The 60,948-nt window shown below is 41.1% G+C and overlaps 2 protein-coding genes and 1 pseudogene across 2 annotated transcripts; all 3 read left to right on the top strand.

The window, feature by feature from the left end:
• Positions 1-2,854: 2,854 nt before the first annotated feature.
• On the top strand, positions 2,855-10,168 carry IFIT2 (interferon induced protein with tetratricopeptide repeats 2). Its single transcript, XM_023546940.2, has 2 exons — positions 2,855-3,234; positions 8,179-10,168. Exons 1-2 carry the CDS (start codon positions 3,230-3,232, stop codon positions 9,578-9,580), a joined length of 1,407 nt encoding a protein of 468 aa, XP_023402708.2. The 5' UTR covers positions 2,855-3,229; the 3' UTR covers positions 9,581-10,168.
• Positions 10,169-21,009: 10,841 nt separating this feature from the next.
• IFIT3 (interferon induced protein with tetratricopeptide repeats 3) lies at positions 21,010-35,359 on the top strand. Its single transcript, XM_023546939.2, has 2 exons — positions 21,010-21,169; positions 30,196-35,359. Exons 1-2 carry the CDS (start codon positions 21,165-21,167, stop codon positions 31,673-31,675), a joined length of 1,485 nt encoding a protein of 494 aa, XP_023402707.2. The 5' UTR covers positions 21,010-21,164; the 3' UTR covers positions 31,676-35,359.
• Positions 35,360-37,135: 1,776 nt separating this feature from the next.
• On the top strand, positions 37,136-46,473 carry LOC111750364 (interferon-induced protein with tetratricopeptide repeats 1B-like; annotated as a pseudogene).
• Positions 46,474-60,948: the final 14,475 nt, after the last annotated feature.

Below are 60,948 nucleotides of genomic sequence, written 5' to 3'. Positions count from 1 at the left end.
GAATCCACCAGCTCCTCCTTGGAAACCCTAGGGGGCAGTTCTCTGTCCTATAGAGTCGCTATGAGTTGGAATCGACGCCACAGCAACGGCAACAGGCTTATATCCAAAATATATTGAGAAATATATAAAGAAAAATGCAGAATAGTGTGTATAGCATGCTAACATTGTTCAAAGGAATGGGGAGCTGTTTTATTAACTCCATCAAATTTGCAGGAGTTCTTTTAGGGGAATGACTTTAAACATATATCTCTGTGAATAAGTAAGTTAGAGAATATTACATTAGGTTGGAACACATTATTCTTAAATTGTAGTCCACTGTAGAGATCAAGAGAACCCATTGGGAAACCTGAGATTCCTCCAATAGGTGTGAACACTATTGAACTAGCAACTAACTCTCTAGGTGGGTAAACACTGAGTCAAGCATTCTCTAGATAGACACAAAACAAAAACGACATTCAAATGTTTTCTCAAGAAAAAAGTACAGAGTTTTATTTTGTGAAGCTAAAAGTATTTTCACTTACATTCAATATATGACATAGTTCTCAAACTTTAGCGTGCATCAGAATTATCCAGAAGACTTATTAACACACAGATTACTAGTTCCCACTCCTAGAGTTCTGACTCAATAGGTTTAGAATGGGGCCTGAGAATTTGCCCCCCATCAGAATTGACACTGATACTGCTGGTGGTGGAACACACTGTGATAACCATTGCATTATACCACCCTGTGGCTGATGTAATTAATCAAAGTATCAGCATTTTCTTGGTAACATCAAGCAAGGTCTTTTCCTTAGTCTAGGGTAAGACAGCAGCAGCCGTTGGCTTATATTCTAGGATACGCAGTATACCCATACCCAGTGCCGTCGAGTTGATTCTAGGATAAAAAGGATACGGGTGCGTAAATATTTGTGGCTAACCAGGGTAAGCAGAACTCTCACTGAATAAGTTTCATTGTCTTAAAATAGAAATATTTCCTATAGAGAATTGGTTTGCCTCTCTAGTTTCTGTTTGCAAACCACACCACATATTCTCACACTTACCCAGATGCCCAATCAGCTGATGTACATACCCCTTCCCCCCGCATGATAGCTTCATACACAGGTATTAGCCATGCAGATTTCTGGAGAGGAAATTAATGTCTCCAGACACTTCAAAACACAGTGACCATGGGTACAAGCTTTTTTCCTGCTTCTTCCCAGGCAGTACCTTTATTAATAATATTTAAATATTTCTACCTAACAGTTTTCTCGAATGCAAATTCTAAAACAAAACACAATGTTCTTTTCCTATTTCAGTGCTTCTTCTATTTCTAACATGCTTTTCTATAAATAAACAATAAACTTGATTTTTCTGGTCAGTTGTCTCATTTGGGGTTTGCCTAAGTCTTTTTTTTTTTTTTTTAAGTCTTAGAATTTGTAACTCTTTAAAAAAAAAACTCTTTAATTGAGAACTAAAAGTAGGGGTTCCCAACTAAAACATTCTTAGCTGGGTATCCTGATCAAAGCGGAGAGGATTTTCAAGGAGCACAAACTTTGCTTCCACCCTGCTCGAGCAAAAGCACCCAAGTTACTGTATTTTTTATGCAAATAACACACGCCTTCTATGTTTGTCAACCACTTCCTCCCCCCCCGCCCCGTCTTCTGCTAAGTACACTTTTTTTTTTTTTACAGCAACACGTAAAAAAGAGAAAAATTGGCATAGTAACTTCAGAAAATACCTCGAGGTAGTGGGGAAGTGGTTGGCAAACGTAAAACATGTGTGTTATTTGCATAAAAATATGATAAATAACACTTTCTCCAAGACTGAATAACCCACCTCAGCAACCTTGCTAGTTAACTGCTTTATGATGGAAAATATGTTATACCTGTGCTCTCCGTATTTCCCTTATTGCAAAGACATCAAGTGTTGTTGCCTTTTTTCCCTTGGAACTATGTATATTATAACTCCTTTGTGATAAAGAGGTATGAACAAGAGAAAAGCAAGGAATGTGTGTTTCCTCTATCATGAAAAATGGCTGGAAATCATGATGTGCAGTTGCTGAATACCAAGGTGACAGACAAGGATTTTATGTTTCAGTGCTTGGGAAACCCAAGAACTGTTAGAGATGTTAGGAATTGTTAGGCCTAGGTTAGCGATCGTGATGGACGGTGGAAGGTCAGAGGATCTAAAGCTCTGGAAATGGCAAACATCAAAGGCTTCCCTTCTGGTCTGTTTGGTTAATGATTTTAGTATTAATTATAATAAAAAAAACTAACATTTATGTGTTATGGGCCAGGCATTATTCTAAAACTCATTATGTCAAATTGATTCTGACCCATAGCAACCCTATAGGACAGAGCAGAACCGCCCCATAGGGTTTTCCAAGAAACAGCAGGATTCAAGAAACAGCAGGTGGATTAGAACTGCCAAACTTTTGGTTAGCAGCCAAGCTCTTAACCATTGTACCACTAGGGCTCTTTGCATTATTATAAGTAGATTTCATAGATGAACTCATTGAATCCTTATAACACTACTATAAGTTGGTAGTATTATTATCCCCATTTCACAAAGGAAGAAACTAAAGAACAGAGACATTCAATAATTTGCCCAGAGTCACACAGCATAAAAATGGTGCCATGGTTCTAAACACGTATTCATTCATTCCTTCAGCAACTAATTTTTGAATGTTTGTCACGTGCCAGGTATTGCAGGGACTGAAGATTGAGCGGTGAACAAAACGATCGAAGAGTCCCTGCCCTCATGGAGATTACACAACTACCCAGAATTGACTTGAAGGCAGTGGGTTTTTTTGTTTGTTTACAGTGACCTGCAGGTCATATTAGTGTTAAGGGGAAGCAGAGTGAGGATGGGTTAACGTTGTAATAATGAAGCAACGGTGCTCTGTAAATATATCCTTCTCGGAAGTGGGCTCCTTTCATGTCAGCTGACCGAGGCCAGCAATACAATTCACAAACTTTTTATGACTCACTGCACAGAGTGGGGGGCGCTGATGAGGATACTCAAGGCTCATTTTCCTTCTGGAAGAATCTGGGCAACTTCAAATCAGTTTTACTTTCCAGTTTCACTTTCGTTTTTGTAAAGCCAGTTGCAGGAAAACAAGACAAGGTAGCAGCTGATGCCTTCATATATAGGTCTCTTCAGAATTCTTCAACCAGAGGAGGAAGGCTTCTGAAGAGCACAGCAGCCTGAACCTCAGCCTCTGAGGACAACTGGAAAGCGCACAGCCATCATGAGGTAAAGATGCTCCCTTCTCCTCTGTGTTAAATGTTTAGCCAGACTTGTTGTCGAATGCAAATCCTAAGCAGCCATGGCCCATTGAAGGCAATTGCCTGAACCATTCTGTTTTAGTGTTTGTTTTATAGCCTTACCATGCATCTAAGTCATAAATCTGTGTTATCAATGCTGGCATTTTTATTCCTAAGTCATTTTCTGCTTCACACAGTCAAACTTCCTAAGGGAATTGGAATTGTTCACGGGGAGGAGCTGAGAGCTGATGTCAGAGAGAGGAGCTTGGCAAGCTAGAAGGGAGCAAAGAAAGAAGCATATTTAGATATAATCAGACAGGTGGCTCATTTAAAGGTGGGTCTGGGGGAACTGCTCTTATCGACTGTCCTTTATTTGTTTCTTATTTAAAAGCATTAAGTCACTAGATTCTAATAAAATTATTATTTAACAAAAGACGTTTTTGCAGCAGATGTTGTTAATGACATACTTAGCATAGCAACCCTAGTTTCTGCTGTGGTGAATTTTATTGTTAAAGTGCTCATTCATCTCAGATTGGCATGAGAGCTAGCAAACTAACAGACACGCTTTCACCTTAAAATTCTACTGATTGGCTAGAGTCCTCCTATCTGAAGCGTGAATTGGAGATGGAGTGCTTGGAGAAACTAGTCCCCATCTCTAGGGTCTGCAAGTTCCCCAGAAACATAAGATTGCCCTGAGGAGAAAGCATTAGCTCAGTGGGTAGGCAAGGAACTCTCTACTTTCTCCAGCTTGAGGGTTGGGGTGGCCAGACCTGGTTGCCTAAGCCTCCGTCTTGGGGGCTATGGAATCCAGGGATACTGGCCCCAGAGATCACTTCCTAGAGGCCACATTGTCCTCTTGAAATGATGTTTTTTCAGCTAGTCTGCATGTCTGCCTGATAGAAAAAAAGATCTGAGATATTTACATAAGTGCATCTACCAAAAAAACAACTAAACCCAGTGCCGTCAAGTCATTTCCGATTCATAGCGACCCTATAGGACAGAGTAGAACTGCCCCATAGAGTTCCCAAGGAGTGCCTGGTGGATTCGAACTGCCAGGCCTTTGGTTAGCAGCCATAGCAGTTAACCACTACACCACCAGGGTTTCTATAGTCACCCAGAATCTGTAGAGCCAGTCTACCTATTTCTTAGAATTTTAACATGGTCTTGCCTTAGAATCTTTCCCATAACATGACAGAGCCGCCATTTCCTCTTCTCACTCTCCTTGATTCTTTAGCTGTGGGGACTTTCATTGGCCATTGCACTTGTGCTCTAAGACAGTAGTTCTGAAACTTCAGTTGCATAAGAATCACCTCAAGAGTTTGTTAAAGACAGATTCCTGGGCTCAACCCCCAAGAGATTTCGATGTAGTGAGTGTGGGTTGGGTCCTGAGGATATACATTTTTAACAAGCTCTTGGGTGATGCTGATACTGCTGAGCCTAAAACCACACATGTAGTAGCACCACTCTTAAGACACAGTGATAGCAGCATTTGTCCCAGGCCTGGTGGACAGTGTCACTGTAGCTTTCATCCAGATAGGAAGCAGAAGAAGAAAGTGTGGTTGTTGTGTAAATGGCTGGAACGTCTAGAGGGACCCGGAGCATAAGACTCACAAGTCTAAGCCCAGGACAGCAAGTATCTGGGACCTACATCTCTGATTTACTAGGGAAAATAAAAACCCATGGTTGGGCGGTAAAATTGGATGGCTTTTTGAATGGCTTCTCCAAAGGAATTTTATATAAGTGTATATATTAATGGAGTCCCTGGGTGGCAGAAATGGCTAAGCGCTGGGCAGCTGACTGAGACTGGCAGCTTGAGTCCACCCAGAGGCACCTTGGAAGGAAGGCCTGGCAATCTACTTCTGAAAAGTCAGCCATTGGAAACGCTATGGAGCATGGTTCTACTCTGACACACATGGATGGGGTTGCCGTGAAATCAGAATAGACTTGAAAGCAACTGGTTTGGTTTTTGGTTTGGTATATATTAAATGTCCCTATCCTATCAAGTGCACAACTTACTGTATGTTTTATATGTCAGAGATAATCTCAACTCTATTCACTCTCTTTGTACCTCATAAAATGTGAAGGGAGCTAACGACCTCATGTGTAAAGAAACCTTTCCACAACCTCACTGAGGAAGAAGATAGCTCTTGATAGAACGTGAACTTTTCAAGGGGAAACTGCTGTCATTAAAATGCCAAGAGGCTCTAACAGCCTGGTTTGTCACTGAGACCTCCCTGGGGCTTTGGAAGGAATCCTTCCCACAGCAGGAAACTCCTACCCATTTCCCCTTTTACTGTTTGTTCGTTCTATTTGGGGTAGTTAAGTCTCTACTTGTTTTAATTAACAGAAAGGAACAGAAACTGGAGTGTTTCACAGGACCCAGGTTCAGGATTGCATGGACCTCAGGAGGACTAGAACAGGACACTAGGGAACTTGGGGGGCCCACTCCCTGTGTTTTCTCTATGTGCATCTGGGTGCTTTCTCTGCAGCATGTGTTACAGAATATGGTTAACCTTAAAGATGGCTACCAGCAGATCCCCATATTGCATAGCACCCTTCCTAGCACTTTAAGACTTGCTCTGGCTCCCCTGGAGCCCTGGTAGCAGTGATTAAGAGATCTGCTGCTAACCAAAAGGTTCAACAGTTCAAATCTACCAGCTGCTCCTTGGAAACCCTAGGGGGCAGTTCCACTCTGTCCTATGGGGTCACTATGAGTCAGAATTGATTCCTGTCTCAGTTTCATTTCCAGCTTCTACATGAGTTTAGGTGCCCACCCCTGGCCCAATAGAATGGGAAGGTGGGAGGGCAAGTCACTCTGCATAAAAAGTGAGGAAGAGGGGACAGTAAGAACATGGGGGGATATAATCTGTAATATAGACTAATATTTCAAAAGTTATCCTCACTACTTTGCATAGACTTCCAGATATATACTGGCTGTATATGTCAGAATCCATAATATCTAGAACATGCAGCTCTGGCTAAAAGGGCTGGTTAATATATACAGTGATTTTTTTCTTTTTTTTTTTAAGTGAGAAAAAGCAACACTTTAGGGCCTCTAATACATAGGCAATGTGGAGAAATATTTTGGGGCATGGAATGATTTTGACCCTAACCATCTCTGAAGTTAGAGTAGAGGTTTTTGTTTATTTGTCTCTTTGCTGTTTTTTGCTTCTTGCTCATTCAGTCATTCATTCATTTACTTTGAGGACCAACATTGAAGGGAATGGAAAATCTTCTTAGGAAAGTTACCAGGGCACCTAAAGGAAAAGAGCTCTTCCCATTAAAAAAGGAGCTTGTGAGCCTCCCATAGCTACACTTCTCACCTCCTACTATAAAAAGGCAAACCACAGGAGGAAAAAATAATTTCAAAAGAAAATTCCAACAACAAATGCAAAGTTATTAATAAACCAACTCAATGAAACGTGTTAAGAACAGAAACTGCCAGTTTAGAAGGAGGGGTAGGAAAGGGAAAAAAAAAAAAGAGAGAGAGAACAAAATGATTACATTTCATTCTAAAACAGAAGTTTAAGGCATGGCTGACATAAATAATAAAAAAACGGTTAAGGTCAACAGTTAAGAGTTAGAAGTGGGATTCGAACCCACACATCCATTCAGAGATCAGAAAGATAAAAGAGCAGGCAAAGTGAGTAAAAACTAAGGATTTTTCTATTTGGAGTAGTTAAGTCTCCATTTGTTTCAAGTAACAGAAAAGAACGGGAACTGGAATGTTTCACAGATTTAAATGGTTACAGTGGAAAAAATTCAACTGGAAAAAACAAGATAATGCAATGTCATGAAGAGGCAAAACCAATTTGATAAAAGCTCAAAAAGTATGTATAGGCTAAGGAGATCAATTAAGGATATATAAGACATGAAAAAATTAGACAGGAAATAGAAAGTGATAAAGATTTTAAAAGGCAAAATAAGAACTAAGGAATTAAAAATATAGAAGATAAACAGTTGAATTTCAGAGGGATAATCCGGTTTACAACAGGGTAACAAAATATTAAAAGAATAGAGAAGATTAAAGCTAAAAATTTCAATACGTAGAAGTACATGCTAGGCAACAATGAAAAACAGAAAATGCCATCAAACAGATTTGCTTCTTAAAAACTGCATAAATAAAATGAAACCTTTGCTGAAATCAGTTCCCACAGATTTGGCAACCTCTGCAGAGGCTTTCAAAAGCAGAAAGCTGAGGGCCAGAGCTGCAGACAAAAACTGCCTTATTCAAGGACTTGCAGCCTCAATCTCAGAGACTCCACCCACTGCCCTCCCTTATTCTTTTGCTCCTCACAGTCGTCAAATTTCTGCTTCACCATGCATTTGACACATAGGCAGAGTATCGGAGGAAAAAAAGGAAAGACTGTTCTTTTTGATTTGGGTTGCCATTCTTTAGGAGGAGGAGATCTGTATTTGCAATCCACATTTCTTACCAGAATAATCTGTGCTGTGTCTCAAGAGAGCTGGGGGGAGGAGAGGTGTGGGGGAAGAGAGCTGTGGGGGGAAGACAGCTGGGGAGGAAGAGAGCTGGGGGGGTGGGGTGGGAAGAAAGCTGGGGACTAAGAGAGCTAGGGGAAAGAGAGCTGTGGGGGAAGAGAGCTATAAGCAGAAGAGAGCTGAGGAGGAAGAGAGCTGGGGGGTGGGGGACGGGAAGAAAGCTGGTGACAAAGAGAGCGGGGGGGGGGGCGGGGAAGAGAGCTGGGGAGGAAGAGAGCTGCGGGGGTTGGGGAAGAGAGCCCTGGTGGGCAGTGGTTAAGTGTTCAGCTGCTAACCAAAAGATCTGTAGTTCAATTCCACCAGCCACTCCTTGGAAACTGTATGGGTCAATTCTACTCTGGCCTGTAGGGTTACGATGAGATGGAATCAACTCAGCAGCAATGGATAATGGGTATATGTCTCAAAGTGTTCATCTCTCTGTTTTTCCCTACAGTGAGATTACCAAGAATTCCTTGGAGAGCAGCCTGCGGCAACTAAAATGTCACTTCACCTGGAATTTGGTCGGGGGAGAAAATTCCTTGGATGATTTTGAAAACAGAGTGTGTAATCAGATTGAGCTTCAGAGCAGTGAATTCAAAGCCACAGAGTGCAACATACTGGCCTACATAAAACACCTCAGAGGCCAAAACAAGGCAGCCCTGGAATACTTACAGCAAGCAGAAGAGTTAATCCAGCGAGAGCACGCTGACCAAGCAGAAATCAGAAGTCTGGTCACCTGGGGAAACTATGCCTGGGTCTACTATCACATGGGCAGATTCTCTGAAGCTCAAATTTATGTAGACAAGGTGAAAGGAGTCTGCAAGAAGTTTTCCAGCCCCTACAGAGTTAATAATAGTCCTGAGATAGAGTGTGAGGAAGGGTGGACGCGGTTAAAGTGTGGAAGGAAGTTTTATGAAAGGGCTAAGGTGTGCTTTGAGAAGGCTCTGGAAGAAAAACCAAAGAACCCAGAATTCATCATTGGACTGGCAATTCTGAGCTACCGTCTGGATACCTGGCCAATTAATCAGAACCCTATTAACGCTCTGAGACAAGCCATCAGGCTGAATCCTGACAACCAATATGTTAAAGTCCTCCTGGCTCTGAAACTTCAAGAGCTGAATGAAGAAGGTGAAGGGGACAGTATAGTTGAAGAAGCCTTGGAGAAAGCCCCATGTGCAACAGATGTACTTCGCGGTGCTGCAAAATTTTATCGAAAGAAGGGTGCTGTAGACAAAGCTATAGAAATGCTTGGAAAGGCTTTAAAATCCATGCCAAACAATGCCTACCTGCATTACCACATTGGGTGCTGCTATAGGGCAAAAGTCCTCCAAATACAAAGTGAAAGGTATGAAGAAAGAGAGAAGTTACCAGAACTAATAGAACAAGGCCTGGATTATTTAAAGAAAGCAGATGAGCTCAATGGGAATCTCCCCAATGTCTGCTCCTATCTTGCCAGCCTCTATGCTCAAGTAAATCAGTATGAAGAAGCAAATTATTACTTCCAAAAAGAATTCAGCAAAGAGCTTGCTCCTGTAGCGAAACAGCTGCTCCATCTGCGATATGGCAGCTTCCAGCTGTATCAAATGAAGTGTGAAGAAAAGGCCATCCACCATTTTATAGAGGGTGTGAAAATAAAGCAGGAATCAAAGGAGAAAGAAAAAATGAAAACCAAACTGGAAAGAATTGCTAAAATGCGGCTTTCTCAAAATGAAGCTGATTCTGAGGCTTTGCATCTCTTGGAGGTCCTTGATGAGCTAACGGAGAAATGCAGCAAGCAGATGAAGACTCAGAGAGGTTTGGCCTCTGCCAGCCTCCTCTCTTCAGCATCTATAGCTGAGGCAGGGGATGAGGAATAAGGATATGGTGCTCATAGAGCTGCTGCTGGAAGGAGGCCAAAACCCCTCCAACCAGGGGGATATTCAAATGTTGAACATGGACTAAACGGAGCAGACAGTGGCCCCAGTACTGGATCAGGGTTATGGAGAACCCTGCTGTGCCAGGTATTAACTCTGGAATTGCTAGATCACGTGAAGGTCCAGGGGGTTATAAGGGAGGAACCAGATTGGGGGGTAGGTCTGGGGGCTTGGGAAAGGGGCTACTTCCCAACTGAACTCTTGGGCACAGTTTGTTCTATGACATTCCCTTAGTCACATACCCTTAGTGGTGTGATGCCTTAGGCTTCTTCATATGTTTATATAAGGCAGCCAGATCCCTCAAATCTGTAACTTTGTGGTCCATTTTTGCAACGGATACTGTGCAAGTAGGCTGGTTTTGCTGTAACAGAAGACTAGAGGACCAAAGCCTGGAGAGGGCTCAGTATCCACCTCCTTCCCCCTCCTCCCCAGCCAATCTTCAGTCTAAAGTGTCCTACACAACATGAGTGCAATTGTTCTAGCAACTGAGGTGGCAACATTAAAGAAAAAAAAAAAAAAAAACCAAACCCATTGCCGTCGAGTCAATTCCAACTCTTAATGACCCTATAGGACAGAGTACAACTGCCCCATAGAGTTTCCAAGGAGTGCCTGGTGGATTCGAACTGCTGACCTTTTGGTTACAACCGTAGCACTTACCACTATGCCACATAGTTAGAGAAAAACAGAGTAGAGAGCAAATCAAATCTAGAAGGGACATTTCTAGAAGTAATGGAGTCAAACAATCACAGTGTGAGTCTTTCAGGTGGTATATGCAGAGTTATCATCTCCACTCTGCCCTACCTGTAACTGTAATACAGCATGTAAAGAATTAAAGGGATTCTGTGGAATATTCTAGAAACCAAAATAATAAATTTCTTAAAAACTTACATGGAAAGAGTGTGCCACCAGGGCTTCTCGTGGGAACAATAGGAATAGGAAAAAAGAAAGCAAAAGACAGAGAGAGGGATGCTGTTGCGTCATTGTAGATCATAATCGTATGTAGAAATTTTTATTTTCTCAGCTATTATTAGGAAAATTTATTTGTAGGATGAGACTTGATTTGATGAGCCCAGGTTTGAGACGATAGGTGAAGTATCAGAACAGGGAATAACTTGGTACTTAAGGGACTAGTGAAAGGACTTGGGAAATGACGTTGATAATGGAGGGTTGTTCCCGTCCCCCATTAGAAATGTTGTATATTGGACGATATAGCTACTTCTTGTAACTCTGAAAATTTTCACAAAATTTATGTTTGGTGCAGTTGAGGTTTTCTAGGTAGGCACTGAATAGGCCTAGGCTTTCATCAGGGTTGCCCGGAACCAAAAGAGAGTCACTTGACCCAGCATGACACCATCAGCCACCCTCTCAGTTGCAAAATGTTTGCCTGTTGGAATTAGTTTAAATTTAAGAGTATATTAACAGCTTTTTTTTTTATTATTAAGCAATTAAAGGATTATATAAGATTCAAGATTTTTTATTAATAAAAATTCAGATGGCTATAACAATGGCTTTCATGATATCTCCTGTATTAAAAATATTGTAATATATACTTGAGATCATCAGTGTGCACAGTTTGGAATCCTGAACAAAATCATGGTTTTAATAAAATAAATGTGATGAAGCATAAACAGGTGTCCCGGCTTATCTGAAATTTTGTTGAACCATAAGTCTTTCAGACTCAGGATAAATGTGATGTTACACTGGGTATGAATTAGCTCTGAGTTGCCCAGACTGGTCAAACACCAAAACCACTGAACAGAACAAAAAAGTTATTTCCACAGTCATAAGCGTCCGGTGCTTCCATTGATACCCTGACACCCCCACCACTGTGCACACACATGCATACAAACCCACTGCCCCGACACTGACAGTCCTTTTCTCTGCTAAATCTTGTTAAAATCTTGTACTTTTCTCCACATTTTCTCTCTTCTGACCTCCACTATGAGAAATAAGGCAGTGTCCCTGATTTTATTTTATGCCACATCCCAAAGGCAATGCAAATGAATTTTAGAGAGCTTTTCCTATGAAGTAAAGAACAGAAAGCAACAAGGAGACTGGTGGAAAATACAATTCACACCACTACAATGCTAAATTTATTCTATCAGACTGAATTGGACAAGCATATGTTTCAGGAGAAGGTCCAGCTCACTTGGCCTGGGCAACTTATCATTGGATCTGGTGCCTGGGGAGGAAGCTCAGGAGTGTTCTGAGTAGAAAGTGAGATGGGCAGATACACTGACCTTCAGAGGGGGTTGCTGGCACCTGTAGTGTGCTAAAGAAAGTATGTCAAGTGTATATAATCTTGTCGTTGAGGGTCATGCCACCTAAACCCTAGCTAAAACAACCGTAAAAATGGGAAAAGGTAAAAAGGGTGAGGGAGAGATGTATAACATAAACCAAAAAAAAAAAAAATTGCCGTCGAGTCGATATCAACTCATAGTGACCCTATAGGACAGAGCAGAACTGCCCCACAGAGTTTCCAAGGAGCACCTGGTAGATTTGAACTGCCAACCTTTTGGTTAGCAGCTGTAGCACTTATTTGATACACCACCAGGGTTTCCTGTATAACATAGTACACTTAATATTTATTTGAAGACTTAAACCTAATAAATATGATTAGAAAACAATAAATAAAATTATGAATGTAGCTCATGTTTCCTGAAATCTCACCAACCTGGGAGAACAAATGGAGTCATCTTAACTGTAATGACTTGTAATTCCCTGACTCTTAAGTACATCTCCCAGTGCAGAGCATTTGATTCCCCTCATACACTCACCCAGGTAAACAACAAGCCCCCAGTAGGCATCTCATGGGTACTGATAACAAGTCTACCAGTTAGAAATATCTGGCTGTATCTGCTATTTGGGGTCCCTGGGCGGCGCAAATGGTTTATACTTGACTACTAAAAGAAAAGTTACCAGTTCAAACGTACCCAGTGGCACCACAAAAGAAAGACCTAGCAATCGGCTTCTGTAAACATTACAGTAAAAAAAAAAAAAAAATATCCTATGGAGCAGTGGTGGCATAGTAGTTAAGTGCTATGGCTGCTAACCATCCCATCCCAGTGCAGTCAGAGGTTGGCAATTCGAATCTGCCAGGCGCCCCTTGGAAACTCTATGGGGCAGTTCTACTCTGTCCTATAGGGTCGCTAATAGTCGGAATCAACTCGACGGCAGTGGGTTTGATTTTGGTTTTTTGGTATGGAGCAGTTACACTCTGTACGCACGGGATTGCCATGAGTTGGGACTGACTCAGTGGCAACAGGATTGATTTTGTGGTTTTTATCTGGGATTTGTGCTGCCCTAGCACCCACTCCCATCAATGTCCACTGCTCATAAAACTGCTTCAATATGTCTTGGCGTTCTCTGAGTTTGATTGTTACCTTGAGAGTGCTGGTACCCTGCCAAAGAGGTTCTCAAATGTGCTAAGACCAACGCAGGGGCGAGGTGAATTTCCCTCATCCCTACTTCACTTTGCTCTCTGGCTTCCAAGTTGTTGTTGTTAGGTGCTGTTGAGTTGGTTTTGACTCATAGCTACCCTATGTACAACAGAACTAAACATTGCCCAGTCCTATGCCATCCTCACAATCATTGCTATGTTTCAGCCCATTGTTGCAGCCACTGTGTCAAACTATCTCGTTGAGGGTCTTTCTCTTTTTCACTGACCCTCTACCTCACCAAGCACGATGTCCTTCTCCACGGATTAGTCCCTCCTGATAACATACTTTATGTGAAATGAAGTCTTGCCATCCTTGCTTCTAAGGAGAACTCTGGCCGTGCTTCCTCCAACACAGACTTGTTTGTTTTTCTGGTGATCCATGGTATATTCAATACTCTCTGCCAACACCATAATTCAAAGACATCACTTCTTCGTTGGTCTTCCTTTGTCATTGTCCAGTTTTTGTATGCATATGAGATTGACAATACCATGGCTTGGTTCAGGTGCACCTTAGTCGTCAAGGTGACATCTTTGCTTTTTAACACTTTAAAGAGATCTTTTGCAGCAGATTTCCCCAGTGCAGTACATCATCTGATTTCTTGACTGCTACTTCAATGGGCATTGATTGTGGATCCAAGTAAAATGAAATCCTTGACAACTTCAATCTTTTCTCCATTTATTGGTCCAGTTGTGTGAATTTTTGTTTTCTTTAAAAAAAAAAAAAAAAAAAAATTTTTTTTTTTTTTTTATGTTGAGGTATAATCCGTACTGAAGGCTGTGGTCTTTGATCTTCATCATTAAGTGCTTTCAAGTCTTCTTCTCTTTCAGCAAGCAGGGTTGAGTCATCTCCATATTGCAGGTTGCTAATGAGTCTTCCTCCAATCCTCGTGCCATGTTTTTCTTCATATAGTCCAGCTTCTCATATTATTTGCTCAGCATACAAATTGAAACTGACTAAAATTCTTAGGTGTAGGCTGAATGTGTGCAACTGTAACAGAAGTGTGCTCAGCTTGTCTTAGTTTCCTAGTGCTACTGTAACAGAAATACCACAAGTGAGTGGCTTTAAGGAACAGATATTTATTTTCCCACAGTTTAGGAAGCTAGAAGTCTGAATCCAGGGCACCAACTATAGAAAGCTCTGTTTCCACCCTGGAGGAAGACATTTGTTTCAGCTTCCAGAACCTCTGCATAGCATCTATCTTTCCCTCATTTGTGCTTGTTTCTCTCTGTGTCAGTTTACTCTTTCTATATCTTGAAAGTCAGATTTAAGACACATCCTCTAGTGATATGGCTTCATTAACATAACAAAACCCTATTCCTAAATGGGGTTACATCCACAGGTATCCTGTTGCCATCAAGTTGATTCCGACTCATAGCGACACTATAGGACAGAGTAGTACTGCCCCATAGAGTTTCCAAGGAACACCTGGTGGATCTGAACTGCAGAACTTTTGGTCAGCAGCCATAGCACTTAACCACTATACCACCAGGGTTTCCATCCACAGGTGTAGGGGTTAGGATTCCAACACATACTTTGTGGGGACACAATTCAGTCCATACCACAGCTCTACATCGGGCCTTACTTCAGCTAATTTAGGTACAAGATAGAAAACTGGTGAGGAGATCACAGACAAGATACATTGGAAGCTGACGGAACCCAGTCACAAATGATTCTGCTTTTTCTCTTTGGTCCCCTGTAGGCTAACGCTGCAAAAGAGGGTGCTGAATAGGCAAATAAGACAGATCAACCCCAGGACCTTTGTTCATGCCTCACCTACTTTAGAAACAATGGGATCCAGTTTGTGCCATTTCTGAATTGGGTATAATTTAAAAACAAAAAATGACTTTCACCTGAACCTGGAAATTCCTCAGGCCCTTCTAGAGTCCTGGAGATTCCCCAAAAACATTTATACAAATAATCTAATGAAAAGTATTCAGAGAGCCTTTCCGCTACTTTTTTGGCATCCCGGATATCACAGAGACATGAGCCAACCTATGTTCTGCTTTTGATACACAGATGTTAAAAAGCAGAGGCATTGTGATAAAAAAATATTGTACACACATTTTCTTCTTTCCTGTTTCTAAAGTAAATTTACTAATGTGTCATCAAATCTTACACTAAAAAACTCAAACTTACATGTACATTTTTGTGCTGAGTGAAACGTTACATGCTATTATATAAGTTGACCTTGAAAACACATTTTAAAACTACACAGAATATTTTCTCAGTGTTCATTTAGAAAACCTAAAATTTAATAGAATATTTAAAATATGGAAAGCATTTTAAAATAATGAGTAAAGTAAGGCTTTTAGGTAATAGAAAATAGAGTCGATTTGTCTATGTATTAAAGAGGAATTCACATTTCCACCAGCAATGTATGCACAATACTGTTTCCATCATCTTCACCAATACTGAATGCTATCAGTCTTTAATTTTTGCCAATCTGATTCCCAAAGGATACATTTGGCCATATGAATAACAGGTAAATAAAGTTTTTGTGGCGAAGTGGTTAAGTGCTACAGCTGCTAGCCAAAGGCTCGGCAGTTTGAATCCACCAGGCGCTCCTTGGAAACTCTACGGGGCCGTTCTTCTCTGTCCTATAGGGTCGCTATGAGTCGGAATCGACTCGACGGCACTGGGTTAAAGTTTATGTGAATAAATTTTGTAGTTTATGTAAATAAACTCATATGACTGAAGCCCTTTCCACACTTTGGACCTTAGATCTCTACCTACCCCTACTTCTCTCTTTTCTTTCTCCTCTTTCTCTCCCTCGCCTTCTCCGTTTCCCTCTTCCTTTCCTTTTCATCCTCCCTTTGTATCTCTCTGCCTCCTGAGTTTCTTTCTTCAAGTCTGTAAGGAGCTTCTCTTTCTAAAGTTTGTTTTGCATCTCTGTGAACACAATGAAACATAGCCCTCCCAGGATACCTTATCTCTTTTCTTAAGTCAATAATTCAAGACAAACTTTCTAGAATCACTTTCTTCTGATTAAAAACTCCAGAGAAAGAATCTGACTGGCCTATTTACAGTAAAATTTCCATCCCTGACAGAAATTCTTGGGGAAAAGTTACTCAAAACAAAATCTACTCCCATCCCAGAAAACCTTCCCACAACAATAGAAGAGAAAAAAAAGTTTTACTATTGAATAAGCATTAAACCAGAATATAATGCATCATGGGTAATCCACTCAAGAGATTGCAGAGACAGAAGGGAATCCTAACCATATAGTTAAGTGGATAATACAACCCATTAAATCCATGTTTTCAAGATAATATTAATTTTCTAGTATCTTTTTTATGGCTAGATACTTCACATTATGTTAATCTCCTTCCAGGAAACTGGGAGGTAGGGATGTGATCTTTCTTGATAATTACATTTCAAAAGAAAGGATTCCCAACTCCTTGAGGAAACAACTTTGGTTTACATACTTTTTAAAGAGACAAAGACCTTATAATTAACAAGTTATCTAAAGTGAATTCTGAAAGAACAGGGGAGGAGGAGAGCCTCTGATTTTCAACTGGGAGAATTAAAACCTCTTATTTTCAATTTTGGAAACCCTGGTGGAGTAGTGGTTAAGTGCTATGGCTGCTCAGCAAGAGGTCGGCAGTTCAAATCCGCCAGGTGCTCCTTGGAAACTCTATGGGGGCAGTTCTATTCTGTCCTATAGGGTCGCTATGAGTCGGAATCAACTTGACGGCAGTGGGGGTTGGGTTTATTTTCAATTGGTATTTGTCCTTACAGAATCCAGTGTGACCAAAAGAATGAGGTCACATGCCAGATCCAGCAAAGGCTGTGAGCACTGGCTCTCTGAGGAAGGATGTGGACAGGTTTTCTAAATGAGGACACAGGAAGAGAGAGGAAATGATTGGCAGAGAAAGTAGCTTACTAGAACAGCGCTTCTCAAACTTTAATGTTTACACAATCACCTGGATTCAGTAGGTCTGGGGTGGGGCCTGAGATTCTGTATTTCTCACAAGCTCTCAGGTCAAACCTATGCCACTAGCCCATAAACTTGAATTGTTTAAGTGTATAGATCGACCTGCATCCAAGTCGGCCTGGTTCCATTTTTCAGCATATTTTTTGGTCAAGCATGACGATCATACCAGCACTTTATCTTTCCTACAGCCTTCTGCCTTGAGACAATTCATGTCCTAAGAGTCCAGGTCAAAAAACCTGTTATTACCTCAGGAATAAGCATTCTTAATGTGAAATGGTATAGCCACTTCAGAAAAAAGTTTGGCAGTTCCCCAAACAGTTAAACACAGAGTTACCATAGGATCCAGCAATTCCACTACTAAGTATATACCAAAGAGTAATGAAAACTTACATCGACAAAAAAACTCATATACGAATGTTTACAGCAGCATTCTTCATAATGCCCAAAAGGTAGATCCATCAACTGATGAATGGATAAATAAAATGTGGTACACCCATATAATGGAATATTGTTTGGCAATAAAAAGAAATGAAGTGTTCATACATGCTACAACATAGACGAACCTCGAAAACATTATGCTTGGCAAAAGAAACTAGACACAAAGGATCACACGTTGTGTAAGTCCACTTCTATGAAATGACCATAATAGGCAAATCTATAGATACAGAATGACTCTGTGTATTCCTTCCAACTTCTTTTGATGCTTCCTGCATCATTTAATATTTTCCCCATGGAATCCTTCACTGTTGCAACTTGAATACACGGAGTCATTATACCAAAAAGAATTAGTCAATGTTCAACCATTTCAAGAGGTGGCGTATGATCAGGAACCAATGGTACTGAAGGAAGAAGTCCAAGCTGCTCTGAAGGCATTGGCAAAAAACAAGGGTCCAGGAATTAATGGAATATCAAATGAGATGTTTCAACAAACAGATGAAGCGCTGGAGGTGCTCACTCGTCTATGTCAAGAAATACAGAAGACAGCTTCCTGGCCAAGTGACTGGAAGAGATCCATATTTGTGCCTATTCCCAAGAAAGGTGATCCAACCGAATGTGGAAATTATAGAAAAATATCATTAATATCACACGCAAGCAAAATTTCACTGAAGATCATTCAAAAACAGCTGCAGCAGTATATTGACAGAGAACTGCCAAAAATTCAGGCTGGTTTCAGAAGAGGACATGGAACCAGGGATATCATTGCTGATGTCAGATGGATCCTGACTGAAAGCAGAGAATACCAGAAGGATGTTTACCTGTGTTTTATTGACTATACAAAGGCATTCAACTGTGTGGATCCTAACAAATTATGGATAACGTTGTGAAGAATGGGAATTCCAGAGGACTTAGTTGTGCTTATGAGGAACCTTTACATTGATCAAGAGGCAGTTGTTCGGACAGAACAAGGGGATACTGATTGGTTTAAAGTCAGGAAAGGTGTGTGTCAGGGTTGTATTCTTTCACCATACCTATTCAATCTGTATGCTGAGCAAATAATCCAAGAAGCTGGACTATATGAAGAAGAACGGGGCATCAGGATTTGAGGAAGATTCATTAACAACCTGCATTATGCAGATGACACAACCTTGCTTGCTGAAAGTGAAGAGGACTTGAAGCACTTACTAATGAAGATCAAAGACCACAGCCTTCAGTAGGGATTGCACCTCAACATAAAGAAAACAAAAATCCTCACAACTGGACCAATGAGAAACATCATGATAAAAGGAGAAAAGATTGAAGTTGTCAAGGATTTCATTTGACTTGGATCCACAATCAACACCCATGGAAGCAGCAGTCAAGAAATCAAAAGATGCATTGCACTGGGTAAATCTGCTGCAAAGGACCTCTTCAAAGTGTTGAAGAGCAAAGACGTCACCTTGAAGACTAAGGTGCACCTGACCCAAGCCAAGGTATTTTCAATCGCATCATATGCATGTGAAAGCTGGACAATGAATAAGGAAGACCGAAGAAGAATTGACGGCTTTGAATTGTGGTGGTGGCAAAGAATATTGAATATACCATGGACTGCCATAAGAATGAACAAATCTGTCTTGAAAGAAGTACAGCCAGAATGCTCCTTAGAGGCAAGGATGGTGAGACTGCAGTTTACATACTTTGGACATGTTGTCAGGAGGATCAGTCCCTGGAGAAGGACATCATGCTTGGCAGAGTACAGGGTCAGCGGAAAAGAGGAGGACCCTAAACGAGATGGATCAACACAGTGGCTGCAACAATGAGCTCAAGCATAACAACAATTGTAAGGATGACTCAGGACCAGGCAGTGTTTCGTTGTGTTGTGCCTAGGGTTGCTATGAGTCGGAACCGACTCAACGGCACCTATCAACAACAACATAGATACAGAAACTAGATTCATACTTGTCTAGGGCTGGGGGGATGGGAAGAACTGGGAAGTGCTGGCTAATGGATGTGGGTTTGTTTCTGGGATAATGAGAATATTCTACAACCTGTGGTGATGGTTGCTCTACGCTGAATATATTGAAAGCCATTAAATTGTACACTTTAACTGGGTGAATTGTATGGTATATGAATTATGTCTCAATAAAGCAGTTTAAAAACGGAATAACTGGTCTTGTTCCAAATGTACACATATACAAGGAAGTTTTTCTTCCATCGCCTTCTATTTTTTACCTCTATGTTTGTTTTCATCATGTTGTGTCCCTTCCTATTACTGGCATTTTCAATATTGTCATTGCTTTTGCACTTAACAGATGTGCTGAAAATATTCTGTATTCTATTTTCTGAGTAGGGTTATGGATATGAAAATATCATGCCATCTGATTTTATATTTAAATATTTTTTTTTTATACCCAGTAACCAGGAGTCCCTGGGTGGCTCAATGGTTAAGTGTTTGGCTGCTAACCGAAAGGTCAGCAGTTTGAACTCACCTGGAGGTGCCTGAAAAGTAAGGCCTGGTGAAGAGCTTCCAAAAGGTGACAGCCTTGAAAAGCCTAGAATGCAGTTCTACTCTGCACACATGGGGTCACCTTGAATCAGAAATGACTTGAGGGCAACTAACAACAACTCAGTAACCATTCACTGGCTGGCAAGTTGCCACAAAATAAGATTCGGAATGCAGAAGAAAATTTGACTAAATCTATGTCTGTACATACGTCCAAGTTTGAAAGTATAAATTTCTTAGTAATGCACAATATTATTCAGACACCATTCACAACTGTTGCAAATACTGTGTTTTTTTTCTTGAGTTTCTCTAGAGTCAGGAATAAGAAGAAAACAAGAAAAGGGACAGTTGGTTCTACCGGAAAACCATTCTTTATTACGCAAGAATCTATTGCATTCAGACTGACTGAGAGGAAGAACGTGACCAGTTAGTTAACTGGCCCTTTTCTCTGACCTAAACACTTCTGGATGTTTTGGGTTTCAAATTCCACTGTGCCAGGATTAAGCCCCCTAAACATCTAACTCAGGGAAAACATCCCTCTATCTCACGCCTTCTTCCCTTAAAATGAAAGACTATTGAATCATGAACATTTGTGGGTTGTGAGGTTGTTAATTCTAGAGACAGGCACTACTTTGGCATGCAGGGAAGATCTGAGCAACGTAAGTTCTCAAAAGACAGAATTAAATGCAGAACTCCGGATGCAAACTATCTTTCACAAATAAATATACTGGACAAAGTTACTCTTTACAAAATATTTCTGCAAGTCTTTCACATCATGTGGTCCCAGAAACTCGTCCTGTACATGAGACTCTCCCAGAGACTTTATTAAAAATACAGCTTCCTAGCCCCTTCCTAGATTTACAGATTCCTAGGAGTTTTTTTTTTTTTTTTTTTTAGGAGTACTTTACCATTCTCTCAAACTGTGGTTTCAGAGTTATGTTTTTGAAGAAAGTGCTGTGGCTGAGTCATCACAGGTCTGAACCTTAAGCTTTCTTTTCTCCCTCAGCAAGAATCCTAGTAATTTTAAATCGGTTTCACTTTCCATTCCCATTTCTTTTTCACAAAGGCAATCACACAGAAACAGAGAGTAAGCACTAGCTGATGCATTCCCGCCCCTTCTGCCCTTTATATAGATCACTTCAGCATTTACTTAAGGCAGACCAGGAAGATTTCTGAAGAACAAATCCTCCCGTACCCCAGCTCTTCAGAACAGCGAAGAAGCAGATTGCCATCATGAGGTAAGTGAGATAAGAATGAATAGCCACTCTTGTTCTTGAATGCAAATAGTAAGCTGAGCTTCTTCCTGAGCAGGCAAGTCACTCAGTCATCCTCTGGCTTAAGAGATAAAACCCACTGCCATCTAGTCGATTCCGACTCATAGCGACCCTATAGGACAGAGAAGAACTGCCCCATAGAGTTTCCAAGGAGTGCCTGGTGGATTTGAACTGCCGACCTCTTGGTTAGCAGCCGTAGCACTTACCCACTATGCCACCAGGCTTATGGGATAATCACGCATTTATAAGTTTGGGCATTTTTTATTTCTGTGGCTTTTTCTGGTGTCTAGATTCAGGCTCCCTAAACTTCTAGAACTGTCCAGTGGGTGCAGCTGAGAGCTGGGATGCCCGGTGTGTTTAGAGCCACATTGGCCCAAATATGCTTCTTCAAAGCTGAACCTAAGGGAATTACTCTTTATGGGCTTTTGTTGTTGGTCTTGTTATTTATTTGAAGGGACTAAGTCAGAGGCTTTTTCCTTGTAATTTGAAAAGGAAGGATTTCTTTTCAGCAGATATTGTAGTGAAGACAGAATCAGTACTGCAAACCTAGCTCATGTTGAGGGAAATTCTGCTCTGAACCAGATCACTTCAAGGTGGGAAGCGGAAAAAAAGATTCTTATGGATGGGCATTTTCTATTTCTTATATGAAAGCAAAGCCAAAGCTCAAAGTTTATTGTGATTGCTATGGTGAAAGCTGTTAAGGAGCAGAAAATAATTTCTCCTCAAAAACATACCAACAGCTCTCATCTCTAGTGATGGAAAACCTGATTGAGGATTGCCCGGGGTCAGTAGCGGGTTGGGGCTTGACAAGGAAAGCATACAAGGGACTATTTTGGGGTCATGGAAACTGTCTATAGGGAGATAGTAGTAGTGGTTACATGGGTATTTACATGTGTAAAAGCTGTACACTTAAATTGAGTACATTTTATTGTATGTAAAGTATAACCTCAATAGACTTGATTTTTTAAAAATGCATATTGACCTGCTAGAGTTCTACCATTGGAGAGAGCGTCAGGAGAGGGAGAGCTGATAGAAAAAGATGCCCTTCCCATCAAATACTTATGGGGAGGGATTGAAGCATTGGATGCCTGAGGACCAAAAAACCAAACCAAACCAAACCAGTTGCCGTTGAGTCAGTTCTGACTAATGGCGGCACACTGCACACTGTTGGGTTTTCAAGGATGTAAACTTCTGGAAGCAGGTCACCAGCGCATTCTTCTGAGGTGCCTTGGGTGGGTTAGAGCCACCAACCTTTCTGTTAGTAGTCAAGTTTGCTTAATCATTTGTGCCACCCAGGGACTCCAGATGCATGGGGAGGGAGGATCCAGACGACCACTCAGTGAAGAGGGGTAAAGGAGGACTGGGTACCTTACCCTCAGCCACAAAACCCCTTGCTGTTGAGTCGATTCCAACTAATAGTGACTTTATAGGACATGTTAGAACTGCTCCACAGGGTTTCCACGGAGCGGATGGTGGATTTGGACTGCCGACCTTTCGGTTAGCAGCCAAACAACCACTGCACAACCAGGGCTCCAGCCCTCAGCCCCAACTGCTCCCAGATATTTTGCAAAGCAGTATTTGGGGACGGGATGGGTAAGGGGAATTCACAGCCGAGTGCCTCAGGTTACCTTTTTCTATATGAATTCCTAGTCATGAAGTGATGCTGATCACGTCTTCATGAGTGGGGTTGACCAGAAAGTCAGGCCCTACTCAGAATCTTGGTAGCCAGCCAGCCATGTGCTTGGGTGGCCTGTGCTTAGGTGTATTCAGGGCCCTCTCATCTGAGGACTGTGCTGGTCTGAAGCCCATATCAAGATGCCCCTGCTCCCAGATGCTCAGAGACATAGGCAGGTTGGGCTACTCCTCAGCAGGAGTGCTAAAAACTGTCAAAAGGGGAAATCACCTAGGAAACCGCCTAGCATCTGCAGGCTAATGGGTATCCTCCTCTGTCTGTACCCAGAAGAACTCTGTAGCTCCCTCCACACTCTCCCAGATTCATTTAAAATCATAAGACAAATGTGTTATGGATCATGGTGGTAACAGTTTCCATGTACTCAGTAGTGGGTGGTGCACACTGCTAAGTGCTTTCCATATATTATCTCAAGGCATATAAGGAAGTAAGAACTATTATTTCTAATAAAAAAAAATTAGTTGCCTCCTTTTCTAGATGAGCAAAATGGGGCTCAGAAGGCCAAATTTACTTGACCAAGAGGTCACATGACAAGCAAGTCAGAGGGGAGTCATTGACCCAGGAGTCTAACTCCAGTGGTCAGCATCTCCTGCCTCCATGTACAAAGGCCAGAAGGGGGAACTATCTTAATGCTTTTAATTATGCTCACTTTAGAGAGAGGGACAGGCATCACAAGGACAAGGCTCTCAGTCTCCTTAATCTGGAGAATGAGGACCACTCTTTGGTGACAACTCACTCCTTAGAGAACCTAGAGCCATACCTTTAAAAAGGTAAAAAGTGGCTCTCCCTATAATTTGGATGGAGGGAAAAAGGAAATTCATTCTGGGCCGTTTTCAGGGTGAGGAAATGAAGGCTCAGGGATGTGACTCCCAGAGCAGTCAAGGGGATAACCCAATTCCAGATGTCCTGTGGCTACTTTTCCTCCACTCCACTCTAGTCCTCAGCCTCATTTTCAGACTACATTATCTCCCACAATTAAATGGGAAAGCTGCTTTTCAAAGTATCTCTAGAACAGTGCTTCACAAAGTGTCCTACAAGGACTTCTGCAACAGAATTTCCCGGGTGCTTGTAAAAAAATTTTTTTTTTTTTGTAAAAATGCAGATTCCTGAACCAACCCCCAGGCTGACTGCCTCAGAATCTCTGGGAGTAGGACCCTATAATCCAGGTCCTCTTACAGTCAGTTGCTGAAAACAAAAATTAGTAACAGACATCTTACTTTGATTTTAAGGTCTTTCTTATCCATGAAAACAAATATTAATCATAAAAAGCCTGACCCGGACTGCAAAAGGCTGTCAGGAACTGCTCTACAGCAATGTAAATTTGTCTTATCCTGCTAGAAAAGGATGGTTGTCAGAACATTACCTCCTAGTTTAATTCTTAAAAAGTCTCATAGCTGCAGGTGTGTGGAGGGCCAAATTATTAGCCTCTAGGCCAGAAGGGGAAACCCTGGTGGCATGGTGGTTAAGAGCTAGGGCTGCTAACCAAAAGGTCGGCAGTTTGACTCTACCAGGCGCTCCTTGGAAACCCAATGGGGCTGTTCTAATTCTTAGTAAAGGGGGAAGGCAGGGTGCATCCAATCATGGTAAGATTACCCAATGGATAATCCTATATATTTCTCCTTCCCCTTCTCTTTATAAGCCTCATTTGTATCTAGCTTTTTCTGAAATCAAAATGGCCTGCTCTATACGCGTATGGTAAAGTCACTGTGAGTCGGAATTGACTCTATGGCAATGGGTATGTGCATACAGAGCCCTGGTAGGGCAGTGGTTAAGAGTCTGCCTGCAAACCAAAAAGTCAGTGGTTCAAATCCACCAGCCACTCCTTGGAAACTTCATGAGGCAGTACTATTCCGTCCTATAGGATCGCTATGGTTTGAAATCAAATCAACAGCAATAGGTTTTTATATGCATATAGAATAATTGCTCAGAATAAGCCTTATGTTCAAATTTCAGTGAGTTTTGATTATTTTTAATACACTCAAATCACAGTTTAGAATCAACCTAGAACCCTCTATGCAGTAGAGACTGAGCTCAGTGCTCCCATGTTCAGTTTGTTTAAATTTCCCGTCAGTAGGAATCTTGGCATTACATTAATTTCACTTAACTTTTCTCTTTTTTAAAAGCACAATCCTAAGGGTGGGCACCTTGGGTGGGAACTTCCTTTATATGGCCCTATATCATTCTCTTCAGCATTTGCTTTGTGATTAACAAACAGATTTCTGGAAATAAAATCAGCTTGGACTGCAGCTTCTCAGAGTTGCATAGTAACAACCTTCATGAGGTACATATTCCCTGCTTCTCTGATAGGAAGTACAGAATTTCTCACAAATCTTATTCTTGAATACACATTCTTAAATTATGCTGATTCAGATTAAACATGCTGTGTCAGAGTTATCCAGAAAAGCAGAACCAATAGGACGGATGGATAGAGAAGAGGAAAAGATTGGCTTATATGATTGTGTGGGCTGGCGAGTCTGAGATCTGTAAGGCAGACAGGCTAGAAACACACACAGGAGGTGATGTTGCAGAATTGAAAAAAAAAAAATTGTTCTTCTCTGGGAGCCTCAGTTTTTGCTCTTAAAGTCTTTCCACTGATTGGAAGAGGCCCATCCACATTATCAAGGATAATCTTTACTTAAAATCCACTGACTGTAGATGTTAACCACGTCCACAAAATGCCTTCATGCCAACACCTAGATTAAAAAATAGTGTTTGATTAAATAACTGGGTACTGCCTAGCCAAGTTGACACATAAAACACAAGCATCACACATGCATTTATGTCATTTGATCATCAACTTATTTTACCAATTCCTGCATTTTTTTCCCCTGTGGCTCTTTCTGATTTACACTCAGGCAGCCTAAAGACACTGTTATGAATAATCAAAACTCACCAAAATTTGAGAATGAGTTTTATTTTGAGCATTTATTCTATATGCATACACAAAGGCCATTTTGATTCCAGAAAAACCAAATGGTGTGAAGAAGCTAGGTACAATGGGGCTTATAAAGAGAAGAGGAGGGAAAAATATAGAAGATCAACCACTGGCTAATCTTAACATGATTGATTGAACCCTGCCTTCCACTTTTACTGAGATCAACTGAATTGAATTTGTTTATACTTATTAAAAACAAACAAACAAACCAAAACTCTTGCCATCGAGTAGATTCGGACTTATAGTGACAAATTGAATTTATGTATACCTAAAAATAGTATTTAGAGCAACTTTCAAAAACCCAGTTGCTGTCAAGTCAGCTCTGATTCATGGCAACCCCATGTGTCTCAGAGTAGAACTATGCTCCATAGGGTTTTCAATGGCTGATTTTTTGGAAGTAGATCACCAGGCCTTTCTTTCAAGGTGCCTCTGGGTGGACTCGAACCTCCAACCTTTCAGTTAGTAGTCGAGTGCATTCACCATTGATACCACCCAGGATCTCCATTCAAAAAACACATATGAGATAAATTTGTAAGTGAGGAAACTTTTGCAAAGGGAGTGTTTGCTTTTAAAAAGGCAATAATATTTTCACACATATCTTCTGTACTCTGGCTCTGGATTTCACGTTTTGTTTTATCCAGATCTTAAGACTACCAGTTCAATATATTTTGCTCTAAAACTCACTTCAAGGAGAGATCAGGTATCAAATAATATTGTTTTCACAAATTATCAACCTTAGGGAAGAGGTTTAAGAAAAATCAACAAAACTAAATTCAAATTTTCAATAATTTTTATAATTTCAAAGCCACATGCATAGGCTGGCTATCCTCCTGAATAAACTGTTCAAATTTACCATAAATTTCTTGGTATGGTCATCTCTGGCATTGGTAAACTGGTGGTATAGATACAATGCGCCCAAGAGTTCCCTTCGCAGGGTTCTTGTTCAAGTCCAGGAATATTGAATAACCCTTTCTGCTTTCTTAAGCAACTGGTGTCTCCTGAAGCTGATATATGACAGGGCTGGAATATGTTTCACCTTAAATGGAGAACCTCCAGCAATAAATATTTTAAATACAGATCTGGATTAAATGGGTCTGGGATGGGGCTGAGATGCTGCCTTTCTAACAGCCTCCCAGGTGATGTTGGTCCAAGGACCACACCTGGGGGAGCAAGGCTCTAAGAAGACTTCACTTTTTGGTAGCAATCTCCAATTGCTAGTTTTCCATCCCTAAAGTTCTACTTAAATAGGGAAGGCTCGCTTTATATGAACATCCTTCCCACCCTCTCCACCCTCCATTTTTAAATATTTAAAAATCTGTTAATATCCCTCTGGCTCATTGATACATCAAAAGCCAAAAAAAAAAAAAAAAGAGAGAGAGACTGTAAGAGCAAGGGTGAGATTGTTATCAAACCCACAAGGTGGTTTATGGTTTTGTTAAGGAGAAATTGTCCAAGGAAACTTGTCATTCTGTAGGTCTACTGTGAAGTTGGTTGGATGCTCTCCATCAGTCCTTAGAGTGCTCAGCTATTATCTTCAGACATCTATAAAAACCTGCAAATCAATTCTACACCTATTGATCTGAAACCCATCTCTTCCTTCCTCTCTCTAAACCTCCTAATTTGGCCATCACCAAAGTTAACGTATGTTCCAAGGTTTTTATAATGCTTTATATGCATAATAGTTATAAACAGATTTGTACAGTGTTCATCTTTATAACTTACTCTTAATATTTATTTTTTAATAATTGCAAATTCAAGTTTTGACAGAAGGTGCTTCATCCAGGACAGCTGGAAGCCCCAAGTAAAGGCAAATTGGATGACCCTAGAATGGAGAGGGAAGGCACTGGTACCTTAGGGCTCTAGCCAAGGACCAAGAAGTGGAAAAAGACTGCCAAGAAAAAAGGCATGCACATAAAGTGCATATCTGGACATAGGAGGCATCTTCCCCTTGCTCCTTCCCATTGCCTTGGGTTGAGTCTGCATTTTTTACTATGCAGCATTTCACATGCAACCATATTGGACCAGAAATGGTTTAGATGAGCATTGCCAGAGACAGAGACAAGAGCAGATCAGACCATTCCTGGCAACAGTGTGTGGGCCAGCATTAGTCTGTGGGAAAATGTTTGCTCTTCCATAGCAAATTGCAAATAAAGTCTGTCAAAGAAGAAAATCTCTGTTAGGAGTGAAAAAATGGTGTTTTATTGTGCAATAATACAACTCAAGCTGGGCAGCACTAAATAAAAATACGAAGCTCTCTATACCCAGAGGTTTTTATGCACAGAGAACAAAGGAAAGGTAAGGGCTTAGATAAGATCAGCTTCAGCTTTTGAGTCCTTTGAAATCTAATGGTCAGCCACTTGGCTAGGAGGGAGTGAGTTAGCACCTACCTAGGAGAATGTCGGGGAGGATAGCCAGTTAGGTTATACATGATTGGAGTCATAAACACATTCTTCCTAGGAACAAATTGTTTACATCCTGACCTTTTGCTTCCTGGGAATGCTTGTCTTATGTCATTCTTAGGTCCTGAGCTAAGTGCCTCCATTTTCGAAACTTTCTGTGTATAAGTCAATGGCTCCTCACAGAGCTAAATGTACTCAATTTAGTGGACTTCCCTTTATTTTGAGATTACATCTTTCTTACTTCTTCAGTTATAACAAAAAGCCTTTCTTTCTCTCTCTTTTTCTATCCTTTAAATTTGAGGTTGGTAAACAGGTGGTTGGTGTCTTTTTAAATGGATTTTTCTTCCCATGTCATTGTACTGCCAAATAAGTTGACAACTCTATTTGGTTCATAACTTTTTTTAATGAAATTATGCTAGTCTGTGAAATCTAAAAATATGGAAAATACCAGGTTTGATGATTTCTGGAGCTACTTCCCAATATTATGGTGCCAGAATTCTATTGTTAAGAAAGATGGAACACAAAAACACAAATCAATAAAACACATCCCAAGCCCTAGGCATATTTAGATGTGAGAACACACTTTTAGAACTGAAGTTACTTATTTAACTAAATAAAGCAAGTGACCTCCCTTGGTATCTCCTAACTACAAAACACAAATTTGTCTTTTTTGTTTGTTTCTTGAAATAAATTCATTCATTCTGGGGATCTGTCCTGGCATGGTCGGGGACTGTTTCAATCAGACTTAAGCCAAGGCTTCAGGGGTCTGTGTGTGACTACAGGGAAGTGATGGAAAACATGAAGGAAAAGGATGAAATCATATAACATGTTGGCAAATATCCCTGTGCTTTCATGTCTTTACATGGCTCCTTCTAGCCAGAAGGATCTCCTGTGGGGGCAGGGAAGGCTGGGATAAACTTTATTTTTCTTAGTATCTCTAACAACTAAGAAAGTGACACAGACAGGGTGCCCAGTAAAAGGTCAGTGGGTGGCTAAATAAACCTACCCAGAATGGGTGGGACTGAGGCATGACCAGAGAGATCCTGCTCTACCCCTGTCATGAGGAGGGGGTCGCTATCGACTACTTCAAACGATTTTTGTCTTTCCACAGTGTCTTTATTAATTATTAAGCACACAGGTTCTTGGCTACCCTAGACACCAGAGGCCTCAGTCACCAAAAGGGTAAGAGAGAGAAAGAGAGAAAGCAAGCTTACGGCAAACAAACTCCAAAGTCCAAGGTCTAAGGTCCAAAGTCCAAAGTTCAGACACCTCTGTCACTCTTGACCACATTGTCTCATTGGGCTCAGGAGCACTATACCAGGCCTCTATGTCAGCAAGACTTTTGTCAAGCTAGGGTCCTGGAGGGATAGACTTCCCTTCAGACTGAGTGGAGACTGGGGTGGCTTAAAGGCCAATCGCCCTTACTTCCAAACTCAGCTGGCTCTGGGGCCCCGGTCGATCAACCTCTCTCACAGAGAGTCCTCTGGCAGGTGAGGGGTCTCACACCGCCTCTCCACTGTCCAAAAGAGGGTGGCTCTGATGTGCTCCAAGCAAAGTTGAGTCTTAGTGTCTCTTCTTCTATACACGTTGAGGCTCTCTGAGCCTTTTTGGTTGGTGTTGAAAAGTCCTTGTTTGTGACTTGGTTGGTCCCGGTTCTTCTGTTGATAAAGTTGTTTTTCTCGTCTAGGTTACATCATCTTTTTTATCTTCTTTCTTCACATGTCGTTTACTTTTTCATTTGCTTTCAGCTAACCTGCTCTCCACACTCCTCCTCTCATTCATCATACCCCATCTCTTACATATCTGCGTTCACAGATGTGCTTTGTGGGTTTCTGCACAGACCATAGCTCTATAAAGATAAGTTTAGAAAGTGAAAGGAAAGTGCCTCCTTGTCTGCCTAAGAAGACATAGGGGTGTAATGATTGGCAGATATACATCAGAGTAACCATCTTTATTTTCTCCCCAGTGAGATCACCAAGAACTCCCTGGAGAAAATCCTTCCTCAGCTGAAATGCCATTTCACGTGGAACTTATTCAATGAAGAAAGTGTCTCATATGATCTAGAAGATGGAGTGTGTAACCAGATTGAATTTTTAAACACTGAGTTCAAAGCTACAATGTACAATTTGTTGGCCTACATCAAACACCTGGACAGTCAAAATGAGGCAGCCCTGAAATGCTTACAGCAAGCTGAAGAGTTAATCCAGCAAGAGCACGCTGACCAAGCAGAAATCAGAAGTCTGGTCACCTGGGGAAACTACGCCTGGCTCTACTATCACATGGGCAGGTTCTTGGAAGCACAAGAATATGTAGACAAGGTGAAACAAGCTTGTGAGAAGTTTTCAAATCCTTACAGTATTGAGTGTCCTGAGCTTGATGGTGAAGAAGGGTGGACGAGGTTAAAGTGTGGAGGAAAGCATAATGAAAGGGCAAAGGTATGTTTTGAGAAGGCTCTAGAAGAGAAACCCAACAACCCAGAATTTGCCTCTGGACTGGCAATTGCTATGTACTATCTAGATGAAAAACCACAGAAGCACTCCTCTGTTGATACTCTGAAGCAGGCCATTGAGCTGAGTCCTGCCAGCCATTATATTAAAGTTCTCTTGGCCCTGAAACTGCAGATGATGAACAGAGAAGCTGAAGGGGAGCCATTGGTTGAAGAGGTCCTGGAGAAAGCTCCTTCCCAAACAGATGTCCTTCGTACAGCAGGCAAATTTTACAAAAGAAAGGGAGACATAGACAAAGCTATTGAGCTGTTTCTAAGGGCACTGGAATCCATGCCAAACAATGGTCACCTCTATCACCAGATTGGAACCTGTTACAGGAAAAAAATCAATCAAATGCAGAATACAGAATACGTCACTAATGGGAATAGAGAAAAGATTGAAGAACTAACGGAATATGCTATCAACTATTTCAAGAAAGCTCTTGAAAACAAAATAAGTCACCCTTTTGCATATACCAATCTCGCTGAACTCCTGGCACGAAGAGGTCAGTACAGAGAAGCAGAAGAATGTTACCAGACAGCATGCAGTAAGGAGTTCCCCGATGCTGAGAAGCAGCAGCTTCGTCAGTGGTATGGCAGCTTCCAGAAATATTATATGAAGTCTGATGATACTGCTGTCCAACATTACTTGGAGGGTTTGCAGATAAGCAAAACATTAGCAGAGAAGGAAAAAATGAAATGCCAAATACAGAACACAGCTGAAAATCAGCTTTCACGAAATGCACCAAATTATTGGTATCACCAAGGATTAATTCACAAAGAGAATGGAGACGTGCAGCAAGCAGTGGAATGCTATGAGAAAGAGCTGGGCCGCCTACTAAGGAATACCCCTTCAGGCATAGGCCGCTTGTTCCTGCCTGCATCGGAGCCTGAGAAAGGCAGTGAGGAGATGGGCCAGGGTGCAAACAGCCCCACTCCCAGAGAGCCCCCCAGCCCCTGAGCTGAGACAAAGAGGAGGAAAAAGAACAGAGTGTCCATGACAGGGAGAGGAGTGGAAAGGAATGGGTCCCAACCTGGGGTTGTTGAGGAGAATGGTCTTCCTTGTTGCTTTAAGATATACTTCTAGAGAGTTGTTTTCTCATGTTCTGTCTCTCTGTATATATCAGCCACACAGTTATCCAGTCAGCAGGTCTTGTAACTACTTGTAGAAATAGTGCATGAGGCCTACATGATGCTGATTAGTTCTCAATTTGTACTCAGGTCACCAGATAACCCCCACTTCTGCCCTTCTTGTCAAAGGTCATAAATGGTGGTTGTCTACCAACAGAATCTTCGATTGCACTCCCTTCATCCAATTTCCATCCAGCCCTCTGGGCCTCCTGGCAGACTAGTTTCTGACTAACCCTGGAAGAGTCTTATGTCTTGCTCCTGGCTTTAACCATAGTGTTTATTTGTATTCCTGACAGTAATACTATAGTAAATATGTATTCTGGATAGTAATGCTACAATAAATTTAATTTTTTTTTTTTAACTCTGAATAGAGGTGATTGCATAATTTGTGGGTATGTGTAATTAAGACGGAAGCCCTGGTGGTGTAGTAGTTAAGTACTACGGCTGCTAACCAAAGGGTTGGCAGTTAGAATCAGCCAGGTGCTCCTTGGAAACTCTATGGGGCACTTCTACTCTGTCCTATAGGGTTGCTATGAGTCGGAATCGACTCGAGGGCACTGGGTTTGGTTGGTTTTGGTTATTAAGGCAGAAATATTAATTCCCAAAGTTTCTCCTACTACAGCCATACCATGCTATTCTCAACACGGCAATTTTAGCTCCACAAGTGTTTGCACTGTGCAGCCAAGCCGTGCACAGAGAGTCCTGTTTTCCAAGGTCTTTTCAACCTCAACTGAACGACTTCAAGGCCTGTACTCATATGCCTTTCTAGTACGTGACTTGATTGTCTGGGTGCAGAGGCAAAATATACATCTCTAAGACGTCAGATCCCAGAAAAGACAAATAGTGGCATTCGCATTTGGTTTCTGAATGGTGAGCCAGAAATTTGACTCTTTCCTCATGCAGTGAGGGGGTCCTGGAAGGCTGCTTAATGAGCTGCAAACTTGGTGAAGGGTGCCTGCCAAGTTATCTGCCGGCTCCAGCAAGGTTGGGGGAGCCACCAGATGCCCAGCAGTGAATTCCAGATTTCTGGCCAGCCTAACAGAAAAAACAGAAATTTATTTTCTCACAGCCTAAGAGGCTAGAAGTCCAAATTCCGGGTGTCAGCTCTACAGGAAGGCTTTCTTTCTAAGATCTGGAGGAAGGTCCTTATCTCCTTTCAATATCTGTGGGCCCAGCATTCCTTAGAGATGTACATGTGTCCTGGCATCAATCTTCTCCAGGGTCTAGGAGGTTCTCAGCACAGGGACTCCGGGTCCAAAGGACATGCTCCATTCCCAGCTCTTCTTGGTGGTAATCAGATCCCGTTCTCTCTCCTTTTGTCTCTTGAAAGATGAAAGGCGATGCAGGCTACACTCCAGGGAAACTCCCTTTAGGATGGATCAGGGCTGTGACCAGAGTTAGGGTGTTACATCCTACCCTAATCCTCTTTGATATAATCTTGCCTTACTTTACCACAGGCAGAGATCAGAATTTACAACACAATTACATCACATCACAAAATGGAGAACAACCATACAATGCTAGGGATCATGGCCTAGCTAAGTTGACTCATATTTTGAAGGGACACAATTTAATCTATGATATTATGGAAACCAATATTAAGAGCCTGGCTAAGGGAGGTGAGAGGGGAAATCATGGGGGAGGGGTCATCTCCCGCCCCCAAAAGCGACTGCAACTCTGAGGTAGATGAAGAATTGCCTATCTTTATGCAAATACACACAATCAAGGAGGCAAAGATTTTTAATACTAGCGGTGATGGGGTGAATGGCAGCTTCCTACACAGCTGCCCCATCAGGGATGCCTGGTCCACATTCCCAGGAAATACATACAGCTGGCTATGGAAGCATTATGGGTACAATTCAACCCTGTTCCTCCATACTGAGTCCTATTCATCCTCCAGATGGTGTTCAGGCTGCACAGAAGATGCAATTCACTGAGTTGGCCTACATACCTAAACTGTGGTTTATTTTGCTGACTAGGCATTAAGAAAAAAAAATGCCTCTGTACCTACAATCTACCTTTGCATGAGTGAACATCCCTAACTTGCACCTCCAGGAGTGTAGCCCTATCTCACACAGTTCTGCCTCTGGAGATTCAGAGGGGAATCACAGAAATTACTGGTTTTCCCAGTCACCTGATCCTTATTACTACCTGAGACTATACTCAGCCTTACCGAGTTTGTAACCTGGTGGGGATTTAGAGCTCCCATACAGCAGCCACTTTACATCTACCCAGGCTACCAGCAGTGTCCATAAGGCAGGCTTAACTGGTGATGACATGGTATCTCCTAGCAGATGCCAGGCCTATCTACAGAGGAGACAATTGTGGGAATGGAGGCTAATCCTCACAGGCCTCCTCCCCTCTAGTATATCAACTCCAGGGAGGCAGCTCCAGCTGCTTGGATCACAGCTGTATGTCCATCCTGCAGAACGGTGCCAGAACAGACTACCCACCAACCCAGTGCCGTCGAGTCGAGGAACAGACTAGGCTATCAAAAAATTTGATGAATAAGGGAACACACTGTCTGCACTCCAAGACTATGAGTCTGTCCTTACCCACAGCTCAGGGAACACCTCTAAGACAATTTCTCTGAATCCCAAGAGACAGTACTGGAAAGATAAAATGTTAAGCGTTGTCTTAGTTATTTAATGCTGTTATAACAGAAATGGAAACCCTGGTGACATCGTGGTTAAGTACTGCAGCTGATAGGCAAAAGGTCAGCAGATCAAATCCACCAGGCGCTCCTTGGAAACTCTATGGGGCAGTTCTACTCTGTCCTACAGGGTTGCTATGAGTCGGAATCGACTCAACGGCAACAGGTACGGGTATAACAGAAATACCACAAGTGGATGGCTTTAACAAACAGGAATTAATTTTCTCACAGTTTAGCAGACTAGAAGCTCGAATTCAGGGTGCCAACTCTAGGGGAAAGCTTTCTCCCTCTGTCAGCTCAGGAGAAGGTACTTACCTCTTTTCAACACCTGTGGTCCTGGCATTCCTTGTTGATTTACATATATCTTGGCATTAATTTTCCTCTGGGTCTAGGAGATTCTTGGAGTGGGGACCCTGGGGCTCAGGGACACACTCTGCTCCTCGCTCCTCTTTCTTAGGGTAGTCAGGTTTCTCTCCTCTCTGCTTGCTTCTCTCTTTTATATCTCAAACGAGATTGACTGAAAATACAACCCAATTCTGTAGATTGTGTCCTGCCTCATTAACGTAACTGCCTCTAATTCTTCCTCATTAACATCACAGAGGTTAGAATTTACAACACATACGATAATTACATCAGACCACAAAATGGAAGACAATCACACAATACTGGGAATCATAGCCTAGCCAGGATGACACATATTTTGGGAGGACACAGTTCAATCCATGATAAGTATGCACAGCTACAAAACAGTTGCAGGTGTTTGTATTGGCCTCTGAGCTAAGTTCCACAGTTTGTGCTAAGCCCATTGCAAGCATCTAAAACCAGTGGAGTAGGTATGAGCCTCACAAAGGTTTAGTAACTTGCCCAAGACCACACAGTTAGAAAGGAATATAGCTGGAGCTTGAATTCATATCTGTATGAAACCAGAGCCTCCTCGCTCCCCTGTATTCCTGTATATTCTAATGTGGTAGCTCCTGATTCTATAGGCCCAAGCCAGAGGCAAGAAGCTCTATCTTAAAAGCAGCTCCAGCTTCTGACTTGAATTCTACCAGGTTCCTTCTTTATCACTTACTCCACTTACTCCAAATTCCTCCTTCGCAGCATTGACTCTTGTGTGTGGTACCTGACCATCTGGCTCTCCATTTTCCTCCTCCTTCCCACTGTGTTCTGTAATGTGGTGTCAGATTTTTAAATTAGTCCTTTTCTAGCAAATCCACAGGACCCTGACAATAGTAATGCTCCCCCATGCTACATGTAAATAACTCCAGAATTATGTCCATCCAGGCCTGCAAGAGCCCTTCCAAAACCACCAGCATCTGACACAGTAAGCTCTATTTTGTTCAGGTGAAAGTCAGGCCTGGGAAACAAGAGTCTCAAACTCTTGGTTAATGGTCTCCTTGGGCATTAAGCTTTTCTTCTGCAGTCTATTGTTCACCCATAAATATAATATCTACTCACAAGGATATACACAGAAAAGTAAAAGTATGTAAATAAGATTATCATTTGGATATTTTCCCTTTAAATTACTTTTCCCTTAGACTAGGAATTAATGACTTTTGAAATACTCTGAGGTGATTCCTCAACTAGCTTAATATCTAGAAACTTTTTTGTCCCCAGATCTGTTAGTGACAGAAGCATTAAGCCTTAAGTGCGTTCCTCTGTTTGAATTTAGTATTTAGAACCCACATCAAGGATCCACATGCGGCAGCCTCCTCTCATTCACAGACATAATAAATGTACCTTCAACCATTTCTGAGTGATCCCAAAGCTCTAGTCCTGCTAGAAATTTTGAATTTTTGCTGAGGCATGACTTGGAATACCATATTAAGAGGCTGCATGTAGGTGTTATTGGGTGGAAACCCCAGGTTCTTACTCGCCATGACTCGTTTTGGCCAATAAACAAGAGACAGAGGTGAGAGAACAAGAAAGACCTTTAATTCATTGTACAAGGAAATAGAGTCAATCAGAGCTACTGCTACCAAGACTGCTTGCCAAGGGCAGGCAGGGAGATTACTTCTAAAGGGGCTTACAAGCAGGGAGTTCATACAAGTTATATCAGCAACATTCTTAATCATAATTCACAGGCTTAATGGGGTTTACATAGAACCTCCAACCAAAAACAGGATTCAAATGCAAAGCTGGTGGGGGGTGGCATGGGCATCAGCAAAGGAAATGATTTTTCAATACAACACTGTAAGGGAGGAAGTCCAGTAAAGAATACAGCACTGTGGGGGCTCTGCCTCATAGGGGCACTATACCAAACGAGTAAATCGAGCAGGTAGGCCTGCATTCCCACGTCAGGGGCTTTAGTATCCTCTGTTGTTGTTTTTGTGTGCCGTGGAGTCAATTCCGACTCATAGTGATCCCAGGTGACAGAGTAAAACTGTCCCATAGGGTTTCCTGGGCTGTAATCTTTACAGGAGAAGATTGCTAGGTCGTTTCTCCTGCGGAGTGGTTGATGGGTTTGAACTGTTGACCTGTCAGTAAGCAGCCAAGCACTCCACCACTGTGCCACCAGGGCTCCTTATTCTGACTCATAGCGACCCTAAAGACAGAGTAGAGCTGTCCCATAGGGTTTCGTAGGCTGTAATATTTATGGGAGCAGATCACCAGGTCTCTTCTACCACAGGGTGGCTGATGGGTTACAACCGCCAATCTTCTGTTTTAGCAGGTGAGCACTTAACCATTGTACCACCAGGGCTCCTTAGTATCCTCTACATGTCTTCATTTACAGAATAACTCTAATGAAATGCTGTGGTAATGGGACTTATCACTCAAGAACACTACTCTTAAGGTATTTATTATGAAATGAAGGAGGATAAAAAAACACTAACACATAGGGATGACTCCACGGCACCTAACAACAACAACACAACTGAATGTGTATGAAAACCACACACTTGCTAGTTGCTAAAACTTGTCTCAGCAGAAAAGGCTGGGAATTACTTGAAAACAAATAATTTCAGGGGGTAATAGATTCTAGATTTGAGTACATGGAGCTCAAAGCACTATTACCTATATTTACTCTCAGTATGATTTTCTTGTAGATTAGGAAGGCACTACAGCACTCACCATTGTTCTGACTGTTGGATTCATAATTAAATGCTGACGTTCAATTTTCTTCAAGTAGAAATTCAGATTTCATTACAACTTCCAACGGACTTTCAGGTTTGCAATTTTCCACACCGCTCCCACCACACATGGGCACGTACACGCACGTGGGCTTGTGCACACTCATGCACGCACACACCCCACAGATAAGACACTACTATTAGATGACTTTTCCTTCTTTAATTTAGTGCTGTGCTGTGTGTTGTATTTGTTAAGAGAATTCCCAAACTGGCAGGCTTCTGATGAGCAAAGCAGTGGGGACCAAGATTCTGCAAGACAACTGGTGAACTCACAGTAGCCAAGAAAGTAGAAACAAGGGGGGACATCAGGCCAAATCCAGAAGATGCGCATATTAATATTCTCCTTGCCCTGAAGCCTCTGGGTGCAGGACAAGAAGCTAAAGGAGAAAGGTATATTGAAGAAGCACTGACCACACGTCTTCCCAGACTTACGTCTTTCAGTATGCTGCCAGGTTTTACCAAAGAACGAGCTCTCTGGATAAAGCTCCCCAGCTCTTAAAAATGGCCTCGTCGGCAACACCTGCATCTCCCTTCCTGTATCACCAGATATAGGGCTTTGCTACAGGGCACAAGTGATCCAACTAAAGGAAGCTACAAACAAGCAGCTTAGAGGGCAGGATGCAGAAAATGTCAACAGATTATTTCAATTAGGCTATCTTACAATTTAAAAAAGACTTCGAAGCTAAAGCCCACATTCAAGTTGGCTTTTCTTGACATGGCTAAAATGTTCACAGAAACAGACCACCATAGAAATGCTGAGGACATTTTTCAGAAAGTGTTGTGCTTGAAGAATGCTGAAAATGAGCCACAGCAAGAGATTCATCACCACTATGGCCATTTCCAGGAATTCACAAGAAGCCTGAAGATAAAGCAATTAGTCATTAATTTAAAAGGTAAAAAAATAGAAAAAACTCAACGCTTTAGAGAAATTGCCTAAAAGACAAATTCATTGGAATGTATGTGTTGTGGAAAGTTTCAGCCTTCTTGGGCTCATCTACAAATTGAAAGTAGAAGCAAGAAGAGCCCTGGTGTGCTGTGAGAGGGCCCTGGCTGCTGACTTGCACACTATGTTTTGAAATAGAGGTCACCATTACTCTTTAATGTGCTTGTAACTAAACATAACAACAATCTCTCCTGTTGCTGCCCTCCCAAAATGTAAATGATGAAATAAAAAATAGTTCGAGAGGCGGAGCCAAGATGGCAGAATAGACAGACGTTTCCGGCGAGCCCTCTTTACAACAAAGACCCAAAAAAACAAGTGAAACGAGTATATTTGTGACAAGCTGGGAGCCCTGAGCATCAAAGACAGACTTAGACGACGAACTGAGGGGCAGGGGAAGGAAGAGACCATTCAGAAGTGGAGAGGAGTGACTGGACCTGAATCGTGGGGAGCGCTCAGGCACCACTCCCAGAGCAGTGGTGGCAGTGGCCGTGGCAGCGGTGGCGGCCTCGGACTAGCTTTTGGCCACAGTTTCCTCAGGGAGAAGCAGCCAGCCACACAGCCTACACACACCTCCAGAACCTGAGGAGAAGGGCACTCTCAGCAAAAGCTAAGTACTTGTGTATATTTTACCCCGCCACCCCCACCCCCAAGCCAGCTTCAGCGGCTGAATCCCTGGGCCTGAGGTCGACCTTGGTGAGTACCTTGAGCCATCCTCCCGGCCTTGGGGAAGGAAAAATTTGCAATTGGGGGGAAAGGATAATTTGCTAGCTCCATTAACTGGGGGAGCTCAGGACAGAAGCGGCCCCTGTCCAGGCATAAAACATCTGTGGACCTTGAGCACCCTTCCCTTCTGCATGGACCTATGTGGGCTTATTTCGGGAGAATAGGCCCTTGTTGGCAAACTCCAACCATTTCAGCCGTGTGGTGGAGAGGTGGGTGTTTGACGTTTGACATTGCTTTTCCTATTGAACAAGGTCCTCGCCTATCCACATCAGGGACCTAAGGACTGCTAGCTCCACTCAGGTCACCCAGCCACCCGCGACAGGGGTCCAAAGATAACTGGTACCTCACAGTCCTTACAACCCAAAAGTGTGGGTGCCCATGGTCCCTCTGCAGAACCCACCCACCAGCACACTGTAGGGAACAGAGACACGTTTTCCTCAGAGACACTTGGGGGTTGGTTCTCAGCCCCCTGCCTTGTTCAGAGCGTGACCCCCTGCTGCAATCAGATACCACTATATATGCCAATCGCCCCTGCCCCTCTAAGACTGTAGGACAGAGCCTGTGCCACACACTTGATATCAGCTACCTGGAAATCTGAGCTGAATTCATACAAGAAAACTGAATGGACTCCTAGATTGATATACCTGAAAACAGCTCTAGCCAGCTGGGGACAGGACACCAGAGTTCCAAAGGTGAAAATAATCAAGCTAGCTCACTCAAGCAACCCACAGGGGTATACCAAAACAAAACAAAGCAAGCAGCTATGACACAGTAAGCAAGCATAAACTAATACAATAACTTACAGATGGCTCGGAGACAACAGTCAATATCAAGTCACATAATGAAACAGACCATGATCACCTCAACAGGCTCTCAAAACAAAGAATCCAGGGATCTTCTAAATGAACGTGCACATTCCTGGAATTACCAGATGCAGAATACGAAAGTTTAATATACAGAACCCTTCAAGACATCAGGAAGGAAAAGAGGCAATATGCAGAACAAGCCAAGGAACGCACAGATAAAGCAACTGAAGAAATCAGAAAGATTATTCAGGAACATAATGAAAAGTTTAATAAGCTGGAAAAATCCATACACAGACAGCAATCAGAAATTCAGAAGATTAACAATAAAATTACACAATTAGATAACTCAATAGAAAATCAGAGGAGCAGAATTGAGCAAGTAGAAGCTAGAATTTCTGAACTCAAAGATAAATCACTTGGCACTAATATTTTTGAAGAAAAATCAGATAAAAGAATTTAAAAAAATGAAGAAAACTTAAGAATCATGTGGCACTCTATCAAGAGAAATAACCTACAAGTGATTGGAGTACCAGAACAGGGAGGGGTAAGAGAAAATACAGAGAGAATTCTTGAAGATTTGTTGGCAGAAAACTTCCCTGATACTGTGAAAGATGAGATGGTATCTATCCAAGATCCTCATCGAACTCCACATAAGGTAGATCTGAAAAGAAAGTCACCAAGACTTATCATAATCAAATTTGCCAAAACCAAAGATAGAGAATTATAAGAGCAGCGAGGGATAAATGAAAAGTCACCTGCAAAGGAGAGCCAATAAGAATAAGCTCGGACTACTTGGCAGAAACCATGCAGCCAAGAAGGCAATGGGATGACATAACTAAAAAATTGAAGGAAAAAAATAGCCGGCCAAGAATCATATATCCAGCCAAACTGTCTCTTAAATAATGAAGGTGAAATTAAGACATTCCCAGATAAACACAAGTTTAGGGAATTCATAAAAACCAAACCAAAACTACAAGAAATACTAAAGGGAGTTCTTCGGTAAGAAAATTAACAATATCAGGTATCAACCCAAGACTAGAACACTGGGCAGAGCAACCAGAAGTCAACCCAGACAGGGAAATAAAAAAAAAAAAAGCAAGATTATTAAAAAAAAAAAAAAGCCCCAAACAGTGTAGCAGCAATGTTATTATATAAAAGAAGACAACATTAAAATAATAAACAGGGACTAAGAAATGTAATCATACACCTTCCATATGGAGAGGAAGATACGGTGATACAAAGAAATTAAAGTTAGGTTTAAATTTAGAAAAATAGGAGTAAATAATGAGGTAACCACAAAGGAGACAAACTATGCTACTCATCAAAATCAAATACAAGGGAAAAATACAGACTCAGCAGAAACAAAATCAACAACAACAAATACGAGGAAAGGACAATATATAAAGAAAATCTACTCAGCACATAAAATCAGGTGGGAAAAAGAAGCTGTCAACACACAAAAAAAGACATCAAAATGATAGCACTAAATTCATACCTATCCATAATTACCCTGAATATAAATAAACTAAATGCACCAATAAAGAGACAGAGAGTGGCAGAATGGATTAAAAAACAAGATCCGTCTCTATGCTGCCTACGAGAGACACACCTTAGACTTAGAGACACAAATAAACTAAAACTCAAGGGATGAAAAAATATGTATCAAGCAAACAACAATCAAAAAAGAGCAGGAGTGGCAATATTAATTTCTGACTAAATACACTTTAAAGTTAAATCCATCATAAAGGATAAGGAAGGACACTATATAATGATTAAAGGGACAATACACCAAGAAGATATAACCATATTAAATATTTATGTACCCAGTGACAGGGCTGCAAGATACATAAAACAAACTCTATCAGCATTGAAAAGTGAGATAGACAGCTCCACAGTAATAGTAGGAGACTTTAACACACTACTTTCGGTGAAGGACAGGACATCCAGAAAGCTCAGTAAAGACACGGAAGATCTAAATGCCACAGTCAACAAACTTGACCTCGTAGACATATACAGAACACTCCACCCAACAGCAACCAAGTACACTTTCTTTCCTAATGCACATGGAACATTCTCCAGAATAAACCACATATTAGGTCATAAAGCAAGCCTTAGCGGAATGCAAAACATTGAAATATCACAAAGCATCTTCTCTGACCATAAGGCCATGAAAGTGGAAATCAATAACAGGAAAAGCAGGGAAAAGAAATCAAACACTTGGAAACTGAACAATACCCTGCTCAAAAAAGACTGTATTATAGAAGACATTAAGGATAGAATAAAGAAATTCATAGAATCCAATGAGCATGAAAACATTTCCTATCAGAACCTTTGGAACACAGCAAAAGTGGTGCTCAGAGTCAATTTACATCAATAAATGAACACATCCAAAAAGATGAAAGCGCCAAAATCAAGGAATTATCCCCACAACTTGAACAAATAGAAAGAGAGCAACAAAAGAAACCCACAGGCACCAGAAGAAAACAAATAGTAAAAATTACAGCTGAACTAAATGGAATAGAAAACAGAAAAACAATTGAAAGAATTAACAAGTCCCAAAGCTGTTTTTTTGAAAAAATTGATAAACCACTGGCCAGACTGACAAAAGAAAAACAGGAGAGGAAGCAAATAACCTGAATAAGAAATGAGGGGCGATATTACAACAGACCCAACTGAAATTAAAAGAATCATATCAGATTACTATGAAAAACTATACTCAAACAAATTTGAAAACCTAGAAGAAATGGATGAATTCCTAGAAACACACTATCTACCTAAACTAACACAAACAGAGGTAGAACAACTAAATAGACCCAGAACAAAAGCACAGGTTGAAAAGGTAATCAAAAAACTCCCAACAAAAAAAAGCCCTGGTCCAGTAGGCTTCACTGCAGAGTTTTACCAAACTTTCAGAGAAGAGATAACACCATTACTAGTAAAGATATTTCAGAGCACAGAAAAGGATGGAATACTCCCAAACTCATTCTATGAAGCCAGCATATCCCTGATACCAAAACCAGGTAAAGACACCACAAGAAAAGAAAATTATAGACCTATATCCCTCAGGAATGTAGATGCAAAAATCCTCAACAAAATTCTAGCCAATACAATTCAACAACATATCAAAAAAAGAATTCACCATGACCAAGTGGGATTGATACCATGCATGCAGGGATGGTTCAACGTTAGAAAAACAATTAATGTAATCCACCACATAAATAAAAGTCAAGAATCACATGATTTTATCAATTGATGCAGAAAAGGCATTTGACAAAGTTCAACACTCATTCATGATAAAAAGTCTCAGCAAAATAGGAATAGAAGGAAAATTCCTCAACATAATAAAGGGCATTTATACCTAAGCCAACAGCCAACATCACCCTAAATGGAGAGAGCCCAAACATTCCCACTGAGACTGGGAACCAGACAATGATGCCCTTTATCACCATTCTTATTCAACATTGTGCTGGAAGTCCTAGCCAGAGCAATTAGGCTAGATAAAGAAATAAAGGGCATCCAGATTGGCAGGGAAGAAGTAAAAGTATCTCTATTTACAGATGACATGATCTTATATACAGAAAACCCTAAGGAATCCTCCAGAAACCTACTGAAACTAATAGAAGAGTTCAGCAGAGTATCGGGATACAAGATAAACATGCAAAACTCAGTTGGAGAGTTCCGGCCAAGATGGTGGACTAGGTAGACACTACCTCTGATCCCTCTTGCAACAAAGACTTGGAAAAACAAGTGAATCGATCACATACATAACAATCTACAAACCCTGAACAACAAACACAGATTTAGAGATGGAAAACGAACAAATAAGGGGAAGCAGCGACTGTTTTCAGAGCCTGGAGCCAGCGTCCCAGTCAGGAAACCTTGGCGCCGGGCTTCTGGGCCCAGGGGAGCTGAACTCAAAAATCTTGTGACGGCGCAAACAAGGGGCGCAGCCCTACCCCCCTGAACTGACCCCAGGAGGGGGCCCAGCTGGTCCGCGCGGGCAGCATGGCGAGCGGCTGGTGGGAGAAGTCCCCAGGAGGCAGTGACTGGTTTTGGAGCCGGGAGGGCAGCGTCCCAGCCGGGGAACCTTGTCGCTGGGCTTTGAACTGGCAGCAGAGGATCTGACGGCGGCTTCAGCGGGTCAGACCCCCGGGGGCAATCTCCACACAGCCAGCACACGTAGGCGACATGCCCCTCGGGAATCTCAGATAAAATAGTCATTCCAAGCAAGACAAGCAACTTTGGCTATATTCGGAGGTGCTACTCTCCTATCTCTCTGAACCCTCCCCCACCCTTCCCAGGCGGCTTCATTAACATCGGAATTTCCTGAGCCAGAGGGAGAACGGCTCCGGCTCCGTGGCGGCTTTGCTTTACCCCCCCTTTTTTTTTTTGGTCTTTTCCTAACCCATTCTTCTGGCCTGAGAGAAGCAACCACAAAAAACCCAGGGCCAAAAATCCATCCCTAATTGGACTAAAAACACATAACCAGCTACAGCCAAGCATATATGATCGAAATCTTGGACTTTCATCCTTACAGGGCACAAGGTGGCGGTTATAATCCAAAGGCAGTTCTGATAGGGATCTGGCTGCATTTTTTTTTAGCGGATTTTCTGGAAAAACAAGTTTCCCAGGTCTGATATCTCTGCTTATTCAACATAGCCCTAACTGACGCACAACAGGGAACTGAGGTCTGAAGCTACCCCCACACCACCTAGCCTCTTGCCTTAGGGGTCTAAGGAGGGTGACACCTACCAATCAGTAGAGGTACTTGCATTGGGGGCCTAAGGTACAGCTGCAGTACCCTCCCACCAAGGTGCTATAGGAATAGAGACACACCTACCTCACTGACACTTGGGGGAAGCCTGTCAGAATCCTGCCCCTCCAGAGGGTGAACCCCAGCTGCTAATAGAATCTGGTGCAAACAGCTATCACCACTACTTCTCGAGGTGGATAGGTGTTAGGGTGCAGCACACACTTGATGACCCAAAATCAGATTCTACTCAAGAATAGTGAATAGACTCAGGCATATATATCTGGCAACAGCCCAAACCAGCTGGTAATAGGTCATAAGTAAGTCAAGGGCTACAACAAACAAGACAGCACAATCTAGTAGCCCACCCACGTATATTGAAAGAAAACAAAACAAGATAAGACTCAGTGAGCAATTATAGAATAAACCCCTACTAAATTTTTTTTTTTTTATATCTTAGTGATGGCTCGGAGACAGCAGTCGATATCAAACCACATAAAGAAGCAGACCATGACAGCTTCTACAACTCCCCAAACAAAAGAATCAAAATCTTTCCCAAATGAAGATACAATCCTGGAATTATCAGATACAGAATATAAAAAACTAATTTACAGAATGCTTCAAGACATCAGAAACGAAATAAGGCAAACTGCAGAAAAAGCCAAGGAACACACTGACAAAACAGTTGAAGAACTCAAAAAGATTATTCAAGGACATAGTGGAAAAATTAATAAGTTGCAAGAATCCATAGAGAGACAGCATGTAGAAATCCAAAAGATTAACAATAAAATTACAGAATTAGACAACGCAATAGAAAGTCACAGGAGCAGACTCGAGCAATTAGAATGCAGACTGGGAAATCAGGAGGACTAGGGAATTAACACCAACATAGCTGAAAAAAAATCAGAAAAAAGAATTTAAAAAAATGAAGAAACCCTAAGAATCATGTGGGACTCTATCAAGAAGGATAACTTGTGTGTGATTGGAGTCCCACAACAGGGAGGGAGGACAGAAAACACAGAGAAAATAGTTGAAGATCTGCTGACAGAACACTTCCCTGACATCATGAAAGACGAAAGGATATCTATCCAAGATGCTCATCGAACCCCATTTAAGATTGATCCAAAAAGAAAAACACCAAGACATATTATCATCAAACTTGCCAAAACCAAAGATAAAGAGAAAATTTTAAAAGCAGCCAGGGAGAAAAGAAAGGTTTCCTTCAAGGGAGAATCAATAAGAATAAGTTCAGACTACTCAGCAGAAACCATGCAGGCAAGAAGGGAATGGGATAACATATACAGAGCACTGAAGGAGAAAAACTGCCAGCCAAGGATCATATATCCAGCAAAACTCTCTCTGAAATATGAAGGCAAAATTAAGATATTTACAGATAAACACAAGTTTAGAGAATTTGCAAAAACCAAACCAAAGCTACAAGAAATACTAAAGGATATTGTTTGGTCAGAAAACCAATAATATCAGATACCAGCATAACACAAGGTCACAAAACAGAACATCCTGATATCAACTCCAATAGGGAAATCACAAAAACAAATTAAGATTAATTAAAAAAAAAAATGCTCAAAACAGGGAATCATTGAAGTCAATATGTAAAAGATCACAATAATCAAAAAGAGGGACTAAATACAGGTGGCATAGAACTGCCATATGGAGAGTGATACAAGGCGATATAGAAGAATACAAGTTAGGTTTTTACTTAGAAAAATAGGGGTAAATATTAAGGTAACCACAAAGAGGTATAACAACTCCATAACTCAAGATAAAAGCCAAGAAAAAACGTGACCACTCAACAAACATAAAGTCAAACACTACGAAAATGAGGATCTCACAGTTTACTAAGAAAAACGTCTCAGCACAAAAAAGTATGTGGAAAAATGAAATTGTCAGCAACACAGATAAAAAGGCATCAAAATGACAACACTAAACACTTATTTATCTATAATTATGCTGAATGTAAATGGACTAAATGCACCAATAAAGAGACAGAGAGTCTCAGACTGCATAAAGAAACACGATCCGTCTATATGCTGCCTACAAGAGACACACCTTAGACTTAGAGACACAAACAAACTAAAACTCAAAGGATGGAAAAAAATATATCAAGGAAACAATAAGCAAAAAAGGAGCAGCAATATTAATTTCTGACAAAATAGACTTTAGGCTTAAATCCACCGCAAAGGATAAGGAAGGACACTACATAATGATAAAAGGGACAATTGATCAGGAAGACATAACCATATTAAATATTTACGCACCCAATGACAGGGCTGCAAGATACATAAATCAAATTTTAACAGAACTGAAAAGTGAGATAGACACCTCCACAATTATAGTAGGAGACTTCAACACACCACTTTCGGAGAAGGACAGGACATCCAGTAAGAAGCTCAATACAGACACGGAAGACCTAATTACACCAATCAACCAACTTGACCTCATTGACTTATACAGAACTCTCCACCCAACTGCTGCAAAGTATACTTCTTTTTCTAGCGCACATGGAACATTCTCTAGAATAGACCACATATTAGGTCATAAAACAAACCTTTGCAGAATCCAAAACATCGAAATATTACAAAGCATCTTCTCAGACCACAAGGCAATAAAACTAGAAATCAATAACAGAAAAACTAGGGAAAAGAAATCAAATACGTGGAAAATGAACGATACCCTCCTGAAAAAAGACTGGGTTATAGAAGACATCAAGGAGGGAATAAGGAAATTCATAGAATGCAACGAGAAGGAAAATACTTCCTATTAAAACCTCTGGGACACAGCAAAAGCAGTGCTCAGAGGCCAATTTATATCGATAAATGCACACATACAAAAAGAAGAGAGTCAAAATCAGAGAACTGTCCCTACAACTTGAACAAATAGAAAGCGAGCAACAAAAGAATCCATCAGGCACCAGAAGAAAACAAATAATAAAAATTAGAGCTGAACTAAATGAATTAGAGAACAGAAAAACAATTAAAAGAATTAACAAAGCCAAAAGCTGGTTCTTGGAAAAAATTAACGAAATTGATAAATCATTGGCTAGACTGACTAAAGAAACAAGGGAAAGGAAACAAATAACCCGAATAAGAAACGAGAAGGGTCACATCACAACAGACCCAACTGAAATTAAAAGAATCATATCAGATTATTACGAAAAATTGTACTCTAACAAATTTGCAAACCTAGAAGAAATGGATGAATTCCTGGAAAAACACTACCTACCTAAACTAACACAATCAGAAGTAGAACAACTAAATAGACCCATAACAAATAAAAGAGATTGAAACGGTAATCAAAAAACTCCCAACAAAGAAAGCCCTGGCCCGGATGGCTTTACTGCAGAGTTCTACCAAACTTTCAGAGAAGAGTTAACACCACTACTACTAAAGGTATTTCAAAGCATAGAAAATGACGGAATACTACACAACTCATTCTATGAAGCCACCATCTCCCTGATACCAAAACCAGGTAAAGACATTACAAAAAAAGAAAATTACAGACCTATATCCCTCGTGAACATAGATGCAAAAATCCTCAACAATTTCTAGCCAATAGAATTCAACAACATATCAAAAAAATAATTCACCACGATCAAGTGGGATTTATACCAGGTATGCAAGGCTGGTTTAATATCAGAAAAACCATTAATGTAATCCACCACATAAATAAAACAAAAGACAAAAACCACATGATCTTATCAATTGATGCAGAAAAGGCATTTGACAAAGTCCAACACCCATTTATGATAAAAACTCTCAGCAAAATAGGAATTGAAGGAAAATTCCTGAACATAATAAAGGGCATCTATGCAAAGCCAACAGCCAACATCACTCTAAATGGAGAGAACCTGAAAGCATTTCCCTTGAGAACGGGAACCAGACAAGGATGCCCTTTATCACCGCTCTTATTCAACATCGTGCTAGAAGTCCTAGCCATGGCAATTAGGCTAGACAAAGAAATAAAGGGCATCCAGATTGGCAAGGAAGAAGTAAAATTATCTCTATTTGCAGATGACATGATCTTATATACAGAAAACCCTAAGGAATCCTCCAGAAAACTACTGAAACTAATAGAAGAGTTTGGCAGTCTCAGGTTATAAGATAAACATACAAAAATCACTTGGATTCCTCTACATCAACAAAAAGAACATCAAAGAGGAAATAACCAAATCAATACCATTCACAGTAGCCCCGAAGAAGATAAAATACTTAGGAATAAATCTTACCAAGGATGTAAAAGACCTATACAATGAAAACTACAAAGCTCTACTACAAGAAATTAAAAAGGACATACTTAAGTGGAAAAACATACCTTGCTCATGGATAGGAAGACTTAACATAGTAAAAATGTCTATTCTACCAAAAGCCATCTATACATACAATGCACTTCCGATCCAAATTCCAATGTCATTTTTTAAGGTGATAGAGAAACAAATCACCAACTTCATATGGAAGGGAAAGAAGCCTCGGATAAGCAAAGCATTACTGAAAAAGAAGAAGAGAGTGGGAGGCTTCACTCTACCTGATTTCAGAAGCTATTATACAGCCACAGTAGTCAAAACAGCCCGGTATTGGTACAACACCAGGCACATAGACCAGTGGAACAGAATTGAGAACCCGGATATAAATCCATCCACATATGAGCAGCTGATATTTGACAAAGGCCCAGTGTCAGTTAATTGGGGAAAAGATAGTCTTTTTAACAAATGGTCCTGGCATAACTGGATATCCATTTGCAAAAAAATGAAACAGGACCCATACCTCACACCATGCACAAAAACTAACTCCAAGTGGATCAAAGACCTAAACATAAAGACTAAAACGATAAAGATCATGGAAGAAAAAATAGGGACAACCCTAGGAGCCCTAATACAAGGCATAAACAGAATACAAAACATTACCAAAAATGACGAAGAGAAACCAGATAACTGGGAGCTCCTAAAAATCAAACACCTATGCTCATCTAAAGACTTCACCAAAAGAGTAAAAAGACCATCTACAGACTGGGAAAGAATTTTCAGCTATGACATCTCCAACCAGCGCCTGATCTCTAAAATCTATATGATTCTGTCAAAACTCAACCACAAAAAGACAAACAACCCAATCAAGAAGTGGGCAAAGGATATGAACACACACTTCACTAAAGAAGATATTCTGGCAGCTAACAGATACGTGAGAAAATGCTCTCCATCATTAGCCATTAGAGAAATGCAAATTAAAACTAGGATGAGATTCCATCTCACTCCAACAAGGCTGGCATTAATCCAAAAAACACAAAATAATAAATGTTGGAGAGGCTGCGGAGAGATTGGGACTCTTATACACTGCTGGTGGGGATGTAAAATGGTACAACCACTTTGGAAATCTATCTGGCGTTATCTTAAACAGTTAGAAATAGAACTACCATACAACCCAGAAATCCCACTCCTCGCAATATACCCTAGAGAAACAAGAGCCTTCACACAGATATATGCACACCCATGTTTATTGCAGCTCTGTTTACAATAGCAAAAAGCTGGAAGCAACCAAGATGTCTGTCAATGGATGAATGGGTAAATAAATTGTGGTATATTCACACAATGGAATACTACGCATCGATAAAGAACAGTGACGAATCTGTGAAACATTTCATAACATGGAGGAACCTGGAAGGCATTATGCTGAGCGAAATGAGTCAGAGGCAAAAGGACAAATATTGTGTAAGACCACTCACTATTATAAGATCTTGAGAAATAGTATAGACTGAGAAGAACACATACTTTTGTGGTTACGAGGGGGGGAGGGAGGGAGAGGGTTTTTTACTGATTAATTAGTAGATAAGAACTGCTTTAGGTGAACGGAAGGACAACACTCAATACATGGAAGGTCAGCTCAATTGGACTGGACCAAAAGCAAAGAAGTTTCCGGGATTAAATGAACGCTTCAAAGGTCAGCGGAGCAAGGGCGGGGGTTTGGGAACCATGCTCTAAGGGGACTTCTAAGTCAATTGGCAAAATAATTCTATTATGAAAACATTCTGCATCCCACTTTGAAATGTGGCGTCTGGGGTCTTAAATGCTAACAAGCGGCCACCTAAGATGCATCAATTGGTCTCAACCCACCTGGAGCAAAGGAGAATGAAGAACACCAAGCTCACACGACAACTAAGAGCCCAAGAGACAGAAAGGGCCACATGAACCAGAGACCTACATCATCCTGAGACCAGAAGAACTAGTTGGTGCCCGGCCACAACCGATGACTGCCCTGACAGGGAGCACAACAGAGGACCCCTGAGGGAGCAGGAGATCAGTGGGATGCAGACCCCAAATTCTCACAAAAAGACCATACTTAATGGTGTGACTGAGACTAGAGGAATCCCGGCAGTCATGGTCCCCAAACCTTCTGTTGGTACAGGTCAGGATCCATCCCCGAAGACAACTCATCAGACATGAAAGGGACTGGACAGTGGGTAGGAGAGAGATGCTGATGAAGAGTGTGCTAATTATATCAGGTGGACACTTGAGACTGTGTTGGCATCTCCTGTCTGGAGAGGGGATGGGAGGATAGAGAGAGTTGGAAGCTGGCAAAATTGTCACGAAAGGAGAGACTGGAAGGGCTGACTCATTAGGGGGAGAGCAAGTGGGAGTACGGAGTAAGATGTATATAAACTTATATGTGACAGACTGACTTGATTTGTAAACGTTCACTTGAAGCTCAATAAAAGTTAATTAAAAAATCAGTTGGATTCCTCTACACCAACAAAAAGAACATTGAAGAGGAAATCATCAAATCAATGCCATTTACAGTAGCCCTCAAGACGATAAAATACTTAGGAATAAATCTTACCAGAGATGTAAAAGACTTATACAAAGAAAACTGCAGTACACTTCTGCAAGAAACCAAAAGAGGCTTACATAAGTGGAAGAAAATACCTTCCTCGTGGACAGGAAGACTTAACATTATAAAAATGTCTATTCTACCAAAAGCGATCTATAGATTTAATGCAATTCCAATCCAAATCCCAAGGACATTCTTTAATGAGATGGAGAAACAAATCACCAACTTCCTATGGAAGGGAAAGAGGCCCTGGATAAATAAGGCATTACTGAAAAAGAAGAACAAAGTGGGAGGCCTTACTTTAGCTCATTATAGAACCTACTATACCGCCACAGTAGTCAAAACAGCCTGGTACTGGTAGAACAACAGATACATGGACCAATGGAACAGAATTGAGAATCCAGACATAAATCCATCCACATATGAGCAGTTGATATTTGACAAAGGCCCCAAAACAGTTAAATGGGGAAAAGACAGTCTTTTTAACAAATGGTGCTGGCATAACTGGATATCCATCTGCAAAAAAATAAAACAATACCCATACCTCACTCCATGCACAAAAACTAACTCAAAATGGATCAAAGACCTAAATATAAAATCTAAAACGATAAAGATCATGGAAGAAAACATAGGGACAATGTCAGCAGCCCTAATACATGGCATAAACAGTATACAAAACATTATAAAGAATGTAGAAGAAAACATAGATAACTAGGAGCTCCTAAAAATCAAACACCTATGCTCATCCAAAGCCTTCACCAGAAGAGTAAAAAGACTACCTACAGACTGGGAAAAAGTTTTTAGCTATGACATTTCCGATCAGCGCCTGATCTCTAAAATCTACATGATATTGCAAAAACTCAACTGCAAAAAGACAAATTACCCAATTAAAAAATGGGCAAAAGATATGAATAGACACTTCACTAAAGAAGACACTCAGGTAGTTAACAGATATATGAGGAAATGTTCACGATCATAAGCCATTAGAGAAATGCAGATCAAAACTACAATGAGATTTCATCTCACTCCAACAAGGCTGGCATCAATCCCAAAAACACAAAATAATAAATGTTGGAGAGGCTGTGGAGAGATTGGAACACTTCTACACTGCTGGTTGGGATACAAAATGGTACAGCCACTTTGGAAAAAGTGGTTGTACCATTTTACATTTGATTTGGTGCTTTCTTAAAAAGCTAGAAATAGAACTCCCATACGATCCAGCAATCCCACTCCTTGGAATATATCCTAGAGAAATAAGAGCCTTTACATGAACAGATATATGCACACCCATGCTTACTGCAGCACTGTTTACAATAGCAAGAAGACGGAAGCAACCAAGGCGCCCATCAATGGATGAATGGATAAATTATGACATATTCATACAATGGAATACTACACATCAATAAAGAACAAAGAGGAATCTGTGAAAAATTTCATAACATGGAGGAACCTGGAAGGCATTATGCTGAGTGAAATTAGTCAGTTGCAAAAGGACAAATATTGTATAAGACTACTATTAGAAGAACTTGAGAAATAGTTTAAACTGTGAAGAAAACATTCTTTTGTGGTTATGAGAGGGGGGAGGGAGGGAGGGTGGGGGGGCATCCACTAATTAGTAGATAAGAACTACTTTAGGTGAAGGGAAAGACAGCACACAATACAGGGGAGGTCAGCACAATTGGACTAAACCAAAAGCAAAGAAGTTTCCTGAATAAACTGAATGCTTCGAAGGCCAGTGCAGCAGGGGCAGGGGTCTGGGGACCATGGTTTCAGGGGACATCTAAGTCAACTAGCATAATAAAATCTATTAAAACATTCTGCATCCCACTTTGAAGTGTGGTGTCTGGGGTCTTAAATGCTAGCAAGCAGCCATCTAAGATGCATCAATTAGTCTCAACCCACCTGGATCAAAGGAGAATGAAGAACACCAAGGACACAAGGCAATTACAAGCCCAAAAAACAGAAAGGGCCACATGAACCAGAGACTACATCATCCAGAAGAACTAGATGGTGCCCGGCTACAACTGATGACTGCCCTGAGAGGGAACACAACAGAGAACCCCTGAGGGAGCAGGAGAGCAGTGGGATGCAGATCCCAAATTCTCATAAGACCAGACTTAATGGTCTGACTGAGACTAGAAGGACCGCAGTGGTCATGGCCCCCAGACGTTCTGTTGGCCCAGGACAGGAACCATTCCCGAAGCCAGCTCTTCAGACATGGATTGGACTAGACAATGGGTTGGAGAGGGATGCTGATGAGGAGTGAGCTTCTTGGACCATGTGGACACTTGAGACTATGTTGGCATCCCCTGCCTGGAGGGGAGATGAGAGGGTGGAAAGGGTTAGAAGGTGGCGAAATGGACATGAAAAGAGAGAGGGGAGGGAGAAAGCGGGCTGTCTCATTACAGGGAGAGTAATTGGGAGTGTGTAGCAAGGTGTATATGGGTTTTTGTGTGAGAGGCTGACTTGATTTGTAAACTTTCACTTAAAGCACAATAAAAATTAAAAAAAAAAAAGTTTAATGCACCATATACTGTGCTACCTGCCTCAGCCCCTATTTCTTTCCCTCTTTTTGCGGTGTGCTCCTAATCTATGTCAGGAGCATATTCTTCCACAACATATTCCAGCACTCATTGGCCAAAACTAAGAAACCCTGTTTTAGGCAACTATCATCTACTGGATCAGTAGGAGTAGGAAAACTTTTCCCTACAATTTTGCCCTTGGAACAAAAAGCTTCCATCCTCAGTCTAGCTGATCTCCTGAACCAAGTCAACTCCAACTCATGCTGCCCCATGTGTTTCACAGTAGAAGTGCATACTACCCCATAGGGTTTCCATGGCTGTGAACTTTCAGAAGCAGAATACAAGGCCTTTCTTCCAAGGCCCCTCTGAGTGGGTTCAAACTGCCTCGATTAGTAGCCCAGCACTTAACCATTTGCTCTGTAAAGAAAAAATACTAATTGAAAATAAAAGGTTTTAATTCTCCCTGCGGAAATAAGGGAAGAGGCTCCCCTCCTCCCCTGTTCTTTCAGAATTCACTTTAGAGAACTTGTAGAATCTTTCTGAAAAGTATGTAAATAAGGGCTGTTTTCTCAAGGACCTGGGAGACATCTCTTAGGAAAAATAATCGTCAAAGAAGATCACATCCCTACCTCCCATTTTCCTGGAATGCAGTCACCACAACTTCAGGCACTCTGCCAATAAGATATTAGAAAATTAGTAATTTTATCTTAAACATGAATGTAATGAGTTGTATCTACTCAGCAACATAAAAGATAAGATTTCTTTCTGTCTTTGCAATCTCTTTAGAGGACTGCCCATGATACATCACATAAAGGTTTAATGTTTATTCAATAATAAATCTTTTCTTCTATTTTTGTGGAGAGGTTTTCTAAGTTGGAAGTAGTTTTTGTTTTTGGTAATTTTCCCCAACAGCTCCTCTCAGGGACTTTGGGATAGAAACGGAGAAGGCTTAAACACTGAAGGTTGTTTTTTTTTTTTAATGTGGCCAGGGGTGCTGAACAGTGACAAGACCTAAGAGCAAAGCAAATGCACAAAAATGAGAGAAAGAAGGAGAGGATTTTGGGCTTTCACTACAGCAAGCCAGCCCTGCATTCCATTTCCTAAGGTCCTGCTGAAGCCAAGACCTATAAGTGGGTGAACCAAGCCTATAACCTTGTAATAAATTTACTCTTTTATTTACATTTTTATCTATGTGAGTACACACATTGCTATACATTTACTCACACCTACAAATATTTAAAATGTATTAGAGAAAGACAAAGTAAGGGAAAACCTGTTTGGAAGGTGCAAGCTGAAAATGACAAATACTTTAAGGCAGTTTTCAAGTGCTTGCTGTGTAGTGTGTAATATACTTTTCTCCTTTTTCTCCCTACCTGGCAATATTTAGTAAAATGTGCTAAACTCATAAATTCTTTTACTGTATTTTATTGGTGAAATTCAAATATGTGTATTCTTTGGGTGGAAGTATAAAAACACAAGACCAGCTTCTGCAGTACTGGACAGCCTGATGCAGAGGAAGCTATGAGAACATAACCCTAACCAACAATTAATAAAATATATTGGTGAGGGATTTACTTCTATAGGCTAATGAAAGCTGGGGTCAACAGAAAGAACCGAAGGGGGGGGGGCGGAGCTGCATGGGTCATGCAGATAACACCTAGGGAACACACAAATCATACCCTTTCCAACTTTTTTGATACTAAACGAAAGGGACTGAATAACTAATCATGGGTGGTTGGCTGAATATCTTATAATTTCTGCTCTTATCAGTGGCTCCTACACAGAGTATGGGCCAGGGAAGAACACAGAGGAGAATAGCATGTTTATTGTATTTTCTGCCAAGTTTATTCTCTAATTGTCTCAAGTAATCTAATCACTTATTCCTGACTATATTTACACATGTAATCTATACACTCAGGGCCTTACTAATCTTTGACCGGGAAATAACATCACACTTATTTTTGAGACATAATTATGATCACTTTAATACACAATGCACCAAATACACGAAATTTCTATTGTTAGCTGCTGCCTAGTTGGCCCCTGACTCGTGACAACCCCATGCACAAGGGAATGAAATGCTGCCTGGTCCTGCACCATACCCAGGATCACCTGTGGATCAGACTGTTGTGATCCACAGGGTTTTTCCTTTTTCTTTTTAAATTTTCTGACCCTGCCTGGTTTGCCTCAAGATCTCTTTATCCCTCTTGCTCTTATTTTTTTATGTTATTTTATTTATTTTGTTGTTGAGAATATACACAGCAAAATATGCAAATTGAACTGTTTCTACATGTACAGTTTAGTGACTTTGATTATATTCTTCAAGTTGTACAACCATTCACACCCTCCTTTTCTGACTTGTTCCTCCCTCATTAACATAAACTCACTGCCCCTTAAGTTTCCTATCTAATCATTTGACTTGCTGTCATCAATTTGATCCCATATAGATAGCTCTTAAAAGAATATAATGCTCAAGGCAGGCCTTTTTTACTAGGTAAACTAAACTATTGTTCAGTTTTAAGATGACTTGAGGGGATATTTCTGGTTTAAAGTATAAAGATTATCTCAGGGCAATAGTTTCAGAAGTTAAACCACTTTCCATGGCTCCAGAAAGTCCAGAATTTGAAATTCTGAGTCTTCATTTTCCCCCTTTTGATCAGGTCTATGGAATCTTTGATCAAAATGTTCCATAATGGTAGCCTGGCACCATCCAGTTCCTTTGGTCCCACAGCAAAGGAGGCAGTTGTTCATAGAGGCAATTAGTCACAGATTCCATATACTCCTCCTATTCCAAATTCTCCTTGTTCCTCTGTTGCTCCAGGTGAAGAGAGACACATTGTTGACACTTGGATGGCAACTTTTGAGTTTTTAAGACCCCAGACACTACACAATGAACATGAAGGTAGAACATAAGCACTAAACATGTAATTAGGCCAATTAACTGGGTGTCCCATGGAACCATGACCCTAAAACCTCCAAACCAAGGAACCAGATCCCATGAGGTGTTTGCTTGTCCATAACCAGCCTCAGAGCTGCTCTTTTTTTTTTTTTCCTCATTGTAGGTATATCTATCACACAACCTTTGCCAATTCAACTTTTTACAGTTGTAGAATTTATTGACAGCAATTATAATAATCAGCTGTGCAACACTCTTGATCAATGTGATTTTTCCATTCCCTTTCCCTGCTTTTATTTCCCCTCCTTCTTGCCCCTGGTAACCACTAATAAACTTTGGTCTCCATACATTTGTCTTTTCTTGTGTTTTCATGTAAGTGAGGTCATACAATATTTGTCCTTTTGTGATTGGCTTATTTTGTTCAGCATAATGTCTTCAAGCTCCATCCATTCCGTAGCATGTATCAAGACTCTATTTCTCCCACAGGCTGAGTAGTATCCTGTTGTATCTCTGCAGTATGATTTGTTTATTCCTTCGTCTGTTGATGGGCATTTAGCTTGTTTCAACCTTTTGGCTATTGTGAATAGTGTGCAATGAACATTGGCGTACAAGTCTTTTAGTTTTATGAGAAACTGCTACACAGTTTTCCACAACGGCTATACCATTATACATTCATACCAGCAATGGGTAAGTGTTCCAGTTTCCCCATATCTTCTCCAATATTTGTTATTTTTTATCTTAGCCATCCTAGTGGTAGTGAAATGGGATCTCATTGTGGTTTTGATTTGCAACTCTCTAATGGCTAATGATGCTAAGCATGTTTTCATGTGTTTGGTGGCCATTTGAATGCCCTCTTTGGTGAAATGTCCATTCAAGTCCTTTGCCCATTTTGTGATTGGGTTATTTATCTTTCTGTTGTTGTTGTTAAGTTGTCTAAGTTATATGCATATTTTTGTCAGATAAATGGTTTCCAAAGGTACTCTCCCAGTCCGTAGCTAGTCCATCTCCATCTGGAAGCTGTGCTGAAACCTGTTCAGTATCATAGCAGCATGTGAGTCACCAGTGACAGACGGCTGGTAGCTGCACATGAGGCACATGCACTGCCCAGGAACTGAACTTGGGCCTCCCACACGGAAGGTGGGGGTTCTACCGCTGAACCACCACTGCCCTTGTTACCTCAAATCAGACCACCTCAAAGGGTCCCCCAACTATTTCTGAGAGCTTCACTGTCCAAGGGTTACTTCATTTGTGCTCAAAGCTTATCTGTCACCTTCTTCCACTCTGCTGTCACCACCATGTGGTCATCACCTTGCTCTACTGCTCCCTCCTCTCCTAACAGACTCCACGAGCTGCACACTCTCATGGAGCAGTGCGTCTTAGGCTGATTACAGCACACACATCTTTATACATTAAAAAATACTTATTCTGCTTCTAATATATGCCAGGTATAACACGAAAGAAAAACTGAATGAGAAAACAGAATTTAAAATAGGAGTCGGGAAAAAAATAGGATGTGGCGAGTAGGTAGGGAAGAAGGAGAAAAGACACATATATCCATTCACGAGCCCCTACAATCTGTCTAGGAATAGGTCACGGATCTGTGTCTCAGCTTCTTGGCAGTCAGAGCAGGAAAGAAGGCTTAGTTTGTGACATTGTTCATACTGTTAAAAGAAATATTCCATTCCCTCAGAGGAGGTAAATTTCTTCCTAAAACTACAATTATTCATGTCAACCTTCCAGTAAGAGACAGCACATTATTCACCATATTTGTCTTAAGCCCCCTGAGGCCCAAGAAGGTTAACTTATTTGATCTAGACTCACAAAATATTAAGTGATAGAGGGGTTTGGCAACAAATATCACAAAACGATATGTGTATTAATTGTTTAATGAGAAACTAATTTGCTCTGTAAACCTTCACCTAAAGTACAATAAAATGCTAATTACATGCCCTTTTACTTTAAATTTAAAATATTATTTTAGACAAACTACCAGTGAGATCACTTGTCTAAGTTAGAAAACTCTAAAAAACTTTTTCCTTGATAGCTGCTGTTGTGCAAATGATGAATAAACTATTATAGCACAAACAAACAAACAAAAAATATATAAATATATTAAGTGGTAGAGTCCTAGGATCAAATTATGGATTTCTGTTTCCAAGTCCAGGGGATTTCCCTTCTTAGACAGGACAAACTGGCAAGGAAAAACAAAACAGAAGATAAAAAGGTCCTAAGACGAAATAAACCCTTGAATTAGTAAGAGGAGGTTCTTTCAGCTGTGGGGACCATTATTGCAGGGAACATCTAGCTCAACTGGCATAACATAGCTTATAAAGAACAATGCTCTACATTCGACTTTGGTGAATAGCTTCTGGGGTCTTAAAAGCTTGTGAGTGGCCATCTAAGATTACTCCACTGGTCTCACCATATCTGGAGCAAGGGAGAATGAAGAAAACCAAAGACACAATGGAAAGATTAGTCCAAAGGACTAATGGACCACAACTACCACAGCCTCCACCAGAGTGAGTCCAGCACAACTAGATGGTGCCTGGCTAACACCACCAACTCCTCTGACAGGTATCACAGTAGAGGGTCCTGGACAGAGCTCGAGAAAAATGTAGAACAAAATTCTAACTCACACATACACACACACACAACACAAAAAGACCAGACTTAGTGGACACCGTTATAGCTCAGTAATGAAGTCACTTCTGAGGTTCACCCTTCAGCCAAAGGTTAGATGGGCCCATAAAACAAAATGAGACTAAATGGGCACACCAGCCCAGGGGCAAGGATGAGAAGACAGGAGGGGGCAAGAAAGCTGGTAATGGGGAACCAACCCAAGGTCAAAAAGGGGAGAGTGTTGACACATCTTGGGGTTCACAGCCCATGTCACAAAACAATATGTGTTAGTTGTTTAAAGAGAAAGTAGTTTACCCTGTAAATCTTCACCTAAAGTATAATAAAAACAAACAAGTAAAAATAGGAGGTCCTCTCAAATGCAGAAACAAAAGTACAGGCTTTTGGAGAGAAGAGAGAGTAACCAAGAGCACTCATGCGCACGTGCACACCCACCCACACACAGACAGAAGGAATTCCCTGGATATTCGGGGTTTATTCTATTATCTTCTCAACATCTCCCAGTTTTGAAGAGCCCTGAGATGCTTAACAGGAGCTCACAGTTGCCTCTCTTGCTTAAATTTTTCTCACAGTTAGGAACTCTCTTTCTTCTTAAGCACAGTGAAGATACAACTTTACTACATTCCAAATTATATTTTTCAGAGAGAACCTAGACCTCCACTAGAAACTCACTATTAGACCAAAACGGGATGTGTGCCTGACTGTGTGAGTGGGGGGGGGGGGGGGGTCCTAAGAAATGTATCATTTAGATGTGCTATTATTGATTCTCCACAAAATTTAAAAATTACACGGTTTTACCATTCTCTGTATGAGTTGGCTCTCCTAACTGAAAAAGTCCAAAAGTCAATCAAGAAGACTGGCTGAATCAACTGTGGTACAGCCACACAATGAGGTACTATGCAACTGTAAAAGGAAGGGATTTCTCTATGTGATCTCCAGGATAGTATGTGAAAAAAGAAAGATGGAGAATATTTTACACAATATGCCACCATTTAGGTAAGAAACTGAAGGATGTATGCAAATGCATGTGTATTTGCCTATGCTAAAAGAAAGGTCAGTGGTACGAGGCTACCAGCCACTCCATGGCAGAACGATGTAGCAGTCTGCTTCCATGAAGAATAACCTGTTGCCATTAAGTCAATTCCAATTCATTGTGACCTTAGGACGGAGAAGAACTGCCCATAGGGTTACCAAGGCTATAATCGT

The sequence above is a fragment of the Loxodonta africana genome, chromosome 16 (genome assembly GCF_030014295.1).
Source record: "Loxodonta africana isolate mLoxAfr1 chromosome 16, mLoxAfr1.hap2, whole genome shotgun sequence".
Classification (NCBI taxonomy): Eukaryota; Metazoa; Chordata; class Mammalia; order Proboscidea; family Elephantidae; genus Loxodonta; species Loxodonta africana.
Note: the sequence above shows the minus strand (reverse complement) of the source record. Positions and strands in the feature narration are given on the sequence as shown.